The sequence below is a fragment of the Haliaeetus leucocephalus genome, unplaced genomic scaffold (genome assembly GCF_000737465.1).
Source record: "Haliaeetus leucocephalus isolate CR32 unplaced genomic scaffold, Haliaeetus_leucocephalus-4.0 Scaffold328, whole genome shotgun sequence".
Lineage (NCBI taxonomy): Eukaryota > Metazoa > Chordata > Aves > Accipitriformes > Accipitridae > Haliaeetus > Haliaeetus leucocephalus.
The window spans coordinates 2,929,000-3,001,088 of record NW_010972764.1 but is presented as its reverse complement, the minus strand read 5'-3'; positions in this window follow the sequence as shown (position 1 = coordinate 3,001,088).

The window sequence follows — 72,089 nt, the reverse complement described above, 5'->3', positions numbered from 1 at the left end:
GAAACCAAAACCGGCTTCACACTAGAATAAAACCCAAACAAACTGGAAATGTTATGAGATGATCAGAGCTTTTTAACAAAGGTTCATCTTTGAAGTTAATCACATAACTTTAGGAGTACAGCAGTTACCTTGCTTTTCAACTTTCAAATCTATTAATGTCATTGACAATTGTCAAGATGTAACACTTGCCTTTTTGCCCTTTTTGTCAGGTTAGAGTGGTAACAGGCCTCTTGATTAAGTGCTTTCTCAGCTCACAGATTCAGTATTCACAGTAGAAAAATGATTGAAATTAAAACCACCACTGTAAGACACATGATGTACATGAACTTTGTAGAATGAGGTAACTGGAAAACAGAACAGGAAGTTGCCTAAATGTAGTAAAAAAATGTCAGGACCATTTTCTTGACAATATAACATAATGGAGAGTTTGCAAAGACTGTGTCATGAAACTGAGCATTCATGTGTATGCATGTATAGACATGTATGCACAGACATACACATTGCATGTTCAGACAAAATTTTCTAAAATTTGGTTCGTTGAAGAAATACTCGCACTGTTTTTGATAATGTATTTGTAAAAATAAACATGTAATAGAGTAGAAGCACAGGAAAACAATGTACCCAGCTGTGTATAGGAAAGGACAGATCGAACTCATCTTGTCTGGCATTCATTAAGGTGGCCAATCTGACTGTGTACCTACCTGTACAATTCAGGTTTTGTTCCCATGCTATAGTAATGTCCCTTGATATGACAGTGACTTCTGTTGATGCAGAGGATGCTGATATATATCAACTACAGGTTGGGGAAGGAAGAAAGCCGTTTTGTTGTGCTTGGTCCTATGAAGGTTTCTGTGGGTTTCAAGGCTGTGTGCGTGGATCAGCCCTGTCACACATCCAGTGAGGTAATGTGTCATTTATAGAACAGATTCTGTCTGCCATCTTACTATGGAAACACTACCTCAGGTACATTTCCTTGATAAAAAAAAGTTCACTTGACAGGGAATAGACTTCCATAAACTATAGACAGGTAATCTATCAATTCACTGCTGCTGAATGAGGTGTTTCTGTTAGCCTTTCCCTATCAACAGCCCTGCATTCTTACTGCACTTTGTGCCAGCTCCTTCGTATCTTAGACGCTTTCATAGCTGCTTTAATATACTGTTATGTAGGGGAAAAATTTTGGATGGTTTTCTGTTGAGATAATGTTAAAGCAGCTTACAGAAGGGCCAGAAATGTGCGGAATATGGTTCAAGGTGAGGGGAAGGAGGGAGAAGCATGAGGAAGTTTTCTTCATTTTGACAGCTGTGAGCTATTAGGGCCACCTCTACTTCCCATAAAAAAGCAATCTTAGTCATGCTACTGTATTAGGAGTGTGACTTGGGTATGATGTCCCACTCATTCCAGTATGCTTGAAAGTTTAGAGTACCGTTCTACAGCTGAAGAAATACTTGACTTTGAGGTGAAAGACCCAAAGGTGCTGTGGGAAAATAGCTTAGTACCTATGAGAAAGATCATAGGTGAAAATGGATTGCCCTTCAAAGCTTTTGTCAACTAGTACAGCTAATAAAGCAAACCAGAAGTCAATGTATTAATACCTGTTAATAAAAAAAGGATAGTGTTAACAAGAGAGAGGTGAACCAATTTAGGAGCAGAATATTATAAACTTAAAAACTAGCTATTTCAGGGCATGGATGCTATTATGAATCTGGAAAGAGATAAAACTGGACATGAAAAAAGACAGAATAACTGAGTAGAAATAAAGAAGAACATCTGCAAAAAAAGCCCAGAATATACTGTCTGGAGTCACAGCCCCAGCTACTATAAACTGAGTTACTCCCCATCAAGAAGAAAGCACTGCATAAATAACAAGTGAACCAAAAAGGAATAAAACATATAGCAGCCCCATTTTCTGTATCTGTAAAGGGAAAGAGAGGGAAAGCAACAGTAAAAATGTTTTGGTGCTCAGGTGAGAGCTAAACGTAGAAGACTATAAAAAGGAGCAATGAGAGCTACTGGGAAAAATGAACGAGCAAGACCAAGTTTGCTGCTGTCCATTGCCTTTGCAAGAAGATCTGGTACCCGCGTAAATATTTGGGCTGGTATGAATGAGAGCCTTTCATGTGCATGGGGACTAAAGAAATTATTGCATAAGTCGAAGACTTCACTCATGCGCTAAGGAAAATCATTTAAGTTTGAACTATAGTTAACTGCTACCCAGAGCAGATGGCTGTTTTGCTAGCATAATTGTAAAAGTGTCTTTACTGTGGAAATGGCTGTCATACTGGAATATTTAGTCCTGTATTCATGTAAGAGCTTTACTGGTCTTTCATCCTGTGGGGTTTTTTTTTGCCTACGTGTTTCAGTATTTGTCTACTATATTTGTTTTAGGTGAATCATTGAATCACAGAATATCTCAAGTTGGAAGGGACACATAAGGATCATTGAGTCCAACTCCCTGCTCCTCGCAGGACCACCTAAAAATGAACCATATGACTAAGAGCATCGTCCAGACGCTCCTTGACCTCCGACGGGTTTGCTGCCGTGACCACTTCCCTGGGGAGCCTGTTCCAGTGACCGACCACCCTCTCGGAGAAGAACCTTTTCCTAACATCCAATCTGAACTTCCCCCGACGCAGCCTCGTGCCATTCCCTCGTGTTCTACCGCTGGTTACCAGAAAGAGGAGATCAGCACCTCCCCCTCCGCTGCCCGCCTTGAGGAAGGCGTAGACTGCGAGGAGGTCACCCCTCAGCCTTCTCTTCTCCAAGCTGAACAGACCAAGTCACCTCAGCCGCTCCTCCTAAGTCTTGCCCTCGAGGTCTTTCACCACCTTGGTCACCCTCCTCTGGACACACTCTAATAGTTTGACATCCTTCTGATACTGAGGTGCCCAAAACTGCACCTAGTACTCGAGGTGGGGCCGCACCGGTGCGGCGTTGAGTGGGACAATCCCCTCCCTTGACGGACTGGCGATGCTGAGCTCAATGCACCCCAGGACACCGTTGGCCCTTTTGGCTGCCAGGGCACACTCTTGACTCCTATTCAACTTGCCATCAACCCAAACCCCCAGATCTCTTTCCGTGGGACTGCTCTCCAGCCCCTTGTCCCCCAATTTGTTTGTACAAGCAGGATTACCCCTCCCAGGTGCAGAATGTGGCCCTTGCTCGTGTTAAATTTCACGCGGCTGGTGATTGCCCAGCTCTCTAGTCTATCCAGATCTCTCTGGAAGGCTGCTCTACCCTCGAGGGAGTCTACAGCTCCTCCTGATTTAGTATCATGGGCAAACTTACTTAATGTACATTTGACTCCTGCATCCAGATCATTTATAAAAACATTAAAGAGCACTGGCCCTAAAATTGAGCCCTGGGGAACCCCACTGGCCACCAGCCAGATGTAACCCCATTTACTATAACTCTCTGAGCCTGACATGTCAGCCAACTGTTCACCCAGCATATTATGGACTTCTCTAGCTGTATGCTGAACATTTTGTCCAGAAGGGTACTGTGAGAGACAGTAGCAAAAGCTTTGCTAAAATCCAGAAAAAACACATCTACTGGCTTCCCTTGGTCGACTAGGTGGGTGGCCTTGCCATAAGAGGAAATTAAGTTAGTTAAACAGGACTTTCCCCTCGTGAACCCTTGCTGGCTATGACCAATGACTGCATTGTCTCTCAAGTGTTTTTCAGTAAGTCCCAGAATTACCTTCTCCGTAATTTTACCAGGCACTGAAGTGAGACTGACAGGCCTGTAATTACCAGGGTCTTCCTTCTTACCCTTCTTGAAAATTGGGACAGTATCTGCCAGCTTCCAGTCCACTGGGACCTCTCTAGATTCCCAAGACTGTTGAAAAATAATGGAGAGAGACGGCTCTTCCAGTACCCTGGGATGAATCCTGTTGGGCCCCATAGACATGTGCATCCAGCTGGAGCAGCAAGTCTCAAACAGCTTCAGAATTGGCTGGGAGTTTATCAAACCCCCATTCACAGTCTTCCAGCTCAGGGCTCCAGGGGTGCCATGGCCCATCGTCGGTGTTGAAGGCAGGCAAAGAAGGCATTAAATGCCTCTGCTTTGCCTTTGTCCCTATTTGTGAGGTGACCGACCTCATCAAGTAACAGATCTATGTTATCTCTGATCCTTCTTTTGCTGTTCACACATTTTAAAAAGCCTTTTTTATTGTCCTTCACAGTACTGGCCATCTTGAACTCTACTTGAGCTTTGGCTGCATGAATTTTCTCCCTAGAGTGGCAAACAGCACCTCTGTAGTCCTCCCATGTCGCCTGTACTTGCTTCCAACATCCACACAATTTCCTTTTCCACCTAAGTTCTAGTCTGGTTTAAGAATGTCTTGCCGTGGCCTGAACCTTTTCTATTAAAGCGAATAGAAGGTAAACTGCTATTGAAAAGTGGTAGTGGACATCTATGTTTGCAAGGGCATGGAATGCAAGCGGAGGAAAATTTTAAAGAAGTGCTGGATTAAAGTATCACTATGATTATTAGAAGTCAAATTCTGCCATATTCACTCATTTTTGTTGTTCTTTGCTTTATGAGTGGTCTCATTAGAATAATTTAATCTTCATGCATAGTAACTCACTAGCAGCTATGAATAAGCATAATGAAATCTAATCCTGGGGGAATGAGTGGCATAAACTGGTATTATCCATGGAATGTTAACAACATCTAGATTAACAAAAAATGATTCATGTCTGTGTAGTATTCACTTAAGAGAGGCATTCTTATTTTAATAAGACAATAAAACTAATTAAACTAGACTTGCTCTTTAAATTTACCTATAAGCATATTCTCTTGTTTAATAATTTGCCTCTCTCTTTGGACTATTTTTTCTTCCCCTGCCCTTTATCCAGGCCACGATTAGGAAACATCTCAGATTTTTTTCCAAGCCTAAGTGACATGCATCTAGCAGAGGTCAAACCAGGAGAAAGTGCATTCATTTGCAAATCACAGAACAGAAAAAAAAATGCTCTTAACTATTATGATATACACAGTGGTAGTGATTCCTTCTGTTATAATTTTTCCTTGTGGTTTAAAATAGCAAGATTGATATTTTGAACTCATACTATATAAAAAGAGGTGATAGTGCCCAGGAAACCTCCAAATAAAAATACTCCATTTTCACTAGCCAGAAAAAATTAGAGTGGAATTTTTCAAGTGTCCTCTTAGAACTAATAGAAGAGAGATTCCTGACTTTATTCCAATGTGACTACATGTTCTTTTCAAGGACAATATCCATTGCGTAGTGTTTTTCATAACTTTCTGGCAGGTCCAGGAGAAGATTTGTCCATGAACAGTTGCCACGGAAAATAAACATGTTTTGTAAGCACAGCATTTTTCTTTTCTCAGATTGATGTGAGCATTCATTTATCACTTTTTCCCACTGTGACACACTTCTTGTGAGCTTCAGAATCCAAATGTGTAGCGCAGAGTGCATATCAGAATGTGGGGGAAATTCGTCCTCTTCTGGTACACTTTCTGGGCTATACAGCTCAAACGAGGGCCCATTGTGTCTCTTTGGATATAGTATGCAATGTGCTGGGGATCTAAAATGCATGGTAAGATGTTCCAGTTGGTTGACTGGCCAAGTCACAGGCTTTGTTGTTACCAGTGAGCTACCTCCCTTTGCCTTGAGCCAGGATGACGTAAAATGCAATGAAATACTTGTTCATAACACCCTAAGTAGTCTTCACACTTACTGGTATTTATAACAGACACAGCTAAAGCTAAAAATATTGCTTCACTTCTTTAAACATATAAATAAATCTTTTCTAGAGTAAGGATCATCCCTGTATATGAACAGCTGGTAGGCATCTAGTCCCACTGAAGGTTAAACTCCCCGGTTCTTGGTAACTCAGCAGGATGTTTTAGCACAAAATATGGTCTTACCTTTTATAACCTGTATATTACAAACATACAGAATACTCCTGAACAGGGCAAATATACATACATACCTATTTATGTATTGGCCTGACACCAGACACAATACTTATTAGTTGGTTTCAGATACTGATCCCCAACTTGTCTCTCATCTACGTCCTAGTACAGGTAAACTTCCTCTCTCCCCCAGACATTTAATTTGATTAATAATTTACTGTTAGTTTTAGTTATTTACTGATGGTTAGGCTTAACTTATTTCAATTATCTTACTTCAAATATGTAATGAAGAAAGGATCTAACAATTTCTATTGAAAACATACGTAATTAACTATTATCAACTAAAACTAACTATAATTTAATGGTTGGGCTCGATGATCTTAAAGGTCCTTTGCAACCTAAATGATTCTACAATTCTATGATACTATTTGAAAACATAAAACCTTAGTGGTTAGAGTTAAATTCTTCAATAACTTTGAAAATAGGCAACTCTTTTGGCTTTGGCTTATATGGGCTGCAGTTCCAGGAGAGAAGATTTGTCCATATTTCACTATACTTTGTTGCTCTTTTAGCATGCCTGCTGAAGAGCAATTTCCAAAGTCTTGCTGGGGCTGCTCAAGTTATTTCATTTTCTGTGGTGTCTCCCAGTATGCCGCCTTACTGTGACTCTCGGTGAGATTGATTCTGAGAAAGAGAGAGATGGTTGGCTTCCAGTCCCTGAAGTTATTTTTCCTCCTTCTCCCTTTCCAAGCCAACTGTTCTGTTAGTAGAATTCTCTCTCAGCAGGCAGCTGCCAGTGCGGTTGCTCAAGTGTTTTTCCTGGTGTGCTCTGAGATATTGCCAATAAATTTCATGATGCTTCCTGTTTGGATACCTTGGCCTTTTCAATGCCACTGCACAGCAAACTGCCTTATGGCAGATCTTTTTTTTTTTTTTCTTCTCCCCAGAGAGACTGTAATATTCTAGACTTATGTACAGAAAACAGCAGCAGCTCTGCATGAGTTTCCTGTTGTTCACTCTTTTTTTACTCCACACAGTTTGTCGTTGATTCTGGGTTTCATGCACCACTTCTGTCTGCCACTTCATCACCAAACATATGGACTTGCATATTTCTTCATATCTCTTAAAGAAACAGCACTTCCTTCTTCCAAAGTCTTAAATTCAGAAAGTAATAAGGAAGCAGTAGTAAAGTTTTCATTAGGAAGAAAATTAGAACCAAGTGGCCAGACTGTAGGCTGTGATACATCTGAGATGACTAACATGCTGAAGAGCTTTTGAATGTTGTTCTAGTCCTGTGCTAAGCTCACCCTCTTTCTCCAACTTACTGAAACCGTACGAAGTAAAACCTCAGTCCTTTGTTCCCCACAGCCAGTCCCTGCAGGGACTGAGATGTCATTTCAGTGCGTTATCACCTGACAGAGGAGTGCCAGGGCCAAGATTTCTGATCCCAAGACGAGTAAGTGATGTGTGTTGCGTCCATCTAAGATCCCCTGTCCTGCCGTTGCTGAGCCTGGCTCTTGGGAATGGACTGGGTCTGTCGGACTGCTACAGAGTGCAGTTCTACCTGGCTGGTGTCCTAACTATCCCATACCTTGCACAGGAGGTGGAATACTCCAAAATCTTTATTGATTTATTGTAGAGTGATTCTGCATCTCCTCTTAAAATTACTTAAGTAAGCAGTAGGCATCCAAAAATGCAGATCTAAGATAGAGTGATATTTTCTAAATAATGTGTTATTCTCACTCTGAAGACTGCATTATTTTTCTACTTCTTGGATTTTAATGCAATACGTATTTCATTATTATAAACATCCCTGTGTGGAGACTATGATTAACCCTCACCCCGCCTCTGCAGACAGCTTGTTTAGCTGTGATGTGTTCAGTTCTTGATGACTGAGTTCCAAAACAACTAGACGCATTTGAATGTGAAAGAAGGAAAATCCTTCTGTTTCACCTAATTGTGCTTAAGAATGACTCAGCAACCTTAAACTATCTGTTGTGCAAACACATGGCCTTGAATGGCTTCTTAGGCTTCTTTGAATTTTTCTGAAGTGCTGTCAAACTCTTGCATTTGTTCATGATTATAAGCTGAGAGAGTATAATCTATACAATAAATATTAGTATAAAAGATAAATGTGTCAGTCTATCAGTGTATATATTTACAATAGATTGGGCTGCCGAAAAAGATACATAATTGAGATAGCAATTTCTGAATTGTATGTGCAAATAGTGACACAAGAGGAAGTTCTTACATGAATACATATGAACATGCTCTCTTTGTACAAACAAACCAGCAAATATTAAATGTGTAGTTCTGAGCTTACTTAGCAAAATCATACCCTCATAATCAATATGTAACTATGTAAAAGGAAGCCGTGGCTTCTGAGAAGTGAAAAGTAGGTAGGATAATAGAAGAAATCTTTGATCACACTTTCCCAGCAGCATATTATAGAAATAAACCTATTACCTCAAAGATCAGAAATACGTAATGTAGTGACTGAAAATGGAAATTATACAAAAGTTACTAATGTAACATTGTAACAACTTTTTCAGAATGTTTTGAGGTGGGGAGATAGTGAATCTTAATATTTCAATAACAGGGTTTTTTAGTTTATCTATAGGCATTTTTTAATAAATGTAAAATAACATAATTAAATTAAAGTGTCAGGCATGTGAAAATATGATAGATTGTGTCTGTTCATAAACCTGTTCAGTTTGTTCACAACCTACTTTATGTCACAAAAATGAACAGTTTTTTTTTTTTTTACTGGAAGTTTTCATGTATAACTAAACAATGAATTTGACAGGAAATTTACTTGAATGCATATCATGATTATGAATTCATTTTGCATGGTGGGCCCATATTCTGACTGTTCATTTCTAACTATAGCATTTTTGATCAGTTGTAAGTGTTCAATGAAATCAGTTTTCTCCAATATTTTTTAATTCAACCACTCTGTGGTGATAAATTGTCACAGTGATTTCAGCTACAAGAGCTAGTTAGGATGTTCTTTGAACATTGGTCAGACAAGATTACCTGAAACTTTTTGGAGAAAGACATTAATTCTAATGAAAATCAAATTTCTTACATCCTAAGTCAACATTGGGTTCATTGGGTTCCTATTCTCTTAGAATAGGATTTGGGTGTGTTCGTAGCAGAGGATAAAATCTTTACCTTAGACAAAAACGAGTGGAAATCTGAACTAGGAAACCTCTTATTTCAGGTGAGGAGCTTTGTTCACTGCAGTATTGCCTAATCTTGATGATAGCAACATTATCTGTCTGTTGCTCCTTCAGTGTTCTGTCATACTTTATCAGTTTATGTCCAAGTATGTTCTCAAGTTCCTGGTATACTAGTTTTCTCGGTTGCATTTACTTTACCTAATAAAGATTGTTCTCTTTTTATTTTTTTCTAACAAATGGAAAGTATGCATGCGTATTATTATATTTCTCATAAATATGGGTTGCCATTTCCTAGTAGCTATAATGGTAGAACCTGCTCTATAATTTAAAGAAATAGAAAAACCCAACAAAAAAATCCAACAAAACTTAAGGTAACTTTTTTTTTTTCATTTAAGAAGTTTACAGTCTCTATTTCAAAAAATAGAAATTCACGGTTTTGGTTCTGTTCAAAGATACAATTTCTATTGAGACTTAAAATGTTCAAGTGCTTGACCTTTTGTAAACTCTGAGTTGGAACTAGAATTTTTGCCCCATAAAGTCAAAAGTGAATTTTTGCTGAAACTTAATTGTATTTTATAGAATCTACTGAAATCCAAGTAATGTGGTGATAATACAAATACGACTGCTTATGCATTGTACTCTTAGTGGTTTACATTTAGAAATACGAAAGGGTTGCTATCTTTTTCAGAAAAGATTCATCTGTTTCTCTTCTAACAGGAAATAAAATGAGAGTGTTGATTCACTGATTCAAGTTTTCCCATGCAGACTTAAATGTGTTTCATTTACAGCTCTGACTAGACTTACTCGATGAAATGTTGGTGAAAACGATTCTAAAGTATTTTTTGGATGTTATTATGACTGTTTTTTACAGGACATCAGTATATTAACATCATTTAAAATAATTCCGGGTGTAGTTGTTCATCTGGATAATTGCTAAATCATCCCTTTCTCTGAATAATGAAGGTGTTAAGTTCAACATTGTTCATTCCTTAGACTGGGCCCCAGGATATCTACTGTAATTAGGTTTAGCAAATCCAAGTCCCTCTTTCAGGAATTCTGATCAAATATTCCATAGCAACCTGACAGTCTTTCTGAAACACAGGTATAGTGAATTAAAAGACCTTCAAGGAGAATTCTAAAATCCTGTATCTAGCTTACCTAAAGCTCCCCACTCTGGAATGTTTGCCTGCACAAACCTAACTTTTTCAGCTCCTCCAGAAAAGCCTTTTGGCAACTGTCTGACTGAATAGTTCTCAAGAATGAACTTCTCCAGAGAAAGAGTGAGTGTCACCTGTTATCCCCTGAGAGTTCCTTCATTCCTGAGCATATGGCACTGTCAAAATCTCTTCTGTTAGCTCCAAAGGATGCCAAAACAGACATTCTGGAGTCACTGCCAGAGCCATTTCCTTAAGTACTTGGTACTGTGTAGCTAGTCACAGGCCTTTCTGTTTGTTTTTCTGAGTCCTGCTGATGTAACCCACTGTAGACACACAAGAGAACACAGTTTAACCGGAGTGGTCACGAATTAATTAGCAGACTGACGTAAAACGAGTTTTGCAACTTTCACGTATTTGCTTAAAGGTATTTCCTTTCTCTATTTTAAATGCCTCGATTTTAATAAATGTCCAGCATCCTACTGTAGATAGGGTCTCTGACAGCAACCAATTTTTATTCTCAGGGTTAGAACTTCAGCCTGAGCATTCTGACATTTGATATGGAAAAGACGTGTGGACTTGGTAAGGGCCTGATTCTGAAAACTAAATACAAAATTTAACTTCTTTCTCTTTCTAGGAGTTATCTTTGATCAGAGCTCTATAACAGTGGAACAGAAACTTAAGCGCTGTTCCAATTATCATTCAGTATCAGGCTGTAGCATTTTTTTTTTTTTTTCCCCCTTGTGCCTCTATCAAAGGAATACACAAATCCTTTGTGATGGAATAATTATGAAGTGTTGTAAGATATATGTATAATAGAATTTACAGCAAGACAAAGGTGCATATTTGTTTTGAAAGGGGAGGCATTTGGGACAAGAAAGTTTAATCTTAATTTTACAAATAAGACACTAACTGCAGATATTCCCTCTACCTTCTGTTTTCTTTTTCTGATGGAGGAGGAATTGGTTTTGACCAGCAACAGTGCTGTTGAAGGGTACACCTCAAGAAACAAAACAAGCAAGATTAAAAATGTACTTCTCCAAAAATGACTAACCAAGGATCTTTTTAAAGGGATATCTAGCTTAAGATCAACATTTAGACACTTAAAAATGTATGGCACAATGTGAACAGCAGAAATCTCTGTTTTACTTCACCTCCTTTGGATTCATAATTTTGTAAAGAAATTGTAAGTTTTTTTCATTGAGAATGTTGGAAAAGTTGACATTCTTTTTCCTACCAACAAACTAGCACTAGACTTCAAGTAATACCCTGGAAAGAAGTTGTCATGTCAATCCACACTGTATGTGAGAGGTGAAAATGGGACTCAATAGGGGAAATTTAGTAATCAATGACATGTCACATACATAACAAAAATCAGCTAATTCCCAATGACATAAATTTATTTCCTGCCAGCTCATCTCTGGATTCATCCTGGATCAACTTCATTTATCTCTAACAGAGCTATCACAATTCAGAAATAAAAACAAAATTGCATAAATGATGTGTCGAGTGAAATATGGAGGCTATAGGATCAGTCATGTAGTGCCAGTTAAGTTAGCTTTGATATAGGCATTCAGTTGAATACCATCTGTTTTGAATGCTCTAAGTTGTGCTAAGTAAATTTATGAAGTTTTTCTGGTAGGAAACTTCATTTAAGTGTGTGCAAAGTATTCATGGAAATCAAACTTTGAGATTAAAATACAGGTAACTCCAATCATTGTAAGAAGTACTCACAGGAGGAAATGAGCCGTTTTCCATACACTGGCATAAACAATAACCACTTAAAATGGAGCACTTAAATGACAAGCCTGTTTTTGTAGTTACTGGGACAACAAAACAGAAGTTACAGATTCAGACATGAAGTTAGTTTAATTCATAATAGTAAGATTTTTATTCTTTGTAGTTGAGGTCACAGGAGTAGAAGCCACTTTTAGAAATTGTGACACGCTATGCTGAAGGGCATGGGATCCATGATCAGTTCGTGTTAAGCTACTGTGGTCTTGTTCTGAGGCTGTATGCTGGTTTGGGCTGGGATAGAGTTAATATAAAAAAAGCAATGCCTGAATTGTCAAAGCATTTAATCTTTAAGGAGTTTAAGTGGAAAATTATTTTCTATTTTTTTCTTCTGTTCACATTTGCTCCTTTTAAATTTTTCAGTGTAACTAACATTGAGCTGTGATCGCAAAATCTCATACTGGTACCAGTCTTTCCTATCAGATTTTTTCTTACTGAATTTTACCAAAACCCAACTATTTCTTCCTTCCTCCATTCGCTTCCAGTTCTTTCCCACTTTGCATGGTCCATGTAAAATAGCCTAACATTAAAGAAAATAATGAAAATTAAGAGTTCTTTTGACTCTCAGTGGTAACTGCTGAGACAAGCTTTCTTTGCCTACACGTTGTCTGACGTTTAAGACCATAGGAACGGTGAGAAGGATTGTCCTCCCACCTTCTATTCAGATCTCTACTCTCTGTTAGCAGGTGGAACTGGTACCATGTTGTTGACTAGAAATATAATTTAAGGATAATGATGGATCATCCCTGCTCTCCAGTTTTCCATCTGTTCCTTCCAACAGCATGAGGCTGCAGATTGCTCAGACTAATAAGGGTTTTTTATATAGTACATACTTCATATAGTATATGAAGACCAAAATTTACTTGTGTAGCCATAACTTTCCACTCTTGCAGTATATCACACATCCAATATCAGAAAGTATGTTGGGTTTTTTTTCTACAGTTCCTCTACTTTCAAGACAATAGAACATGGTTATGGACTGTCAATGATTTTTTTTTTATGAAGATGTGATGTCTATGGTCCTTACTGCCTCTAATATCATTGAGTAGATAATAAAATTTAAAAATCTTACACCACAACAAAAGTAGAAGTGTCCTTTCTTGTGGATTCTTCAGATTTATATTTACCTTTCTTCTTAATTTTCCAGTTTCGTGTTTAGTTTTTGTTTCTTAATGTGTTTGGGAATAGAATGAGATAGATAGAATGGGATTTAGCTGTGGTATTAGGGGGAAGAAACTTTTTCCTATTTTCCTTAAGTCAGCAAAGCTGAATGTGACTGTGCTTATGCTTAACAAGAATAAGCTTGGATAAAATTGAACTGTCTCAAAATAATTCCTCTTTATTTTTAGTTTCTCTTTTTCCATGGTAGGGTTTAGCTATGACTTGTAAGTAGAAGACAGTGAGCAAATGGGAAGTGGACAGATAAAGATGCTCTCATATCTCAGCAGAAACCTGCTGATGCAGCATGCTTTGTATCTTCTAGCTACTGAATTTTTATGTGTGTTTATACTTGTGCATCATCATCTTATTTCTACAGCATGCTGTCAACTTTGTCACATGAAATGAAAATGAGGTTAGCATCCATATTGTTTAGTCCCATACAAAATAGTCTGTCATATTTAGCCTCACACTGAAGGATGCTAAGGAACTGCAGAAAATACATTTTGATTGTTAAATTGTTGAAGACGGAATCTATCTTTCAGAGTATGTGCACACTATATTTCAGAAGCCTCAAGGTAGAGATACAGCAAATAGAAAAAAACACTAAGAACATGGGGGCCTTCTATCCTAAATATATATATATATATATATATATATTCTTAATACCTATTTTTATATACATTTATTACTTGTTTGCAGCAGGGTGGCTTGCTTCAAGGTAGTAAGCTCGTCAGAGTTGAGATTTTATTTCCTGTGGTTTGTATATTATAACATCTATAATACTGGCAATAAATGAAAAGTGATATAACTAGTAGCAATTACACTGGCACCATGGTTAGATAGTTTTTCGACAGTACTTAATTATTTAGGAAATATCTCGTACACCACTCCAGAAAGGTTGATGATTATGATCTCTTCAAAACTACTCTGACTAAAAGTGTTTATCTGGTTTTCTCCGAAAATTAACAAGCAATGCTTTTCAAACTGTACCTGTTTTAAACCAGACTGTCTAGCACTACAACTTTTATGAAGACAGACACACCTTTGATTTTCCACTGCTTGAAAAACAGATATCCTATGAGGCCAAGACTGAAAAGTATCTTGCAGCCAACAAATCTTTCCCTTTTTGGTGAAATAAGTGGTGACATTCTCCAGTTATCACTGGATCATGGTATGATAAATGACTATTTAGCTTTTTCTGAGTGCTGCAAAAATTGCAATTGAGAAAGACTGTTTTGATATGGGCATCTATAGGTACCTGTGGGTAATGGCTGTATATTTCTTCTAAAACTTTCCCTTAAACAACCCAATAAAGTCCTTGATAGACATTTTGTCCCTATAAGTCTTGCTTTCCAGATTTGATTCCACAAATTCAATGTTTGTCTTCGTACAAATGTTCTAAATATGAAAGATACTTATTTTTCAAAGCTTAACAACCCGGCATTTGGTTATTTTATGTTCTCCATACAAGATGAAAAACTGGACTTAGTTTATTGTCTGTTCCTTCACCATTAGGGTAAAAGGTCTTTTGCTTCAGTGTTTGACAAATATTCCTGAGTGGCTCATCTGGAGTGTCCTATTCAAAGCTTTGTTTCCTTATCTGCTTTTACTTACTGGGATGTTGCCAGCTTAAACTTACAAATCAATTGTAAATTCAACCTTTGTGTCAGAAAATGCTCTGCAAGAGCCTAAGCTGTTTTCATCTACATTTTTTCTAACTGAATCTTTGCATTTCCTAGCTTTTTGCTGTTTGTAATGCTACTGGTAATTCCACTGCTTTTTGGAATAAAGCAAAATTCCCCTCTTTCTTCTGATAATGATTCTCTTTAAACATATTGCTGATTTCACAAAAAGGTCTTTCTTTAGAATGTGCTTTAGAGCACTTTCCAAGGACATGGTATACCTTTACTCTTTTTAATTCTGCAGCATTTGATATCTATTGCAAAATAACGCCACTCATTCATTATGAAAGTAGAGTTCGAGAGCAGTGCTTGCCATCCATTTGTAGAGGCCTCCAAAGGTGTTATGCACATCTTGTAAACTCTTGTTTCTTTGTTTCCAAGTTAGCCAAATATGTCTGTCTTTTCTGACCTTTGAAATAGAAGCAAAATAGGAACCGTGCCCTTTGTTTCCTTATGTTGTCAGAGATGGCCTCAAAGATGTAACATTTACTCTTAAAAAATATTCTGCGCTTCCCCCCCCCATGAGAAATGCCACATTGTAATGTGTCGGTCCATGCATAAAAGGACACTTGTGAGAAAGTAGAGTCAATTTGTATTATCATGAAATCTCAGCAGTTTCCTTCTAACGTTCAACTTGAAGGTTGAGAAATGCAAGCGTGTTGTTCTTCACACCTTTGTTTTCCTTCCTGAACTCTGACTTGCATCCAAATACAAACAAAACAGGAAGAGACACACGAAAAATTTAGAAATGTTCATCTCTTATGTTCTCAAAAAATGCTGGTTTATTTTTCAATATAAAGAACTATCCTATTATAGACATTCATGATTTTGGATGCATTTCACTTTTTTACAGAAAGACAGATATACTACTTTACTTCATTTTATATCTGGGTAGGCAATGTCAGCCTGACCACCTTTCCTTACATCATTCTTGATTTTGTTAGAAAATTCCAGTGAGACCTGAGGCAGCGTTTTCCTCTCAAAAACCTATATTGGCTCCTTCCTACACTGTTATCTTTATGTGGCCACTAATTTTATTTTCCAGTGTGTTTTCTATTAAATGCTAGTACCAGGATTAACAGCCTACGACTTGCTGGATTTCTTCTGGTCTTCTTTTAAAACCCAAAACATCCTCTGTTATCAAGGCACTACTAGAGAAGAGATTGTATGTAGAAACAGTTGAAGTGAAAATTGTGGAGAAAACCCCAGTCTTTCTACCTTTTTCCTCCTCTAGATGAGACCACTTTCAAGAGACGTAGCGCTGTGATGATACTACCTGAAACAGAACAGGGTAGTATTTCACCTCAATGCCAACGTAGAAATGTGCCAAAGGTGGCTGGAAGGTACGAAGACCTAAGAGCAACAAAAGCCGAGCACTAACGGGATGAAGAAAGGAACTGATCGGTGACATCTCCTCAATTCCAGCCACTGCTTACAGGTTGTTTGAGCTCTAGGAGCTTTTCAAATAAAAATGGTTTATTTGCTATTTTGCATCACATACAGACAGATTGTGGAAATAAATGGAGAGCAAGAAAACTGAGGGTTCTTTAGTAGTTATATCAATCCAGGTGTTTCTTACTGCAGTTCAATGTTATCTTTTCCGCCATAATGTTCTTGGGGATCAAGGCTGACACCCAGTGCTGCCTGCACTTCTTCTTGCTCTATGTTTCTTAGAACATTATTTTTTTTTCAGTTTTCATTGATTCTTCATGAAATGATGCCATTTTCTTACAGTATTTTATTACTATATCTTCAGCTTATTAATTAACTGTTGTTAAAGGAAACATTTATTTCATTGCTTGGGTCTATCACGGATACCTTGGAGTTAGAGCTTTTAGTGAATATTGTTGTTCTACAGAAGAAATTCAATTTTTGTATTCAAAAAGCTCTGTCTTACCATCTTTCAGAAAGCTATTTCAAAATAGGACTGCTGAGACAAATTTTACTTAAAGGTGTTTTGAATTGTGCTAAATTGAAGAGCACCCAGAGATTCTTTGTGAAAGGCACTATAGGATTGTATTGTAGTGTTGCTACAGCTCAGCTGGGCTTCTCAATATCCTTTGCAAGTCCCATTTAAGTATGAAATTATGATTGCTCTAATGCTAATTTCACCCTTCTTTTTTTTAGTAATACTCAAACATTTCAGCTTGCATTTGAGTAGAGACTTCAAGCTGCTACATTTACTTACGTAATAAAAGTAGACAAATTGTACATTTTTGTGACCAATGAAGGATATCTGTAGAAGTGCCAAAACAGATTTTGTTTTAGAAGAGACAAAAGAAACTGCCATGCATCAAAAGCTGTAAGTTTTAATTATGTTTTTATTTCAAAACTGTCTGAAATAAAATGTATATTTACTTTCTTGAAGCAGTTCTATCAGGTAAAAATGCTTCCATCATCTGTTCTTAAAAATACTGCTGCCTGCTTAATGTGTCCATCTGCTGTCTAAAACATCACAAGTTTTATATTTATGTCTACTTTCGAAGTGCGCTTATCCACTTCCTGAATACAATAAGTTGCAGACAAACACTCCAGAATCATTTGCCTTTCAATCATGGCTTCAGTTTAGGTGATAAATTTACTTCTTGCAGCTTCTCAATGGCCACGTGATTTTTTTTGTCTTTTTTTTATCTTGCACAAATGATACTGAAATAGAGTCATAAAGGACTGCCACTGTTTAAGTATATATACGCATTGAAAAAGATATATATTTAATTATATATTGTGGAAAAGAAGGGAGGTCTATAATGCTGGTTTAATTTGAAGGATTTATTAATGATCTGAGATAAAATCTGGGACATTGCAGACCTTGATAGGAAGGTTTTTCCCATCTTAATAACGATTAAGGATAGCAGCAAGATTTAATAGTGATGGAACAAAGCATTGTCATATTTGTTTCAAGGTAGTGAATAAGATCTCTTTCAGCTGAGCTTACATTCTTTTTCTTATCCTTGAGCTGTATTGTAACTATGTGCATTAGTCTTACGACAAAACTAAGTTTTCTAAGTTTTGAAAAACAATTGTATTGCTTTCTGAGAAAGGAGCTGTTGTGACTTTCAAGTGGTATCTAGCTGGGACATATCACTTAGTATCCATCTGCGTAATGCCACTTCTCACAGTGTGTTATCACTGGCATATTCTGGTATGTCATACCAGCTGAAGCTAATAAAATACAAGGTATCTATGCATTGCATACAGGTGTTAATGTCTGCAGAAAGCTAGATATCTGGAGCATTGCTTTACCTTGCGATTTTACTGATCTCCCATTAATAGTACAAATTAAACCAGCATATTTAAATGATAGACATTATGGCAAAAATAGTATCAAGAGATTCATCTGAAGACTCATTAACAAAGGAAAGGCCATTGTTTCAGCAGTATGAAGGCTTACAAGATGGGAAATTACTGCATCCAATCTGTGATCTGTGAAACTCAGCCATAACAGAGTCAATACACGAACTTTACAAATAAGGTGTCTTCAGAAATAAACCCCTAATTATTAATCTAACAGTGTATAGAAGCCTTGCCTTAGCAGGAGCAAAAGGTTAATTTCTTGTTAATTGCACAATAGTGAACAAAGAGTGAGTGGAAAACTTTGAAGTCTCTTTCACTATCCAATATAGAGTTAAAATATTTCTATTTTCAGCACCTGAATTTCTCTTCTAGCACAAAATATTCTTATAAATTCTCATACCAAACAGATTGTTTCACTATTTATACCAACCTGTGATTAGAATTTACCTTAAGCAATTTTTTTCAAATCTCCATTACCCATGGTTCTCTTGTCCTCTGCCTTTCCTGGTCTCTTTCGAACGCCCTTTACCCAGCAGGTTCAGCGGCCACCCCTGTTAGCCTGCTGCTGCCTTTCTCTGCAGGGACTCAGCTGCAGTGCTTTGTGGAAGCCGCTTCTCCCACCTGCGACTGTCAGCGGGAAACGCTGTTGAAAGGGATTGTGAAACCTCACTCATTTTGCATGTATGACTTAAAGAGTGACTCCTACTGCTGAGGAAGAAGCTGTTTGTTGCTTTTATTTCAGCAGTATTTTCTTCTCTGAGGTCTGCTGTGTAGTCTGAATTATTGCACTGTATATGAGGCCAAACAGAAGAGTGGGGGTTAGAGGGATGGTGTTGGATTGTGGTTTTGGGGTTGGTGTGGGGGTTTTTTTGAAAGAAAGGAATTTTCTTTGTTTTCCAGTTTCAGTTTGTGTACATATCCAAATTAAGGGATATCTGCAATCACACAAGAGCTTCTAGATCTAAATTCTCATGTGTGACTACAAGTGCTTTGAGTTGTATTTTGGGGTCTTGATTTGTACAAGATGATGGAAACAACTTTGGCAACTGAATAGCTGTTTGTTCATGAGGTTTAATTATAATGGTATAGGTCACAGATTTTATTCTTATCTCCAACTATGTGCCTCTCCTGCAAAGGAAAACAGTTTAGTTCACTGGAGTTGTAATTTGGCAATCTGACAAACAACATGTTGAGAGAGTTGTATAGATGACTAATCTAGAAGGCAGCAGCTGGGCTTACTCAATCAACACTGGCATCTCTGAACACATTCCTCACAATTCCCTTTCATCTGACAGAATTTCAGTCCTTTTCCTGTTGTGATTTCCTGTAAAGATTATTATTGTGAAATATTTGCACAGTCCTTAAGCATCTTGATCTTAGTGCAGGAAAGCTGTGTTCCTTCTACTTCATCACCTGCAGTTTTGACTTGTAGTTCCTTGTGATCAAATGTAGGTACTTTGAACTTGTGTGTTCTGTTCAGTACCTAAATGGCCTCTTTTTTCTCTGAGTGATGTATAAATGATGTTCACCTGCAAATATGGAATTCTTTCTTTGTTCTACTATTAACCACTGTAGAGTAACATAAATCTTTCACAAAATACCTTTTGGAACCATTATTTGCTTTGGAATCTTACTTTTTTCCTTCAAAATAACATTTATCCTGTACTTAACAGATGATATGTATTAGAGCTCTCTTTGACTGCTTCCCTTTAAAATCAATACCAGTAGGAGTGGCAGAATGAGGACCTTCATTATCTAGATTTCTCTCCATTGCCTGCTCTCTGATTATAGATAATAGGAGCAAACATCCACTTAATTACTAAGTATATTGTAGCTAAAGCTGTCTGGTAACTATAGTTATAAATAGATTCTACCATATCATTTCATTTGTATTCATGACCTCTTTTGTTTGCTTATAGATGAACATTTGGTTGAATTAGATTTATTTGCAAGCATGTTTGTGATAAGTACAAATGTTGCATATGGGAACCCAAATAAATATTGGCAAGATATGAGACTTCAGAAAAAAGCTTTCATGACCACTTAAGGTTGATCTCTTTCTCCTAAACAAACTTCTTTTTTTTTATGCTGTAAAATACTGGTACTGAAGTAACTTAAATATCATTATGCACACATCTTTCAACCTGGAAAACTGTCACCTCTTTTTTCCCTCCTATTCTAATTCTTCTTCCCCCATCTCCCTTACCCATTCTAAACAACCTTAAGAAATTTTACCTTGAACCTTTCAGATACCAGAAAATAAAGATCTGATTTGAACAAAGGATGTGCTTGCTTGCCTTTTTTGTTTGGTTTTTTTTCAATCCACAATCTAAAAATTAAGGGTCATGCTGCATAAAAATGTCTTTGGGAAAATCATGTGTTATGAATTAACAAACTGAACAGTACAACCAAATTAAAAAACAACTACAATGTGGTTATACTCATGATCACAGCTGCAATTTCTCAAGAATCCTAGGTCATGAGAGTATTGCAACCTTTACACATTCCTATTGGAATATGAATCCTTTAGTGTTTGTCTACATGGAAAATTTACTGGCATAGTTTTTCCTGCTGTAGTTACATTGCTCTAATTCTCCCTGTAGATGCTTATTTTAGAATAGGTACCATGAGAGGGAGCTATAAATACAGTGGTATGATTACATTAGTATTTTTTTTCCCATAGATCTTCTTTCTGGATAAATTTTTGATGCAGCACATAATTTCTATATCCATTTCACAAAGACACAGAGGTTGTGACTTACCAGCATAAAACTGGCATAGCTGGGGAAAAAAACCCAAATCCTAGTCTAATCACCACTGCCCCTGTTTGTGCTTAAAGGCTACAGCTATATTGGTAAATTAAATTGCCTGAGAACGTTCCCCACATGTAGAACAAGCTTATCTATGCAAGTAGGTTGTTAGAACTCCTACTTGCATCAGCTGTGCCCATGCTAACCACCAATCTTCCCAAACAATTCCCAGCTACAGTTCAGCAGTTAAAATGTGTCTGGGACCTGTTTCTGCCCTCCAACAATATCCAAGCAGGCCTTGTAACTCCATGTACTCCTTCATGCTGTTGGGCTGCTCTGCGGTTGCACTGGACAGGCACTTAGAGGATCATAAGACGTATTTCCACCCTTCGAGGTGCAGAGCAGCCTCTCATGCTCACAGCAGGGTGGAGTTGCAGGAGAAAGCATCCTGAGGCTGGAGGAAAGCACACTGCAGTTGCAGTCTATGAGGAGATTGGCCATGAGTAGACTAAATGCAGCTCTGGATGGATCTTTCTCCTCACCTGTATTGAGAGTACTCTCTACATGGAGGTGGGATGCCCTCCTCACCTGGCAAAGAACAGCCACGCTGCTGAGAAGATGAGTGGTAAGAGAAAGGGATAGGCAGTTCATAGTCTAGTCTCTTCCAGCTATCTGCTTCCCTCCTGTCTTTTCCCTAAGTCTGTAACATCCCTTGAAGTGTAAGTATGGAAAATTCCCATTGTTGTTATGGTTTCCTTTGCCTGGAAAATAAAGTGCAATATATAGTTGCCTTCATTTAAATGAAGGAGGAGATTTGGGTGTTTTGATTGGCATGTTGTGACTGGGTATGTTGGATAGCAGTGGCATGCAGTAGAGGTCAATGCGATAAACTGGGGAGAGAAGGTTTCCTAAAGTCCTTGTAACACCATGATAGGAAAGCACACATTTTACAAGAATGCCTGTCTGTGTCATACAGATAGAGGAGAAACAGCACTTAAGTATCTTAGGATAGAGGTGCAAGCAAAGTCTGACTCAGCATCTGCAAGCTGCAAGTGTACAGTACAGACAGCTCGAAACAGTGGGATCTAGAAACCGTTCAGCTGAGCGTGGGTGGTGGGTGCCCAGGGCTCATCCAGAAAGTCTGTGTGTGAGAATACTGTGGAGGCGGGTGGAGACTAGCCACCGAAAAGGGCTAGAGCAGCTGGGAGGTGGCTCTGATTTAGCAGAATGAATGTTGCACCTCGTGGCTACCTATCAGACAGTCTGCGTTACAAGCAGATGGTGTGGCGATAGGGAGGGAGGCGTGGTTAGACGCAAATGGTCCGTAGTATATGATAGGGACTGGAGGGAGTGCCCATTATAGATTTTTGGGTTGGTTAGTTTGTCTGTTTCTTCTGGTGTGGTTTTTTTTTAAGTCAAAGGAACTGAGGTACAGCAAGAGAATGTGTTGGTGCCATGTAGAGCGTGGGAGAGAAGCCAGATCTATTTTTAAAACCTGCCTTGGGGGATGGCTGATGGAACGCTGCTGCTGCAATGCTCATGAATATTTTGATGGAAAAGCCCTGAACTAGATGGGGGCAGTGAAGTCAGGCAAGATGTACATGAGCTAAAGGACCCAATCCTGCTGTGAATCCTCCTTCTGAAATGGTTTGCCTGCATTCTCATGCAGATGTATCAGGTGCTCCAGGAAAAAGATGTTTTGCACAGCACTAAGCATGCTGCTGTCCAGCCTGTCCCTTGAAGTTTTTGATTTCAAAATCAGCAGGCCAAACACTGCAATGAGATGCTACAGGACCACAGGTCCTGATCCAAAGGTCTTCTTGTTTGAATGGCTGCAAGTTTCAGGCAGAACCAACCACAGTATGTGTGATTCTTCCCTGACAGTCTAACAGAAGCCTTCAGGATGTGGAAGACCCTTCGGCTGCTGTAGGAATTCTGCAGAGACCTGTGACTGCAGAGAGGGAGGAAGGAGTATGTATTTTCAGTGGGTTTACCAGTGTGCCCCTTTTAATAATCCTTGTGCGGCTGGGGTTGTGCAATGTCTGCATGCTATGTTTGCTTGGCCTTGCTGACGTTGTGGACATGCACCAGTCACAGGTAGATGATCTGTATGACAGTCTTTGTACCACCTGTCATAATCCTGCCTGCTATGGACTTTCTGACCCCAAACTGCTTGCATGTTGTCCTGGGAAAAGGAATGTTCTTTTCATTTTTAAGACAGAGATGCAGGATACCAGAAAAGACAAGTTCACACGTACTAGCAAAGCATAGTTTCCACAGTAGTCCTTTCCCATTTAACCATAGCTTTTGCGTGCACAAGGGAAAATCCTAATTTTCTAAAGATTATAAATGACAGGATGTTGAAGAAGAGAAGAAAGGGGACAACTTTTGAGATAGTACTAGAGCAAGAACAGTCAAAGTATTAGGTAATCAGCAAAGTCATACACTGTAGGAATATTGCCCTTCAAAATTTATGCGCAGCCCAAATGCTGATGAAGCGTTCCTTACACAAGGTCAGCATGAAGAAGAAACAGTTGTGTGTGAGTCCATTCCCGTTGTGGTCTGTTTTGTGGGCAGACCTCAGAAGTACCTGGTTTGGAACACATAGAAGATGAAACTCTTGCAGATACCCTTTACAGACAGTGTGCCTGGTCACCTTCTGAGTAAGCACTTTCTTTCTGTTGAAGTGCAGCCTGATCTTAGAGATAAGGTGTGGGCCTTTCCCCCTCAGCAATAACTCTGTAGGTTTTGATTAGCACTTCCAACGTTAGTCTGCCCAACTTTGAATAGATGTTTTATGTTCTATGTCTACATGCAGCATATGTCAGGTGACGATTTAAGTAGTTAAATGAGATTATGAGGCAAACACTGGAACTCAAAACTAGAAAGTATTCGTTTTATTAAAAAAGATAATTGTATTTTGATATCAGGTCTTGTGAAAGATTAAAAAAAACATTGTTTCTAATGCAGTTTCCTCCTGGAAATCAATTGTAGATATCAAATATATGAGCACTTTGTTAATGTGACTCCCTTTTTTAAAAAAAAAGAGTGATTGATGATTGCTACTGAAAAAGAAATTAACTTTGGTTGTTGCCTTGTAGCTCCCTCTGTTCTATCTGAGATATCGTCATTGAAATGTTATTATTCAGAATTGAGAAATATTGGAGACCTACTGCCTAAGGCAGTGAGGAAGTAGAATGAAGGCTGTTTAATTGAACCTGCTAACAATAACGTTGACTATTCATGTGAAACACAAGTGCATAATCAGAGGAACTGGGAAAAAGGGAATATATTAACTCTCCATCCTGGGACAAAGTAGAAGCTCCAGATACAGTCACTATATATATATTTTTTTTTAACGGACATTATTTTTCACTGGATGGAGAAAGTAGGCCAATAGACATGTGTAGTGGAGCAAATTTCTGTTTGAGACTCCTGCAGAAAAAAGCACTTTATACTTTTCAAAGAAGAAGAACCAAAGTAACAGGTCTTAGTGATGTACAGTATCTTCCACCTGTCCTCTAGCCAGCGTGGCTGCTCGATAGGACCTGTAGAAATCCTGCAAGTACAGGCGGGGTCTGTCAAGCATCAACTGTGTCTAAAGGTTCTCCTCCTAGAATGTGGGAGCAATCACACCCACCGGTATATATAATGTGAGTAAACTTCCACAGCGAACAATGCACAGCTTCAGTCTTGGCTTACAACGCAAGCAAAGGCTGGAGTAGCAGGCTCAGCTCCTCCAAACCAAAAAGCATTAAGGCAGGCTGGGGCTGTGTCAGGAGGTACAGCAACCCCCTGAATTCTGACCCATCCTTCCCTTTGGTGGCATACAGGTGTTTTACACACAGGCACCTTGCCCGTCACTCCAAAAAGCACTCGCTCATGGTAGCTGGTTGTCAGCATTTTCACCCCTGTTCGTTTAATAGGAAGGAAGGACACAGCATCCGAGTACTGCGCCCCAGTGCGATGAGATGGACAGTGTACAGTACATGATAAAACTTCTGTGATTCTTAAGTTTTACCAGACTAGATTAGCCTTCTATAACCTCCTGGAGACAGCGTCTTACAAAGCGGAAGGTAGTCAGCAGTCAGCCATCTTGATGCACAAGTTGGACCTTAATATTGCGGTTGTCATGGCAACAACACAGTATTTAACACAAAAATGCATCTGCAGAGTGTGCAAAGACAATACATTTCACAATTAAAAAGGAATTAATAGAATTCTCAGTAAGAAAAAGGAGAATTACTAAGTTAACTCTATTAAATTTGACACCCTGCAGGATTTATGCGAGTCCCAAATACCATATTATAAAACACACATGAACTGAAACAGCTTTAGATACCACTGAAAATGAAACAATTCTGTGTTATGATAGCATCTAATGGAAACAGGATAGCAGTTTGTAAGTGATCCACAATTTTCCTCTGGAATATTGCAGTAGTATTGAAAAGTAGATGATTTGTCCGTGGCAAAATATTTGAAGTTGATATTCAGTGACATGCTAGATGTGTAAACAAAGTTCATTCAATCCGAATGAATGTCTCAACTGCAAACAATCATGAAATTACAGCTTAGTCTAATTTTCAAGAAGTTGAAACTTTCAATTAAAGGAAAGAATGTCTGAGATATGAATTATTCTTGGTTCTTAATTAGTAACCTTGGGAATTTCCAAGCAAATCCTTTTGGAAGTGATTACTAATCCATATTATTCAATATTAGAGAATTTTTCTTTCCCTGGTGAAATCTGACGTCCCCAAATTAAAGCAACGAGATGTAGTACATCCAACATAACTATTTAAGTACTCAAGCATTTAGTTTACTGTGCTACAGCTATCAGAACCCACTTGCTGACTCCTGTATTTTTTTGGTTGCATAAAATTGTTCAGACATTTGTTTTCTAATAAAATATTGCAGGCCAGAAAAGTATCTCTTCTAGTAATATCAATACTTCACTGAGGCTTGACCTTTTTACATTAAGAATCTGAAAACAGAAGGAGGGGAAAAAAAAAGAACTGGAAGGCTTTGGGTTTTATGATAACTACAGAACAACTGAGAACTTCAGTGAACCTCTGCATTCTGTAACTTGTACTGATAAAAGCATGCAGGAGCCATTTTAAAACTTTCTATTGTTTAAATATAAAGTGGGGGACAATAATGTCAATTTGTTTCCATCACAGGAATATCATGTGATATAATAAATCATATATGATTCAAGTGGCAGATCTTAGCAGTCTTTTTCATGAGGGGGGACAGTGTGGGCTCTGAATAAGATTCATTTACTGGAAGGAAAAAAGGGAACAAACCTCAAAGCAAAACTGAGATGATACCAGCTGGATACTTTAATACAATTTAATGCCAGGCTATGTAAAGTGAATACTATATTGGTCTAATTCAGAAGAAAGAGAAATTACTATTTCAAAAAGAAATTATCTCAAAAAATAATTGTTCAAACTGTGACCGTACATATATTTTGATGTAATTCCATTAAACTGTTGAAGTTCTTGATGTCATGCAGGATAATTAAGTATTTAATAATCTAAGAAATTACACATAGTACATGGTATATAGACCTTAAAATTTCATAAATTGTCACAAAAATTTATTTGAAAACAGATGAAGCTCTTGCAAAAATATATATATTCTCTTCAATCATAAAAAAATCATGTGTGTATGAATGTGACACACTGACCTAGTATTTAAAATGTCACAGGGTGAAGCCTTCCCAAAAGTGTATCTCAGATAAAATGAGACCTTGACTGCACTACCCAGCTCTATGTCATTAGCTAATGTTCGTACGTGCTAGGAAAACAAGGACAGCACAGATAATTGTTAAGGGGAGATGTGTCACATACCTCTGGATTACATCAGCCCCGCTCTAATATTTTAGGTTTGAGTAAGAAACAAAGCATCGGAGTTTTAGATCCCTGTAACGCAAGTGACCCAGGCAACTGTGCTAACTGGCTCCAGGTACAGTAAAATTCAGACATTAGCCTTGGGTGATTTAACCAGCAAAACCACTGGTAGCATGTGGGACCATCTAAGTCAGAAAGCAACAAATAAGTGAACAAACCAGGTTCTCAGGAGAGGAAACATCCACAAGCACCTGAAGCCATGGAGAAGGCTAAGCCCAAGGTGGAACTGCCCTGCATAGAGGCCAGGCCACCCGCTAGGACTCGAGCACCTCAGCCACCTGCAGTGAGTGTCCTCCACCACCACGTCCATGGAGCTGGTCACAGCTGGACCAGAGACCTTAAATGGTGCGCCCGTGCTTTGTACAAGTGTGTGTGTGTGCATAGGTGCATATGCGTTAAATTGCTATTCACCAACTATACCTGTCCCACTTAGTAAATAAAGCTTGGATTTTATGTTACCAAGTGGTGTGCTTCTGGTTTTGTGCCTACCTCACCCTAAATTCCACCATGATGTAAAGTTATCCAAGCATGTGGTAAAGCCATAATACATCAGAGAATCATGGTGTATGCTGTGCTCCTTTAGAATAGGATTTGTGTTTCACCATAGCCAAATAAAACAAACAGAAGAATTTTATATATAATTGCATATAATTGTGGCAGAAATCCATGAGGGAAGGTTGTGGGTTTTTTCAAGGTTCCTCAGAGTTTTTAGTCCTTAAGACTCAGGGTCTTTTTATATGTACTTACATTTTTTAACAAACCTCTATTTTTTTGCAGTTGATACTTGAAAACTTTGATTGAGAAAAAAATTACAAAATGGATTTTGCTGGTGTGATCTGAAACCCCATATGTCATGATCAATCTGTTTTCTCTACAGATATCTGATAGGTTCCATACCAGTATTGTATCTGTTAATTTAAAACATTTTCAAGGCAGAGACTGAAAGAAGAGAAAACATTTGCTTCACAATGTTGTAATTAAGTGTCAGTCTCATGAGTTTTATTGGATTGTCTGAATCCATAAACCATTCATTACTTCTACTATCAGTGCCTCTAATAACATTATGAACCTAAACCTTCTTATCCTGCTTTCCGTTTGCTAAAATGTTCCATAATTACTGTTGATTCTCTTAATAATAGCATAGCCTAACTATTAAGCCAAAATAAATTGACAATGGCAGTGTATTTAATCTATATGAAACAGGAGCTAACAGAGGGAAAAAAAGAACAGAAAGGTAGAGAAAATCTCTCATTCTATGTAATCTTTTCAGTGACAACTAAAAATTAGGATTGTGCAGTGAAATAAAACTGCACAGTCCAGGATCAGATAAAGATCTCTAGATTAAAAGTACATGAGGGCAAGCAACTGAGCAATAAGCATTAAACATGACTTGCAGGGGTCTCACAATGTCTGTGAGAATAAAACAGCATAATCCGAGGTGGAATTCTGTGCTTGTGATCCATCCTACTGCTCATGTGTTTCTAGCTCTCTCCTGCCACAATCTCTGAACCAGTAGGAATAGGTAAAGGGGATCTTTCCAGTCCGTAAAAAACCCCAAACAAAGAAAAAACCCCAAACAAAGAAAAAACCCCTAAACATGCTTTCTACTGGAACTTTCATAGTCTGCCTGGAAGCTATTTATCTATAAGCCATGCTCCATGCTTGAAGTTTTCCCTTTCAAAAACAAGTGGATAAATGTCTGGGTTTTGGGAGAGTGTGTGTGTGTGTATGTGGTTTTTTCTTGAGCCTTTTATTGTTTCCTATACTTTAATTCCCTGTTTGTATGACTTATTCAATCTGTGTTATTCTTATGGCATTATAGGTATGTTTAGGATTAAACTATCTGTAAATTTCTTTGAACTGTTTACTCTCTAACAATCTGAAAAAAACCCTGAGATTATATGTGGGGTGTTTGTTTTTTCTCTTTGGAAGTGCTGCACTGTGCTAAGGATGATTTAACTAGGTATTCAGAAATTATTTGAAAAATATCTGGCATCACGTTAACAATGAAAAACCCCATGAAATGTCAGAAACTAAATGCGTGTCTAGAGAAGCCCTGGGTGTCAATACAATAGAGAACTAAGAATTCAAGTAATGAAATTATTACTCATGTAGGTGTATGTGTTTTTTTGTGAATCCAAAAAGGTACAAGATATGTACATGAAGAAATAGCAAGATGCTGTGAGGAATTTGTTGCTCTTAAAACATTCACACTGGGACCTATTCTTCCATAATACCATCAGTTGCAATTCTGAGCTTCACTGTCATAGCAAGGTCATGTAGCACTAGAAATTTGTCTTTTCAGCATCAGGTCATGACTAAAGTTATCATCTTGCCATGATGTAGCAAAGCTCATGTTGGAAGACATTATTAATGTAGCATCCTGGGACTGGGCTCTGTGGGGATGACAGTGCTGGGTATAGAATAAGAGGAGAGCTTTATACTGATTTTTAGCACAGGCTTAACAGTTGTATTTATTGTTTTGCACTGGGAGGTGCTGCTTCTTTCTGGATCTCAACAAGAAAGCCACACACTAACATTCCAGAAAAGGTGATAGTAATTTATAAAATATTACACCCGTGATGATGGAGATCTAGGATGATACAATACCACACAGACCTCTCTGGTCAGGGCATGGCACGCTGCGCCGAAGTCCTGTTCATGGTGAGGTTTGCTGCTATCGCGGTCTTTAGAGTTTTTTAGGATTTTCTTCAAGAGGACGTTTTTATGAAAACCTGTTCCTTCATTTCAGGGTAAAGACAAGGACATGCCAGTGGCATCATCGCTATCGAAGGAAGGACTCGTACAAAAGCCCGAGTTCAGAATTATAGTACAAGAAAAGAAAGCTGCGTGAGGAGGAATGAGCTTTGCCCAGCTTTCTCTTTGCTAAGTATTTTTCCATTGCATTTTGCCTTCTCTCATGATGTCTTTGCTTGTTCCTGTGAGGACGAAATTCTCCCTGCACGGAGGCCAGAGGTTTTATCCAGTGACAACCAAAAAAGCTACGGAGACAGAACCAGCTCAAAACGTCCTTTGGCTTGATAGTAACACTCAGTTCTGAACTAATAACGATTCTTGTATTAGGCTGTCCGTGGTACTAACAATGAAGCCTGGGCCGTATACAAGGTATATTTCTTTTCTGCCTGAAGATTTTGAGGGTAGCGCGGTTCGTAAGTTGCTGACGCTCCACTGCGATGATGGGGTCACCCGTCTGTGAGAGACCTAATGCCTGAAACCCCGTGGTGGGCCAAGGGCTACAAGCTACAAAACAAGGAACCTGCCCCGGTGGAAAGCAGCCCACCAGCCCCGACCGGACCGCAGCAGCAGGGCGGGAGGGGAGGCCGCGCCGGGCCGGGCCGGGCCGAAGACTCGCAGCTCCGCTCCGCTGAGGGGGCCGCTCCCGGCTGTGGGCAGAGATCAGACAGCGGCCACGTCTGCAGGGGAGGGGGAAGCGACTGCCCGAAACGAGCCCCGAGCCCACCCGCCACGTTTCTAGAAGGGTCTGAAAGCACAAACCGCGCGTGAAACCCAATTAGCCTAATGAGTAGAGTGCCCGCCCGAAGGAGGGGCGAGGAGATGATAAAAGGGCGCGAACTGAAACCCCGCGCGGCTGACTGGCTGGCTGGCCGGCCGGCCGACCGGCTGACCCACCCTCCTCGACTGACGACCGACCGACCGACCGACCGACCTCCTCGGCTGACTGGAGCGGCGCTGGACCCAGGGTTGGTGGAATCTTTTCTCTCGTCCCTTTTCCGTAATCCCCACACCTCATCCCTTTAGGCACAAACCGCTGACCGAGCCCGGGAGCAGGAGCGGATCCAGCCGCCCCCGGGCTCCTCTCTGAGGAGGAGCCTAGAAAGCAAGGGGGTCCGCCCGGACCCCCCTGGCCTGGCGGGAGGGATCTCCTCATTCCCCAACTGATGTGTGTGGTTCCCCATTACACAGTTGATGTGTAGAGGTTACGTCCTTCACTGAGGTAGTTCCGTGGCAATTCCCGCTGTGAGAGACCCCGCCGCCCGCTGTTCAACCTCCCAGGTTCGGGCTGCTTCTGCCTTGGGCAAAACGTTCGACTAACTGGTCGTTTGGGGTCCTTTTTCCACCGAAATTTTAGCCCGAGGGAATTCCAACCTCGCCACAACCTCTCCCTGGCCTGTCCAGCCCGGGTGGTGACAGCATATGTGTGACTTCGCTCCAGAACTTCAGAAAATAGAAGCCACTCTTGAATTAGGCATAGCTCTTGCCTAATTCTTAATTTTTAACTTGGAAAAAATCCTAGTCGTGGTGTTCTCCTAGGGCTTCTGGAACAGAAATTTGAGACTTCATGGCATTCTTCAGAAAAAAAATAGTAAATCAATGGGTGTGTTTCTGTGGTTTTATGGCTGCTTAAAACATGTTCTACTGCACAAAGACTGATTTCATCCACTTCTTATATGATAAACAGATTCAGATGTTTTTGTACTACTGCCTCTACACCTTGCTATTGGACTTTTGGTTGACTTGATAATAAATAGTAACAGCTGAGACAAATTGTATTATCTGGAAAATGCATATATATGTGTACTGTAAGCTCTATGCATGCACTTATACTGTATTTTTAAAAATACCTTTAACTTTAGTGAAAAGGTGATTTCAGGTGAAACCTTATGCATCAAAGTTGTAAGCTGATGTTAAGAATGGTTTTATCAATGATAAATGTTCTTACTATACCAGGAATATACATTTTCAGTGTTTGCAGTCACAATTTTTTATTTTTTAAATACTTTGTTTCTGAGTGGTTATGGGGCTGCTATTTTGTTTGAGAGTTTACACAACACTTTATATTGCTTAACAGGCAATTTATCTACATAATGGTGTTTATATAGATAAAAAATTGTTTTCAAAACTGCTTGCAAAGACCTCTGCATAGGCTTGTGGTTACATGATGCGGTTTCATAAACTTTTAACAAAATCTTCGAAATCCCTACTTTCAATGTAGAATCCTCTGTTCTGTGGTTAAACAAAACTTTCTACAAATACTTCAGAAATATTTTAGGAAATTCTGTAGTTTCCAATTTAATTGATAGCTTGCAAGAATCTGCCAGACAACAGAGCTGCAATGCTTTGGTGAGAGCCATAACTATGGCTAAACATTGATTTATTTGAAATGTAATGTAAGAGGGAGAAACACTTAGTGTTTTGTTGCTAATGTGTCTGATAGTCTCAAGTGTTCATCACCCTGAGAAGTGAAAATTTTTTTCAATGTTTATTTAGCATTTGTAGATTATGTCAGGGCAAGGCTTTTTATATGAATTAATTCTATCATTGGCTAATGTAACTGAGAAAAAATATTTAAAATAAGGAAGGCAACAAAAATGCAGGGATAGGGATATATAAGAGCACTTCATCAGCAGTGAATCTTGGTCTGGCTCTTATGCTGATCATTTTCCTGTGTAGCAAGCAGTGTGTGTGACAGTGCTCACACAGAAAACTGACTTGTGGGTTGTACTGACTTTACCTTATGTGGTGGTATACTTGATAAATACTTAATTTTTTTTTTTTTATTGAATGTTAGCTTTTTATATATGTAACTGTAGTATATTAACTTGTTCAAAGCATTTGTTCTCTGTAGGATAAAATAGTTCTCAGATGTTCATTAAAGAAGGATAGAGGCAACACAATTGTTGACATCTTTTGCTTTGCCTAGGGATGTTTTAGAAATGCTGATGTCTAAATACTAGTATTTGCCTTTCTTTAGAACTATGGTGATTATTGAGTCTCTAAACTCTGAGAACTTCCTAAAGCAGCAGTATTTTTATTTTCCTTCAACTTCTCTCACATCCTATTGAGAAGGTTAACTGTGATTACTGCCTTTCAGGGGAATTAATTACACAAGTGAGAATCTGCCTCATTCATTGTGCTGTTTTCTTGCTAACATTTGTGCCTCTGAGTGCTGAATTGAGTACAGCTGCATCAAAGCTAGGGTGAAGAAACTGGATTTCTGGAAGACATAGTTGCACAGACAGAAATAAGTGGTAACTTTTTACTTGAAGAAAATGAACCAAATATGAAATATTTACTTGTGAACTTTAAAAGTTCCAGATGACCAATGGATATTTACAGTAAACATAAATAATTCAATGGTTGAGACTAAGGCAAGAAAAATACTGGATTGCCTGTGTGGTATTTATTTTAAGTAAGATAATTGTTTACATAGTCTTGCAACAACATCTTTCTTTCATTGTGAGAATGACCATGAGAAATACACTGTAATAATTTGAAGCAATACTGTCTTTAAATGTATGACCCAGTTACTCTGATAATATGGCACTACAGTGGAATAGCGTGATAGGGAAATGAGTGAAGTAAAACTCGACCCAGGGTATTTACTTAAAAAGTCTTTAAACAAGTGGATTTTACGCATTCACACTCTCTCGCCCACATACTCTGGCTAGGAGCACTTACGTGCAATATAAAAAGCATGCCATCAAGTCTTCATCAGTTCTTCTTGACTGGAGATGACGAAAAGGTTTCTGGACAAATCTTTTGCAACCCTTAGGAGTCACCAGATGTTACATCTGAGAATCTTGCTGATTTCTGCTTTCCTAAATCTTTGGCTAAGTTGATGCCTATTGTATGTTTTTCCTCATTTGTGGGTACATGGTTAAAGTAAGTTTACACAGACTGTTCTTTTGAGCAAACAGAGAAAAAAGAATGGTGTGTACCATATGTGGCAACCTAGTTGCCATCTTCCTTGTGTGAGGGTAGTGGTCTTCAGCTGGCAAGTCATCTGTGCTGTGACATTTTCAGAGTGCAGGCCTTTTCATCTTGACGTAAGCAACATCTTCCTCGGTGCTACCCGTGAGAACAGTGCCTGGGGAAGGGTGCCCTTTCCTTCCCAGTGCAGGCCACCTTTTTAAACCCTTTTCTGCTGCTCCTTCTGATGCTTACACACATGCATTTCATTCATTATATATCCATACAAACCTTACTATTTCAGTTATAAATTTGTGCAACATAAATGTGCAAATATTTACATTATCTGAGGACTTGCTGCTGTAAAACTTCAGAAGAAACTAGAAGTCTATGTCTGCAGTTTCAATTATTGGCATTTCATGGTATCTATTAGCCCATCCTAAGGGCTCATCACAATCTCAGTTGAATAATGATATGCAGGAAGAACACTATTAAGAGTGGGCATATTTGTGAAGAACAAGAGTTCTCTTCAGCTTGAGGCTTCAGTTAAAACTTCCTTGAGTCTTCTCGGTGCTTACAGGTGCTCTGTGCTAATGAAGTAGATTAGCAATGCTCTAAAAAAAGAGAGACCATAGGAAAGACATGGACCTGTTGGAGTGGATCCAGAGGAGGGCCACAAAAATGATCAGAAGGATGGAACACCTCTCCTGTGAGGACAGGCTGACAGAGTTGGGGTTGTTCAGCCTGGAGAATAGAAGGCTCTGGGAAGACCTTATTGCAGCCTTTCAATATTTAAAGGAGGCTTATAAGAAAGATGGAGATATAGGTTTTGGATAATATTGTATAATATATGCATTCTGATCATTCATTCTGATTCTCTATTAATGTCAACAAGCATTTCCACTGATAAAATCACTATTGTAATCTTTAGGACCTGAAAAATATATTCCTACCATTTAATTTGGCAAAACATGCTCACTTAAGTTTCCGTCATTTGCATTGTATTTCATTTGGCTGTTTACAGGAGGCCAGCTATATCAAGCCACTAGGCATCTTAACGGGAAGGTTAATTTTTCCTTGCTTTTACATATTTATCTTTTTATATATATAAAAAAATATGTTGTAGATCTTGGCAATTCAACACAGTTCAGCAGTGACAGCAATAGTTATTTTACAGATTTGCAAAACAATGTAATCTCTGTAGTGCAATGTGATGTGAATTCATATATATTCATAGGATTAATTATATGTACCACAACAGAGATCGGTGTTGCCGCGCTGATCCCCTAGTTGACAGCTAAAGTTAACCATTCAAATAATCCCCAAATCTATGAATCCTAATGTAGACCTTGAGAAACCTTTCAAAACTCTGTGTGTTTCTGTGATAAAACACACTGATGTGGCTATTCACTGCTACATTCAATTAGTGAAAATTTAGCATGTAAATGTTGCTGTCAGAATCCTGCTGCTATTAATGGTGTTTCTCTGCAGAGCAGGAAGCTGATGTGCTGTTGGCTTCCAGACAGACTCTCAGTGCTGACCACGTTTCTGGCTTTGATGTAAAAAACATTCTATAATTTGGGGCTGTTAGAAATTGGACATGTTTGGCTGAGATCATAAGAAATTATTGAGACCTTGGTTAAAAGCATTGCAGTATGGAGAAGGGCCCTTGCAAGCAAGCAGGCACTGCTCCTGCAGCAAGTAATTAAGCAGGGAGCTAGGATGGTTTTAGTTAGACTCAGGACTGCCGTAATGACTTTGGGCAGACGGTCAATGGGTATAACTTGGCAGGAAGTGACTTGGCAAGGAGTTAGGAATTACAGCACTGGACGTCAAACCTGGTACCGCAGGACCAGCTTTTCAGGGAATGTAGCTTCAAGGGGAACTTGAGAAGTGTTAGAGTGAGCTTCTGAAAAGCAGATTACCTGACAGTAAAATTACTAAGCTATACTGATCCAAGGAAGAATCAGCAGCAAATTGAGAGCACACTAGGCTTGTGATTACTACGTCAGATACAAATGAGATGAAGAACTGGGGACAATTGCTTGGAAATTCTTTTTGCTATAAATGACCAAAGGATTTCAGTTAGGTGTTCAGTTCCCTGAGTGCAGGGACTTGTTGAGTAAGGAAGAGATTGGTAGATTTAGGATATAGTGTGCGTGACATTCCAGTCCCCATCCCATCCTCTACCAGCGTGAGTAGTCTTTGTACTCACATGCAGTCCCGCTCTATACACCTTACTTTTGTCTCTTCCCCACAAATTATTCAGTCTTTCTGCTTTGTAAAAAAATTGGTCTGCCCTTTCAAAGACCAGATGAACAAACTAACAAGGTTCTATCCCTCTGCATCAGTAGCTGGAACAGTGGTTCTGACTGGAACTGTTTGGAATAATCTACTCACAATTCTAATAACAATAAACTCAGCAATATTTCCCCCACACACACACAGTTTGTTTTGGGTTTTCTTTGTATAGTTATACATATAATGTAAGCAGCAGTAAGAGGATTTTAACCTAACATTGTGATAAGCTAAATGGCAGGATAATCAAATTTGAAATGCGATTATATCTTGAAATCTCTTTTTAAAATATCACCCAGGATGTTATGGATGTGTGCTGAGTTACAAATAAATAGCACATGAATCTACCCTGAGCTGATTAATATTGTTCTCTGTAATACAGCTACCACAGAACTCTGCTAAGATTTGGAATTTGCAGCCTTTCATCAACTATTTTTCTGAAGCTTCTTTTTTCTCCCTGGGCACAATTCATTATTAAGATAATCTAAAGAAAACATACAGGCTTTATTTGCCTAGCCAGATAAATGTGACTTGAAATCTGTCTTACCTAAAATATTTGTGTTACACAAGAAAAATAGTGTAAATACAACAACTCAATTAAAAGTTTTCAAATAATTTATACCTAAGAGGTATCACTGAATTCTACCACTGAAGAGCTTCTAAACTAGCTACCTTTAAAATCAAATGAAATGTGATTTGTTTATTTGCAAAGCCTAAAACCATGAAGCTTTTATTTTCTACCTTCTTTGTCATTTACAATAGTTTCAAAGTTTCCTTGAGATAGATGAGCAGCACTTTACAATTACAACTTTTAACGTTTTAATAGATTTAGCCCTTTATAACCAATAAATACAGTAGTTCTCCATCCAGGTGTGATCCGGAGCTAACATTGCGATTTTCTTATTTTCTACATTACAGATTGTGATCAGGCAGTCATCAGCATGATCTTTCAGAACTGAATTGTTAGACTGGAATGACTTAAAAACATTACATTAGCATTTCTTGATAAGTAAGTCCCTGCCAACTAAGTCATCTGTGTATATCTTATGTCTGGCCTCACTGATATAGAATGCATGGTCTTACTCTTCTTTCATTAAGTTTCAACACAATTGCAGAACCTCCCGAGGAGGGCAAGCTAATATGAAATACATGGACATTTACCATGAGTACAATATCACAGGTGACATCCACTGTTTTGTGAAGCCCCTTGGATTGAAATGTGCATAAGTGAATGATTGAAGTTTGTGGCTGCTCAAAAAAAACACTTCATTGGCTTCATCAGACAAAAGTGTAATGCAAATTATTTCCCAATTTAGACCAATTCCAAAATATCCTTACTTTGGTTTTAAATGAGAACTTTTGAAAAATTGAATATAATTTTTCAGCGATATTAAATTAAACATTTGCAAGGGTTTATTTTTAGAATGGCTAGGACATTATTGATTTGATATTAGATCTCTTGTAATAGCAAGAGAGGAGATTAAAACTAAAAGCTAGGATATGAAAAGGGTAAGGTTAAGAATATAGGATTTTTTTTTTGAGTAACTTAGTTTCATCCGTGTACTTTTTTTCAGATTTGTTGTAATTTTTATATTTGCTGTTTCTTATATTTTGTTGTACCATACTTGATAGCATCAAGGCTTTCTCTGTGTCTTGCTCTGCTCCCACAGGCAAGTAGGCTGGGGGTGGGCAAGTGTCTGGGAGGGGGTACAGCCAGGACAGCTGATCCCAACTGATCAAAGGGATATCCCATACCATGTGATGTCATGCTCAGCAATAGAAGTTTGGGAAAGAAGGATGAAGTGAGGGGACATTTGGAGTTAATGGTGTTTGTCTTCCTGAGTAACCATTATGTGTGCTGGAGCCCTGCTTTCCTGGAAGTGGCTGAACATCCACCTGCCCACGGGAAGTGGTGAATGAATTCCTTGTTTTATATTGCTTGCACGTGCAGCTTTTGGTTTGTCTACTAAACTGTCTTTATCTCAACCCATGAGTTTTCTCGCTTTTGCCCTTCCAATTCTCTTCCCCATCCTACCAGAGGTGAGCAAGTGGCTGCGTGGGGCTCAGCTGGCTGTCAGGGCTAAACCACAACAATGGCCCAATTCAATTCCAGAGAATAAAAAATGAGTAGTACTTCAGGTTCTTACAAATGAGTTTGGCAGAGCTATTTGCACCACAGTTCTAGCTATTCCTGATTCTTGTAGAGTTGGCCATCTCTCACTTGTTATCAGATAACCTTTTTTTTTTAATGTTCTAATATTTGGGTGGTGTTTTATGTAGTTTAATATTTACGCATGATTATTAGGGAATATAAAATTAGCAGGCTTCTAATATGTTTAAAGAAATTTTACAGAAATGCGAACTGTAAGAATAAAGTATTGCTGTAAACATTTGCAAATGTGGGTGTATCTGCAACTGTGGGCAGAAACCCCAGTAGCTTGGAATGTGCCTAAAAATTTCTTGTTCTGTTTGCCCACTATTTAATTCCTTCAGAAATAATTCCAAACAGCTTTCTGAAAATTCTTTAATTTTTCCAGTATCAGGTCTTTAAAAAAGAAAAGCCATAATAGTTTCTCAAAGTATCTGAAACACTGCTACAGCTATGGAAATTTCAAATAAGAATTAAAAAAAGAATAGGGTATGACCTCATTAACTATCCCATGGCCATCTGCAAATCTAGAACATGGGGGAAAAAAATGTAGTAATTTAAAATGTGTATATGATTGCTCTAACAACTCAAGCTTAAACCAACCTCCATATTCTCACGAGTTGGTCTTCTTTGGGATTTATTCTAATTGCTTTTTATCAATACATTTTTCTTTCATTTCATTATTCCTGTTATAATTCACAAAGGATATCCTACTCATTAATGAGAATTAGCAAGGCATTATTAAGATCAAATGCCCTTTTTCTTTTTTGCCCTTTTGCTCAAGGGCAACTACTACAGATCTTTCTGATATCCTGGGTAGGAGTAAAAGTAATTTATTTCATGGTAAATTATTCTTCAGTGCCAGAATCCCAATGTCATATGGGGCACTCGGTGACAAACCTGTTCGCAATATTACCAAGAGCGTTTAACAGCGCTCTTTTACGGAAGGATTTCTCTCCTGAAGGTTGAAATGTTTCATTGCTGGAAGCAGCACTACAGCTGGTGTATGAGATGAGAGAGATAACCCTGCTCTCTGCCCTAAAGGCAATTAAATACATCCCTGAAGGGCACAGCTAACTGAAAGTGGATTTTTATTTTGTATGTACAATTTCTGTCAAAACCAACAGGTGTTAATTCTACATTACCAAGAGCAGTACGTGGAATGTAGATTAGTGTGTTAAATCTACTATTGCTTACAAGCAGCAAAGAAGATTCTGCTGGGTTTTTTTAACCCTTGTGAGACTTTGCTGCTTTCATTTGCTCATATAAAAAAGTATTTAGGACTATGATACAGAAAGAGTTCTTGGTTTAGACATCAATTCAAATTAAAAGAAATTATTTGCATCCACAAAACCAAAGATCATTGTTTCTAGAAATTTAGTTGATACTAAATAATAATTTGATACTGCTCAATCCAGTATGTTTTGTCTTAACAGCTTCCCAAGAATTTTAGCTATGGAGCTTCCCTGTTTTGCATTTTGTTTGTTGGGTTCTTTTACATTTTTAGTCCATCTAGTCATTTTCTCAACAGTTACCTGGTACCAGCCCACAGCAGCCTTCCAAGGGGCTGACTTCACCTGGCTTTCTGCTATGTGTATGAACATACGCAATCTGCATACAAGTCCAGTAGATTTGTTCCAGCCCAACTTCAATGCTACTCTTTTGAGCAGTTTGGGACCTTCACTTTTTCTGCACACCAACCATCACATTAATTAAGAGCACCACATACTCTGCAGGCCTCTTTTACATGCTTTTATTTTCCTATCCTCAGTTTTAAGGAGGGCATCACACAGTATTTATTGTTCAGTCTGACATCACCTCGCATATAGTCATCTATTTTTGAATTTGCAGGTATACCTTTTGCTTCTGTGGTTCCTTGAGCTTCATCTGCCATTAAGTTGTCATTGCCTCACATGTTGCTATTTCAATTAAAAAGGGCTTGCTAACATGACTTCATTTTTAATATGCACAGTGAATTTCCATTAAGTATAGACTGGCCTTACTGATGAGGGCTTTGGTATGCAGAACTAAACTGGCCAAACAAGTCAGTCAAAAACTAGAACATGAAAATTTCTGTTGAGGCTTTTGACATGCCCATGCAACTGGCTTCTGAAAAGACCTTCTTATCTGAAAGCTGGAATTCTTTGGAAAGAGTGAAATGCTGAGTTTTCCTCTAAAAAGAATTAGGTCCATCATACAGTGCCTAAATATGGTGGTAGTCTTACGATTTTCAAGGTGTACTTAAAGGGGTAAAGTGCTCATTTTTTGTGGAATTTTAGTCTGTAAATTGGATGTCTAACTCCTTGAGACACCTTTACAATTAAAGGATTTCAAAGAATTTTCATACTCCTTAAGTGTTGTATTTATTTGTAATTGTGATGGTGAAACTGCATGTACAAAGCCTTATGCTAACTTTGAACACCTAATACAAAAGGCACACAAGGAGTAAAAGGAAATGATACGGAGAAATGATCTGTAGGCTCTGAAAGAGTTTGTTGGTTTCTCTAATTGCATCTTATCTCCCACTGCATCACACTTAGTTAAAACAGCAAGAAAGAGATCAAAAAGGTAATACAGATGAGATACTGCTCCCTCAGAGGTTCAGGATTTTTTCAGTCCAATTAAATCTAGGGTGTCTGGAAAAAAGCAGGGAGGAGAAGTAAACAGTGCTGTCATGACAAGATAGTAATAAAGTATTTATGCTGAAAGATTGAGAAAGAAGGCCTTGCAGTGTATCAAGCATGAGGATATATTAGCTTTTTAAATAATACAGCCATCCTGGTCTTCTGTCTCATTTCCAAGGGGAATGAAAATATGACTAGCAGCCAAAAAGTGAATTTTATTAAAGTTGCTTGTTGTCCTTTTGTATTACTAATTCCCAGGAGGTTTTTTGTTGTTGTACCAAGAAACCTGTTATTAATTAGCTGTATTTCTAGGAGACGCTGCTTTCCAACAGGTGACTGAGAAGTCTGGGCAATCTTACTTAATTCCTGCTGCTCTTCTGCAAACCCTCATCTAATGTCATCAAACACTCTCCCTTTTCCAGCCAAAGGAGTGTCCCCTGAGGCTGCACATTTTCTAAGCTCCTGAAAAGACTTCCTCCTGTCTCAAAATGAGAATTCTGGTGGACAGGACAGAGGTGTTTGTCACCCACAACAGACTTCTTGTATCCAGAGATCATGCTCTGAAAACTGTTACTCTGGGACATTAACTGTTTGGGAGGAAACTCCAGTAATGTTCATGCTCCAATCAGGTAGAAAACAAATACAAGGTTACAATATCTAACAGTGTTTCTGAACTTATTTTGGGGTAATAGGGAGTAACAATCAGTAAATCAGCTGCTGAGGATCCCACATTGTTCCCACAGTTGAATTAGGTTTTCACTCACATCCTTTGTCCCTCAAAGTGTTGAGCTGTCTAATAGATAACACATTGCCCTAACCCATACCTTGGAATCACCAGATCTGTTGCTTTTTAGGGTTGCATCTGCCCTTCAATCTTTATATCCAAATATTTGAACTAAGATTTGGTTTCATTTGGTTTTGAAAGGAAGGAAAAATTACTACCTAGACTGAAACTATTGTCAATGTATCTTAAATTTTTTTTGCTGTCTGCTAGAATTCACCATCATTTCATATCAAAAAGTTTATTTCTTATAAATTAAATATATTTACTAGTGTGTTATTTCTTGTTTAAAAATGGACAATATTGATTTCTCTGGCTGTTACTTATAAGAGAAAATGCAGATATTTCTATCATGGGAAACTACAAAAAGTGGTGTAATGTCCGGGGTAACATCAACTTTGAAATTTTGAAGTTGACTGGGTTTTTGACCAAATTAACTCATTGTCTGAGGCAAAAAATCTTCTATATCCTTAAGACAAAGTACTTCACTGTAAGCAGGACTTTGGAAGTCAAGCTTCTTATCACAGAGTGATTTTAAAGGATCTGCATAAAGTAAAACAATTATTTAGTAAGATTATCCAGTATGTCTTCTGATCCAATTAACAGAGTGTATCAAATTAAGATAGCAGGCAACAGGTTCAAAACAAGCCAGAGGTTGCTTTTTCTAAAATTGGATGTTTAAACAGCAGAATTGTCTCAATGGGATACTGCAGATACTAAAATCAGCTGGACAGATGATATAAGGAAAAGGAATGCATCAAGCATTATTAAGTATAAAAACATCAGCTTTGACTGATGAGTCATGACCCTTTTTAAATTCTTATTCTGCCTTCAGGTAATTACTCCCATTAATACACTTTAATGTTTTTGGAGACTACTGTTTCTGTCTGGGCCACTCTGTTGTCAGAAGGGGTGATTTCAAATACCTGTCCTCCTGCTGTCAGAGAGTGCTGTGGGAGCTTTACGTCACCTCCCATCTTGTCCTGTTTCAGTGTGCTTCAGAACAACAAAGAAACTGCAGTTGCAGGGACTTTGGAAGTGCTACTAAAGATGTGAGACAAGCCTTTAAGATATTCTTAACTCTGCAATAGCCTACAGTGGCATATGCTTATACTACTTCAATCATGTATCAGACACAGCTAGATCATCATGGCAGCATACCTAGGTTATTAAGTTCCTCTCTATTAAGTCCAACTCAGGCTTTTTAGCAGAACCATGGAAAAAAAGAGGCTACACAGAAACTTCTTTTGACATTGTCGGCTGGGAAGGAATGAGAAATCTGCATTATTTTCAGTATTTCCAATGAGAAGATGCATTTCAGTTCTCAAGATAACTTAGCAAGCATCTGTCAGGGTTTGAGAATACCAGTTGTCACAGAGCAGTGAGGCATATGGTTCCTGAGACAGTGTGTTGATGTGCTGTGAAGAGCATCCTCTTGGGCACAGGAAGGAATGCCTCCCACCCTCACTCCGTGCTGCTGTTAATTGCAGTCATGGCTGAGAAGGAAGGGCACTGGCAGGTACCTCTGCTTAGATGCTTTATGTGACACTCATTGTGGTACCTTGGGACAATGTGGAAATGACACAAAAGTGGAATAATCCTGTAATAAAATTGGATGTAGTAGATTATGTTCATATTGGTGATAAAAACTATAGAAATTTCATTTAATAAAGATTTCATGATAATGTGAACAAAGTTTGAGCTTTAGACATCAGTATAAAAGGCGTGAGAAAACCAACTGTGAAAAGAGAAAAGGATGCAAGCAAAGGAAGTTTTCAGGAAAAAAAAAAAAATCAAACTTTGTGGTTACACTGTCACTTTGTCTGTTTCCATAGCAAAGGTTAGCTGGTAATATGGATGTATAGCATCCTTCTGAATGCGTATGAAGCTAACATATTCTAAATCTCTGACCCAAGCATGTTGGTTTTTTAGAGCTGTAAGCATTCTTTACTCTGTGTGTTAAACTTTGTGTATCAGTATTTTCTGCTGGCATCTTTCCCCTTAGGGCATCCCAGCCCAGTTCCCAGAACTATCAAACTAAATAAGGCATTCAGTAACTGAGAATAGTTTTGGGTTTGCACCCTTAAGTTTTGTCTAGGTGTGTCACAAACTGATAAGATAGTATCTGCTTTAATGTTGAGAGGGCTTCTTGGTTCTCTTATCTAGGGATACTAGTTCATAGCTTTTAAAGGTGTCCTGAGCTTAAGAATGTCGAGTATTCAAACTAAAGTTATTAACAGCAAGCTGTGATTTTATAATAAACCACAAATATGCAAAACTACTCCTTAAAACAAAGCATAGAATCTTTACTGGTTGTCCCCCAGAGGAAGTGTGTGCATCAACAATAAGATCTATTCTGTTACTGGTTTTAGGTATTACTCCAATTAGAGGATGCTGACTAAGCATGACAGTGGCACATATACTTCTATCTGAAAATAAGAAAGGAAAAGCAAAATATCCCTTGAGTTTCTCCTTTAAAGCAATCATGACTAATAATTATCTCCATAATAAGTGCTTTATAATTCAATGTCACTTTAAACAGCTTGGATTATTCACCCACACCAGAATTTATAGTATCTGCTGTTTTATCTGTAATCAGCACAAAAATACATCCTTTACATGTTCTATTGGGTGAGCAAATAAAAAAAATGGAGCTGATCTTGTTTAAAATACATATATATTAAGCCTACTTATTCCTGCATCTGCCTGAGATTACCAGATCTATACAAACAAGATCTGACCTGTTCAGTACCACGTTCTGCATTAGTAGAGGAAAAGGCAACAGACAAGGTTGTACTGAGCAATAAAAAAAAAAAATAAAAAAAAAAATTAACTAATATAGAAAATGGCAAACCACCAAGAATTTGTTTCTCCCCAGATAGTTCTGTTCTTTGCTTACCTAGTCTGGAGCAATTCTTCTGTATAAAGTGTTCAACTGGCTCTTCGCATTTCTGCTGCTCTGCTCTCTGTGTACCACTTTAGCATAGCTGGATTTCAAATACCTGACTAAATTTGTATTGGTAGTGGAAGGATTTAGCTAACTGTGGATGCTCCTTTCCTGGTGAGGTTCTGCATGGTGTCTGCAGGAGAAGGGAGGAATGCCTACCAGAGGCCTCTCAAAGTCCTTCAACAGATGCTTGCTCTAGGGAGTCAATTTCTCATTCTTCCACTTGTGTTATTAGCTTCCAATTTCCTGATGGTCAGTCTCCTGAGTGTAGCTATAAATAGCTTGCTTTCTAGACATGGAATAATTTCTTTTTCCTTTTGAAGCTTGACAGAGATGTATAGCTTTTTCTTAGTTTATCTTGTGCTGTAATCTCTTCTGTGGTTTTGGATCTCCAGTTCTGGTTGCTCCCTGATATCTTGTAATGGGTTCTGTCAAAGTTCCTTAGTTGTCCATCCAAGTCATTAATTCAATATAAGTAATAAATTAATCAAAGGTTTCTCAAATCAAAGGCTAATCAAAGGATGCCTGTGTATGTAGTCTCTTTTAAACATGCATTTTATAATAGTCTCATATTTCTGTTGAGGTGTTATAATCTTTAACCTTACTAGATACAATTTCATGAGTAACTCTCTCATCCTAACAAATCTATTAGCATTTTTAGTTTCACGTAACTTTCTGAATGTTGCTATACGCTGAAATTCTCCTTCTCAAAGAGTCCCTTTGCTCTTATATAGGTGTCAGAGCCTTGCTTGAATACTTTCAAGGCTCCGCAACAATGCCTGTTGTTCCAGCTCCTTGGGAACCCTCCCCCTGTCTCTCTGGGTTAACATAAGCATAGCATTGTCCTTTCTGTGACCATGCTCTCTTGGAATACTAGTGAATGGTATTGGTTTCTTGAAAAAAGAGCTTAACTGAATTCACAGTAAAAAACCCAAATGTTGGAGTTCCTGCAACATCTAAAATTTCATTGCAGACACACTGCTCTTAGGGGCTCAATGTCTTCAGCAATTTTATATGCACTATAAGGGAATGTATGTGATCTCCCCATTATTTTAGTAATATGCAATTCGTGGCCATCAGCATCCTCTTAAATCTTGGCCTTCACAGTCAGTGGGTAGTTGGCTGGAAAATAGTTCCCCAGTTGCTTTATGCATAAATGCCAAGTCAAAAAATGATGTTTGCCACACTGAGGCAAGGCTTTTGTTTCTGCTAGGTATAACATGATTCTGCATCAGTCTTCCAGTGCTCTGAAGATTGCTGGGCATTTGTAGCTGTACAGACTGGCTGTGACAGCATATAGTCTACCTGGTGGAAAGTGGTTAAGACATCATTTGATTTTTCCCATGATAAAGAGATTAACACAATATAGTGCATAAATACTGCACTGAAAAACACATTAATAATCTCATTTTACAAGTCATAGAAAACAATGTAATTTGCATTTTGTATATTTATTTAGCAGCAGCATCGTCAAATAACTTCTGTATTTTCCACAGAGAAGTTTGCAGCTCAGTAGTCTTTGGAAATGAGTGTGAACCCTTTCAGTGTATTATCTGTTTCTCTATACCCATACTTTGGGCTTGTCTCAAGTGAGTATAGACTGCCTTCACACTGAGTCTTACAGCTCCTTGACAGAATGGATTTACTTTATGATCACCGTTAAAAATATTTGGCTGCCCCTTTTTCACAGTTTGGTTGTTTTCCAGAGCTGCTTATGCAGAGTTGCTGTTTCTGTCAGATGAAATATAAAGGCACGTTACCTTGTCTGACAGAAACAGTAAGCATCAAGGATTTCCTGAGAAGAAACATCAATATGAAGCATGTGAAGTTTCACATTTCCCAACACTACTAATTACATTATCACCTTAACATCGGCTTCTAATAATAGCTATTACTAAAATGTGTACTGCTGTTTATCTTCTTTAAAGAGAATTCATCTGACAGACTGCACAGCTCTTTTATCTCAGCCATTGCCTTAAAGTGACTCTGAGCCTGTTCCAGATGAATCAATGGCAATAATCCAATTTACTTCAATGGTGGGAAGGTTAGAACCACAGTGACAGGAAAAATGTCCTCCTCAAATATATAGTATGATGAGTTAATATTCATGTTTTTAAATTGTGTACTTGTTTGGGTTTTTTTTTTAATTTTTATTTTATTTTCAGTTTGAAATTAGGTATGACATGCATCCTGACTACAAAGATAAGTAGGGCAGCTGTCGGGAAAAGTGAAGTTTATTGCACTGAAAAGATTCCATGTTATACCTGATCTTGGTTATCTATTCAGATCCTTTTTTCAAATTGTAGCTGATATATATCTTGTTTGTTTCTGAGAGGGGAAGGTTGTAGTACCTAATAAGAGGGCAGCACTATATGGTAAATGAAAAAGAGAAACCATCCTGTGGATGAACATGAAAGAGAGGGAACTTGTTCTGCTTACAAAGGTATGATATATGTATATATGAATGTTATATATTTGTATGTTCAGCGAAATAGGTAGTGAATTGAGGAAGTGACTAAAGGAACAAATGCAACCAAGTGCAGCACAGTGTTTTCAAGATACTCTGAAGATACCAAAGGTTCATGAAGTATATACACACAGTGGTCCATAGCAAGTGTCACGAGTGTTCAGCAAACAGCCTGAATGAAGTAATCTGTGCTGAAAAGTCTAGATAAGATCCTAAAATACTATCAGTAGGAATAAATAGAAAATGATGGATGCTGAACACATTGAGGGAGAACATCAACATCTAAGACTAACTTGCACATAAGCATCATTTGCAAAAATTTCCATTTCACAGTTTAAGTAACTGGAAAAGCAGAGAACTAATGGTATAGCAAATACAAAGTCTTATTAAGACCTACTGTTAAAACATCTAAGAGAAGCCAGAAACAGCTGCAAATTTGGCAGGGAAAGAAACTGAATATATCAAGGGTGAGGGTTACTGACCTAAGGCATCTAAGGCATGGCAGCACATAAAGCTTTGCATGAGCTGGGATGGACAGAAGAAAATGTAAATGAAATTTTGGGGTCTTGCTGCAAGAATATGGCAAGAGCTACTGAAGTAAGACTGAGGTAACAGGAAAATCACTGGAGCACAAAACTATGAAAGCCCAAGGAAGCAATAAATAAGCCATAAATAATTTAGTGTGTTTGAAAACACTTCAGTGATCAAAGGGGGAGGAGAGCAGAGAGAACATCTTTGGGTATAGCCAGCCCCAGTTTATTAGTGAACTCTAAGAAAGTAGTTCAGAAGAATTTGAGAGGTGAAAACAACAGACTACTTATTTTCCCTGGCATTATAGAGTATTAGAGTGAAGAATGTGAATTCAGAGCTTGGATGACAACTGTCAAGTATACACAAACAGGACTGTAATAAAGATTCTGAATTCAGTTAGAAGTGAATCATGTTTGGAAAGCCCTTAAACTTTGAAATTCTGCACTAGATGCAGAATAAAAGAATGTAATTTCTCATGAAATTGTTCACCCTCTGCTCCTTTCGTTAAGTACCAACAGAACTGACACCAAACTGCTCAACGCCTCTGAATGATCTCTTCATATCACAGCTCTTCCTTCTTCATCCTATAGAAATCTTGTTAAATAACCAGTTCATAGAATCATGGAATGGTTTGGGTTGGAAGGGACCTTAAAGATAATCTAGTTCCTCCCCCCCTGCCGTGGGCAGGGACACCTTTCACCAGACCAGGTTGCTCAGAGCCCCATCCAACCTGGCCTTCAACACTGCCAGGGATGGGGCAGCCACAACTTCTCTGGGCAACCAGTGCCAGTGCCTCCCCACCCTCACGGTGAAGAACTTCTTCCTTACATCTAATCTAAATCTACCCTCTTTCAGTTTAAAGCCATTGTCCCTCGTCCTATCACTACATACCCTTGTAAAAAGTCCCTCTCCAGCTTTCTTGTAGTCCCCCTTTAGGTACTGGAAGGCTGCTATAAGGTCTTCCCGAATCCTTGTCTTCTCCACGTTGAACAAGCCCAACTCTCTCAGCCTGTCTTCATAGGAGAGGTGCTCCAGCCCCCTGATCATGTTGGTGGCCCTCCTCTGGACTTGCTCCAACAGGTCCATGTCCTTCTTATGTTGAGCTGAACGCAGTACTCCAGGTGGGTCTCACCAGAGTGGAGTAGAGGGGGGCAATCCCCTCCCTCGACCTGCTGCCCACGCTGCTTTTGATGCAGCCCAGGATAGGGTTGGCTTTCTGGGCTGCAAACATACATTGCTGGGTCATGTTGAGCTTCTCATCAACCAACACCCCCGAGTACTTCTCCTCAGGGCTGCTCTCATTGCCCAGCCTGTATTTGTGCTTGGGATTGCCCCAGTTGTGTCCTGGTAGCTTTTGTGTTTAGCAAACATTAGTTATTATGTTCTAATGCTTTACAGTGCACAGTTTGCAAATTACAGAAGGCTGTTTCGCACCAATTAAAAAAATGTAAACTTTTGCAATACCCATGTTTCCTAACTATTCCTAAACGAATATCTATCATGTCATGCAGCTCATCTTTCAGCATAACGATCATTTTAAAGCTCTGCTGCCCCCAGTTTCTTCCGTATTTGCCATAATTGCATAACAACAGGGATTTCTCATCCTGTGGTACATAATGTGGATTTTCTTAACAAAATTCATATAGAATGTATTGATATAGGCATGTCAGCTATAAGTATAACACAAAAACATGGGAAGGATTAGAAATGCAATAACATTTCAGGTGTACTCTTGAGAAGGAGAGAAACTGAAGCAACCGTACTGTGATACAGAAGCCTATTGCCATAGCAATTTCTGTAGCTCTCCATAAGAAGAACAGAGATCAAGTCTATTAGTTATGCCACAGATTAAGGCGCATGTCAAGCTTGTCCACACTGTGTAATACTGCTATTCCTAACTATCTTATGGTACACTCTACAGCTGCTCAGACTGCACTAGAAAGGTTATTAGAATTGATTAGTCCTGTTAGAAAATAAACAGCTGAAACAATATCTTGAAAATAATGAAGTATCTGTGTTACTACAGTACTAACAAATAGGTTGTGGAAAGAAAGTTTAACTGCTCTTGTCTAATAGTTAAGGATAGCATAAATATATAAAATATACTCATCTGCATATGAGTGGCTCAGTAGGATAGAACATATGTACCCAGTTGTTTATCTACCATTCAACAAATTAACTAATTAAATATAGTTGGAGGGATTGACGTTTAGGGGAAGCAAGGTTCAGTTTCTCAAAACAGCCAAGAAAACCATGATATTCAAGTTTATCAACCCATTTGGAAAAGAAGCAGGAGTTTCTTTAGCGGTAGTGTTTTTGTTTTTTGAGTCCTTTGCCATCTTTTTTTTTCTTTTTTTTTTTTTTTTTCCCCCCTGAAACTAAATCTTATAGTCAATGGTTCTCATTTAGAAAGAAATGAAAGGGGTTAGACTGATCAGAAACTCATACTAATCGCATAGAATTACTATTTTAGGTGCATGGACAGAATAATGAAGGTAAACCTCTTGAAGTATTTTGTAAGAACAAAATGGAAAAAACAGTCTTGGACCCATTACGATAAAAAAATTGTCATTGAGGAGGAGGGGTTTCAATGACTTGGGTTTTCATGGGACTGCAAAGCAAGATTTATGTCTTTTGGTTTGGCAGAACACAAAGCTGCCTAAAGTACCAAAGGAGATAAACTGAGTATATGAAATTTTTTATATTACCCTTAAGACTTATTTCTGTATAAGTGTTCTTAATGATTAATATTTCCTTTGATTCAAGTTGTCTGTTACATTCCAATCATTTTCATGAAGACTGCCTAGATTTCCTAAGCCTTGCAGTTTGAGGCACTAAAGATTCAGTGTTGTGCCAGGTGGTATAATGGAGGGTAGAAATAGATTCTGGAGACTGTACCTTTGGTTTTCTGCTCCATTACTAGCTACACTCCCCACTCCCACCTCCCCCCCCCCCCCCCCCCCCTTGTTTTTAATGTATCACAGAACAGGGTTGTCTGTTAGGAGAGGAGGTGGGGAAGATCAAACAGGGTGGAGCACACAAGGACCTCTGTTGTAGGAAAGCCCTGTTCTATTTGGTGAAGACGTACCCAAAAGCAGACTCACCCTCTGCCTTGTCCTCTCTGGGACATCTGTTATACTTGGTTGTTAGAAATTGTGAGATGTGGGAGGAAGGAGCAGCCTCCTGCAGAATAAATCAGGGATATGTTAAAGAGCCTTTCATTGCTAAGAGATTACTGGAATTTGGATGAGATTGTGTTGAAAAGTCTGGTTGGCTTCAGCCCATGTCCTGCCTCAGGCTGAAGTGCTTGAAATAGCCCTGAGGTTTCCTACGCCAAACCTACTGCGCACAATCCGTGTGGCTGAACGGCATGTATTTACAGCCTGTGGCTGAAGAATAATGATGTCCTTGTCTAGCCGTGGTTAGTACAACCTCCACTCAACTGCACAACGTTAGTTGCAATCTCTGTGTAGAATATATTCTGCTCACAACTTGTACAACAGCATTGCAGCAGGCTCCTGTTGGCTAATGCATCACCTAAGCGAAATGACTGGAAGATTGCAGCTGAATTCCCATTTGACAAATGTCTTAATCATAAAATGTAATAAAAATTGTCACTTCCTCCTGTGCTGCCTATACTTGGAGAATGGTGGCATTGTCACATCAAGGTTAAATTATGTAGGTAAGCAGCAAAGTAATTAATGGTGACTTACAGACACCCACCATAATTATCATTACCACTTGTGGTCCCACAGTTTCTGATTATAGTAGTGCAGTATTTTTTCATAGTGTTAAAATTCAGTCGACATTGTACTGTGAATAAACTCATGTCAAATGCATCAGTAGTGTCTGATACACAGGGATACTTTTTAAAGTATTCTCTCAAAATTAGTGTAGATATTAAAGTTACATTTGTTAGATGGCTGTGGAATCAGTTAAGAAATTGAAGTACAAAACAAAGGGGGAAGAAAAGAAACTAACTTGAAACAATCAACATGAAAACTGTTGAAAGACAGTTTTTGCAAGGTATGTTGAAATTATTGTAGAATTTAACAGTGTTAACCAATCTGGATTTTCAGTTATATAACTTAATGGGACTTGAATTTTCCTTGTTGATAAATCTGAATTGTTGGAATTTGCATATATGTTTATGTAAATACACTGAGAAACACTGAAATCATATCAGTTTCTAAAATGACCTATGGCAAGTAAAAAGTCTTGATGTGAAAATTTTCTTGTGTTACTACAAAACCCTTTTCTCTTGTTTTCAACGTATAGCTATTGCATTAATCAAGGTTTGCTTATGATGGACCTTGCTGAGGATAACTGCCTACCCATAACATAATACCAACTATGAAAATGTCATATGAGACTATTGCTGTTTCTCTAGTGATCAGATTTTATAGCTAGTTATCATTGATGCAACACCTCTGGAGACTGGCAACTTTACCGCGTGCTTAAGACTGTTGTAGTGCCATGACAGAAGCAAATACCCGTCTAACACACAGAATGCATGATATCAATGCAATTTTTTCATTACAGAGATAAGGAAAATTGTAATATCTTTAAAAATAAAGAGACATATTTTACAGTAGCTGAGTATTATATTCTTTGTCTTGTAGGACAACAATATAACTAAGACAAAATCATTAAATATTATTCTGTTTCTGATAGAACCATTAAATGATCGCCAGCAAAACAGAAGTTCCTACACTGTTTCAGAACAGAAATAGCTATGCCAGAATATATTCCAGGTGCATTGCATTGTAAGAAGTAATTGGAGATGCTGTTTACCCCTTCAGTAGATAACTCTTAACAGGATAACTTCACTCAAATAATCTTTTGTAAATAAGCTCACAGCTTGAAAAACAATGAGTATTTAGGTCTGCAAATACTCCTGTAACCCCCATTCATTTTGAAAAATCAGACTTTATTTATGGATGGTCTTTAAAAAAAGTCGAGTTTTCATCTCAAAGAAGATAAAGATACGACTTTTTTTTTCTCCCCTCTCCCATCTCTCATGCATACAGGCTTTGTTTTCTAAAAAACAAACATGTTTTTCATGTTACCTAAAGAATCCTTTCTGTTTCTATTTCCCATATGTTTGGAGCACAAAGCTATGAATTGCTTCTCCTCACAATTTCAGTAGATTTACAGTCACTTTTGAGAAATCTATGAAGATTAACTGGGGCAAATCAGAAGAAATGAGGAGGAAATAGACTCTACTATATGGGGTTTAAGCCTTCACAAAAGGAGGGAGATCACAGAATATTAGTGACAATGGCAATACTTTGATTTTGATAGAAAAAATAAGGAATGTGCATGATCAAGGAAAACATTGGTCACTGTAGGTGTGACTGTCACCGTATTCTTTCCTTCTAATTTTTGTTGTTCTTGTCTCAAAGAAGTGTTAAAGGAGAGATTGAGGAGGAAAGTAGGAATGTGCTGCTAAAACTTTATTTTTAATAAAATTTACATACTTTGGGGGTTTTTTTGTTGTTTGTGGTTTTATTGGGGTTTTGCTTGGAGGTTTTTTTGTGGCATGGTTTTCCTTTCCACTGAGCAATAGCAAACTGCTGGGTCTTAACAGGACACCTCCCTCATGAGGAAAATTGCTCATGTAAAGTATCAAAATATTTTATTTCACATACAACAATTCTGAGAGTGATGGTCAAGCAAGCAACAATTAATTATCTCCTCCTTTTTGTTCCTCATTTAAATGTCAGTGCAGATGTCCTGTCTGAAGAAACAAAAGTCATGTCAGGAAAAAAACTTAGTCAAAAACAAACAAACAAATGAAAACTTCTGAAAGTATTTCTTTTCCTTCTTCAAAGTTTCCTTTCTCTCTAGGGGCGTCTCAGTCATTCTGCATTTAAGTTATGTATTTCCTAATTTCATGAGCCTCTATGAACAATAAAAATTGCCCCCCAAAAGATGATCCAACAAGGGAGAGTTACATGACTTTGGGCATTATGTAGTGTAATGAAGGCTTTGGAAAACTCTTTAAAGAGTTTCAAACAATGTAGCTCAGAAGTTGGGGTTTTTTGCTAAATATTGGGGATGGTGGTGAACAAATCTGTGTAAGATTCTAAAAAATCACAGGTCAAGCCCACAATAACTATTGAAACAGAGACTGCTCACAGATAAGTATGAATGCATGGTGCTACTTCCTGAAAAAAGGAAAAGTATCTTCTATCACTATTTGACATTTACTTCTGCAAGTTTATTCATTCTCTGTCATTCAAAGGGGCTCTTGTAGCTATCTCCACTATGCAGCAGAAGGCTGTCTGACAATGCAACAGGAAGACATGCAAGACTGATAAATTTTTATTTATTCTAAGCGATTTGAAAGAATGTGGTAACCCAAATATTCCATACAGATGACAGGAAAGAAAGAATTCTGTGAAAATTTATGCCCTTCAGAATGGTCTTGGTAACTTTTAAGGACCAGATAATTAATAATAGATCTTCTTGACACTACTTTGTTAGTTTGATTTATTTAGATTCAAGAAACAGATACATTTATTCGTGGAGGTTAATCCTAATTTCAAGTATTGATTTTCTTACCCAAGGACATGACTGTTTTTTTAAGTAAAACATTGCCTTGAAAAGTCTCTTAAACTGTATTTATTTTCTGCTTGGGGTTAGTTAATTTTTTTTTTTTTTTTTTACTTAAAATATCTCTTCATTTTTAATGCTAAGTGTAATTCCATAAGAAATGGAAGAGGATGTTATTTTACTAAATCAGAGACTGTATAGCCCTTAATCTACCAAAGTATATTTAAAAAAAAAAAAAACAAAACACAACAAAAAAAACCCCAAACTTGGAAAATTCCATCTAAAAACTCTTATAAGAATAGTTAGAAGTTACTTGGTCATCTCTTATTATCACAGACTTTTAAAAACTAGAATGCAAAGGTCTTTCTTTGTACACACAGAATTTGTACTCTGGAAGGATGAATTTAGGAATCTGACCAACCTTGGCATTTTCTGATCCTCCAGAATGATAGACTAACAGTCCTCCTGTGGTCCATGAAAGATTGTGGTAAATCCCTGAAAAGTAAGGCAAAGCCTGAGGATATTTTTGTCTGAAGACTGAACAATAAATAGGGGAATAAAGGAAGAAAAGCTGTAGCCTTCTGTTTTCCAGCCCTGAAGTCACTCCTGCCATGAATCTCCAGCCATGCGATTCTTTTCCTACCAACTATCAGCCTGACCTTTGGTTGCACAAAGGCTGTGTTTGTGATGGTACCATTGGGAATGTATTGCTTTAGCTATTAAATGTGTGGACTTCTGAGTTGATTTATTTTTTTTCTCACACTTCTTTCTGGTAAAATACAGGGTGCAGATTAGGGCAGGTCTCAATAAACTTGAAGAATGAGTTGGACCTCCAAGTGGGGGTCTTGACTGAAATACTTCTGATCTCATTAACTTTTGCTGTAAAGTTATTGTTTGCAGCACTTGTGTTTATCTTGAATTTTGAACTCTGTTGTTAGTTAAAAAGACTGGTTCAGGTTTTCTATGGGTGTCTGATGCCCTAGACAGACCATGTAAGTGCTGCTAGTTCCTAATGGTGTTTCTATTACAGATCAGATCACTGCTCTACATTTTGTAATATTCAACCTATCCATGGTTCTTTGCCCCAGACCTTTAATAGGAGCCTCTGGCAGAAGTGATTTTTTACTACGCTCCTCCTTCACTACATTGGTGTGAGATGTCGGAGGAGACTGAGATGAAAATGCTGAGACAAACTAAGATGTCACAGCTCATGACTTTTTTGTGTCTATGTGCAGAAGAGATATGAAAAACATCTAGTTGTTATGGTCAATTTTCTTTTTAAGGTCACTTAGCTTTTTAGGGATTTTACTTAAAAGTGCAAGCAGTGTTCCTAATTTAATGGAAAGCTCAATAAGGTGGGTTTGTTTTGCCTCATAATAATGAAGAGGGAATGTTCATTACAGAAATCCTATTAATACCTAACCAGTTGTTATGTTGGTCTATAATTTGTGACCATACTTACCCAATGTGAGATTTTGTTCACTTGTATGTATTATTAAAATCCCAAATTAATATAGAAGCTTAATAACTATTTCTTCATGAAGCTTGTACCTGTTAAAAGTCGTTATGTGCCACGCTTAAAGATTGGCATCACATGAAGACACAAGGAAATAATCATGTTTCTACTTTATATATCACTTGTTAGTTTTTAAAGTTTTAGTGGAAGTCAGTGTTCTGAAAGTCTTTTGCCCTTTTGAGTGATTGTGTTTGGCTTGCTTACCACCAGAATTTTTTAAAGGAAAATGAACATGTTTCTACTTGTGACTGATTCAAGTAGAGTACTCTGTAAACAACCATTTCTCATAATACTTTGAATTTGCTTTGAAGATTCATATGCTATATTTCATTCTCTTAACGTAATATTTGCATATGTATGTTTCCCACATTACTGAGTGTCCACTGTATATCTGTAAAAAGATAACTTTGCACTCATTAGTGACATTTCTAAGTTCTTTTAACTTATTCTGTAGCTTGTTTAATACATTCAAGAAACAAAATGATGATGCATAGTGGTTTTATTCTGCTTACAGTAACGAATTTATTTTTTTTAAATTGTGCTTCTCTTACGCGCTGTTTCAGTGCTAGCTGGTGTCTTAGAGCAGGGTCCTCGAGCCTTTTCATTTCTTCACAGCTCTGCTACTTGCAGATTGTTCCTAGGTTCCGTTATGCTTTTCCAGTTCCAGAATAACACAGTATGAAATAACAGATGAAAGCCACCTTTGCGAGGCCTTGCTTTGCTTTGCTATACAGCTTAACAGGAGTCAACTCAGTACAGTGTTAAAAGATTTTAAGATAATTTTCTGTAGTCAACAGCTGTTCTTGTTTTGCAGAGGGTGTGATTTGGTCCAACAGATGGACATTCATGGTATCTTACACCTGTGCTCTTCGGGGTCCTGATTTATCACAGTAACTCATTGAAACCACTGAAGTTAAACAGGCATAAAACTGTAGTGACACAGTGATGAATTAGGTTTTTATTGTAGTTGTGCAGAGCAGTCCAGACAGCTCCAGAGATAATAAAGTATGTTGTTCTCAGAATTTAGGAATCAGTCTAAAGTCTTGTTCTGTAAGCTTTAACATTCTCAGCTTGATTGGTCAGTTATATTGATGTTTTTCTGAGGTCACAAAATAATTCAGTCTCAACAGTTTAAACAACCTTTCTTTTTCTTTTCTTTTTTTTGAGTTGCTTTTTGTTATTAAGTATAGTTTCTATAGGACACTGCCACAACTGTTGTATTGTGCATCTGCATGCAGCCAGAACATCTGGGGAGCTCATTCAGAATAAAGAGAGAGTAGAAGGAGAAAGAATAAGCAATGTTACCGTTTCTTACTTGTGGTCGGTTTTTAACTCTACCAAAAATGAAGGAATACAAACTTCCTGAGAACACTGAGAGGCAGAGTTGTTAATCTTACACAAAGTATTTAACATCAGGTTGAATCTAACACTTCTGGGGTTTTGGCAAAGGACAAGTAGTACAGATTGCTTCAGTACACCAGGCAGCTTCACTGATCATCTCATAAATCTATTTAGATTACAACTGTGGTAAGTGCAATTCATGTCATTAATAGTAAAAATAATAGTAAAAATTGAAATATGATGGACTCCGGATGGATTTATAAATACGTGCCTCCATCTGTGAAGTAAGTGCACATGGAAGCTTCCCTTACAAATTTAAAGAGAAGAAACAAAAGTTTTCTTTTAGCACAAGCCAAAATCAATAGGGTAAATGTAACTTGTTTAACATATACCTACGTGGAATATATCTGCAAAGAAAATAATGATGTTACAGCAGAACTTGGCATGCCTGTGCTGGTCTAATCGAGCTAGCATAGATCGTAGCAGTAGTGCTGATTTACTGAGAAGACTCAGAGGGATGTTATTACATCCATAAATTTAGGCCTCGTACTACTTTGCCCCATCATGTGATCTGATGCCACAGCAGAACTCAAACCATGTGGTGATATTCCTGTCAGAACTGCACCCATCCTTGTATTACAAGATTACTTTTTTAAAACATTGTATGAACTAAGGGTCTTGATGCAAGAAAATATCTTGCTGACATTGCTGGACTGAGTGGGAGGAAAGAGTCCATGGTGGCAGCCCACTGTCATACCTAGTTTTCAGTTTGCATAAAGTAGGGTATAGCACTTTGTTATGCCTCTTAGAGCATCCAAGGATGTCCTGTATTTACAGACATGAAGAAAGCTGGTCTTTTAAGGCTCATTGTGATGCAAATGGAGAAAGAACAAGACAGCAGTCTTTCTTCAAACTCAGGAAAGCTGAAGGCATAAAAGTTTGTCTGCTCATAGGGATATTTCTCATCATACTGCTATCTGCAGCATGAAATAAATCCTGTCAACAGTCATTTTGCTTCTTTGCATCAAAGAGTATTTTGTACAACTGGAAAAGGGAGCTGGAGGTATAGGTCTGTGGTTCTGCTGTGTCTATCAGCTTAGATTGCCTTTAAAGTACCCAATGATACATGTAAAAAGTGCCAACTATCCTGTACATCTGGGGGGAAATGTAAAGGGTGCTAAGAGCTATACACAGAAGTGATTTTTCTGTAAATGGAACAACTATATTTTATGTGAACAAGATGAAAAACGAGCAAGCTGCTATGAATGATTCACCTAAAAAACAAAATTAAAAAAAAAAAAACACAAAAAACAACAAAACCACAAACAGCAGGTTAGTCTGCTTTGCATTGTCAATCTGTGTTAAGCAACTCAGAACTGACAGTCATGAAGGGAAAGTATTCCACTTCCTTAGGATACTGAGCTTCAATTGATTTTTGCTTAAGGTTGTGAGGATTCAACTCTTCAGACAGTTAGTTAACGTCACCTACTCAAAAAGACCTTTGCAGCGAGTTGGGGGGGACTTGAAGGACATTATGTGATTTGTCCTGGGTTCTGATTTCTCACCTAACATAAATTTACTGTCTGGGGACTGTGTCACTTGGTATGTGAGAGGCCCTCCATAAGACTTCATTGTAATGCAGAACTAAGGAGGATGTTTCTAGCAGTCCAAAGCTGGAATAAAAAGTTGTTCTGAGCCTTCATCTTCTTCCACAGTCATCTCTATACTTCTTTTATGTACCAGGTTATTGGCTATTTTTGGATAGCTAGTGTCTGCATGAGCTGCCCTCCTACTCCTCCTTTATTCTTTAAATTTCAGGGGTCTTGGTTCCACGTGGATGTGGAATAAGAGAGATTTTTTGCAGCATTTCTTAAATGGATCTTGTCAGGATCTATTTACAGATCTCTTTTAAACCAAAACCTCATAAAAAGCACTGTTGTTCTGGAGTTCTGTTTCCATTTCTGGTAGCTTTCAAAGTTTTATCTTTCTGCCTGTTTTGCTACCATTCCTGGCTTTATTTTGGATTTCACATAGTTTTCTGTTTAAAACAAAGGCTTATGCAATCACGTGTTGTGTCTGTTTGCATGTGCTGTAATAGAATACTGCTGAGTCATGTCTAGTGGTTCTCTCTTTTTAGTGCACACAAAATAATCAGCCCACAAACATCCAGATCTCTGTGTGCACAATTCCCCCAGCACCGCCAGCCTCTTTCCGATAAAACCAGCAAGAGGTTTTTTGTCAGGAAAATGCAGCAGTTTGTGCATGTGCCATAACACGGTTGCTAATCTAAATAGGAGTGATTAATATTCTTAATACCTTAAACAGCACACTCAGAAAACTTTGTTTTCTCCACTGGAAAAATACTGTTACTATACCATTCTTTTAACTGTACTGTAAATAGCAGGAATTAGAAAGAAGCCTCAGTGTTGACGAGGTGTGCAATTGCATTGAGTAACAATGGGGAAAAGTTGAGCTCAGGCTAAAACAGTTTTCCTGCTCTGTATATGATGCTAGAGAGATACTTTTCTTCCTTTATTTACAGAAAGAATTTTGCAGATAGGAATCTGTACTTTGGTGCTGAATGATTTTCAGTTTGGCTGCTGAATGGTTTTAATGATTCAACATTAAGTACAAATGCTGAATCCTGCATGATTTTGTACTGTTTCTATCCAGTTTAAATCACCTTTCCGACCAGTGCCTTAGGGATGATATGAATGATATATAAATATGTGGTTTGAAAATATTTTCCTTTGATGTTGAAGAAAGGACTCAGTGTGGGACCTGTGAATGCAACATTTTTTTCTGCTTTGAACTTAGAGTTCAAGCAGTTCTTTGCCTTCAGCATGAGGTCAAACTTCTGCTTCTGTACTTGCAATAGATAGAGAACCCCTGCAATAGATAGAGAACCCCCGAAACACATCCATGAAACTTATGTTCTAAACTGAAGTAGTATTGCCAAACAGTCTGTTTTTAGCCAAACAGGCTCTCTGGGGTACAAGTGGACATTCAAAACGGTGAATCTAATGAGGCAATGGAGACATCTGACTTAGGCCATGTTACATGGGGAAAACCAGCAAAGGTGCTAAGTAACTTAACTCTAGGGGTAATCTTGAACTTGTAAGAAATTGTTGTTGTTTTAAATGCTTCCAAATGTCCTTTTCTTACCAAATCAAAAAAACTTTCCTTTTTGTTCATTTCATATTTTTATTGAGAAGCTAACTCATCTGGATGTTCCCAAAAAAGAATGCTGTTTCAGCAGTTTCTCATGAAATCTGATTTCACTATAGGTCACCATGAGTGCTAGCTGCTCCCCCACTACCTGCTGTTAGCTATAGCCCCGACAAGAACCCTGTGTTCTCCCTGATGTGTAATCCATTGTTCTTGCATTTGCTGACCCTGTGCATTTATTTATATTGAAATATAGTATCCCTAAGCAGGACATATGAAATTTTTGTGAATCAGGATTACATTATTATTGTTGCTCAGGTACCTCTTTTTGGTTACATTACCCTATGAGTTACATAGTGTTAGCTTTCTGTGGAGCATTTATTTTCTGTGAAACTTGCAGAAAGACCCACTCTCATGGGGCATTACTTCACCAAATCCTGTTCCTTCTAGTCATTTTTTTGTGTTATGTTTTTAATGGATAGTGATATTGAATTGTCTAACATAATTTCTTCTTTTTTTCTATTTATTGGTTTTTCATTAGCAATCATGGTTACAGGAAAAAGAAAAGGATTAGCAGAAAAGTAGTGGCTAGAAGGAACAATTGAACTCAGGCATGTGGGAAAACACAAGCAAAAGTGGTTTTTTTCCCCAGCAATGTGGTGTTGCAAAGTTGTTTTTGTTTTTTCTTTTCCCAAGGCAAGTTTCAGATGTATGAGAAAAACAGTAAGAGCCTTAGCAAAAGGTTTGCTTTATCAACCAAAAATTACTGGCAAACATGCTTTGCAGTAACTATGATGCAAAACCAGAAAAATCAGGTTAAATATCAAGAAGACAAAAAGAATAAAATACATTCATAAATAGTTCAGTGAAAAAAAGAAGCCAATATGTTTTACTGATTTCTATAACCTTTTTAGTATCTCAGTTTATAAATGTAATATGTTTTACAGATATCAATAACCTTTTAAATATCTCAGTTTATAAATGTTTGGCTAAGTCACTATTTACAAGAGTATTTGTGGGGGATACAATGAAGAGATTCTTTGCAAATTCATTACATTTTTATGGGCTTTAGAAATATTTTTAGAAAGTCTTTTATTATCTACATAATATATAAAAAAAACTATGAGTAAGAGCATTCTTTTAAAGCACAAATTTTTATTAAATTAATGAAATCAGTAAAATAGTTAATAATTAATGGCAATTTAAAACAGCAAATAGCAAATATTCTATAGCTGAAAAATGAACCAGGGTTTAAAACTTACTGTAAAAATGCACTTAAAATTGTAAAGAAGAGAAAGAATGTCTATCTGCAAATGATTTATAAGCAGAGGAAAAGATTCAGTTTTGAAAATGTTCACACCTTTGAGTACATTTGAATAGGTATGCTTGTGTACGGTTTATGAATATCTCTGCTCTGAAAGAGTACCAAGTCTACTACAATAGTGTGCATGCCACATTGGGACTTCCACTGAAGCCAACTAGCATCCCCTGGGATAAAGTCTTCTTAACTACTTTTTCCTTTTTGTTCAATGAAATGCATTTGTATGAGTAATGATATAAATGAACCTGACTTGTTTAAGAATGATGGTATAACACATCCTAATGATGTCCCTGTTTTCTTTGAAGTTGATAGAAAAGCATCATTATCTAGAAATTCATAAAAGGTAAAAGAGCCTTCAGATATTTTTTTAATGTTTTAAAGCAAGGTATTGCAAGAATATATAAATGTGGAATCTTTATTTTTATGGCATTATATGCAAAAAGATTTCTTGTTCTGTAAGAAACAGTCTTACAAAATGGACCTGTTAATCTTGACATGCAGTATCTACATCTATATATAAAATTCATTGAAAATTCAGTAAACACACTGAAGGCACAAGATAAAAGTTGAAAGTTTCAGAAGAAATGGGAATTATACACACTACTGAGCACAATAAATCAACAATATGGAAATTGTCCAGTATAAAAATAAACTGTTTTTCAAATACCCTGAATGCAAGTAAGCTATATAATATATAACAGAGAGATAATTGGATTGCACTGCAATCTAGCTTAAAAAAAATAAATCTTGTAAATTCTTAAGAGTGATGTTATCCATTCTCCATAAGTCTTGGAAATGATGACACACCTGGATTTCCAAGTATCAGCTGAAAGAAACAACAACAGTCTCAACAACATAGTGTAAAATAAAGCTCCCTTCTATTTTCAGTTTTTAACTACTTTTCTTCCTGAAGGAAGTCAGGGGACATTCATAGCCTGTAGAGGAGGGGAGGAAGCAAGAGTATAAGGACAGACATACCGTACGAAAGCAAGAAGTCTGCCTAGCGCACCATTTTGTGGCCAAAACTAGAAGCCTAGAGAAAAAGATGAAAGAGTGTGAACATACAGTGATGCATCCTCAGGATTTTCCAGGCTGAAAAGATTAAAGATTTGGAGATTCCGTGCATTATAAATACTATCTTTGGTTTTACTCATGTAAATATTAGTGGTTTTTTCAGTGCACTCTTGTTCCACGAACTTATCTAATTGATTAATGAACTCACAGCATCTTGCAGCAAAGAATTCCTCAGCTTAATTACCATGTGCCAGGAAAACCACCTCTATCTGATTGTTTTGAACCTGTCACCTCCTAGCTTTAATTGATGTTGTCACTACCTGTACTGGAGGAGAGTAAAATATATTTCCTAATTGCATTTTCCATACTGCTAATGATTTTACAAACCTCTATTCTCTTCCTCTTTCCACTCTTATTTTTCTCTCTTTCAAGGTTTAGAAACAAACCAACCAACCCACAACACCTATGCATAGAAGAAGTGTTTGATGTGGAATTCAATCTAGACTTTTAATCATCCTTGATACCCTTCTCTGAACCATTTTCAGCATTACCTGCTTTCTGAGGAGAAAAGACAAGGATGCTACAAGGTCTTCAAGATGGGAGAGAGATGTGGATCTATACAATGGCAAAAGAATGATCTTTTCTCTCCTAATAAAGTGCTTGGATTGATGGAACAACAAGGAGACAGCATAAAAAACTCTGAAGCTCATTATGTCTTCCAAGGAACTTCTTGTGCCTGGTGTTAAATCAGCCTATCACATTGAGTTGCTAATTATAAATTTTTTGCAGGAATGGAAACTTGTTCAATTTCTCTCTCTAGTGACATATCACGTTGTTCTTATTGAAAACTTGGGTCCTATTAATTTCAAATACAAAATTTGCCTAAATTGTAGCTCTGCAAGTTTCCCAGTCTAGCAGTTTATTCTCAGATGAATTTTTATTTATAATTTCAAGTGATGCAGATATTTCATGCTCTCAAAGTGTGGCTGGTGGCAGCAGGGCCAGTCATACTTGGAACTAGTTGGTACAAAATGCTTTCAAGAGAGTGTCGTGGTTTAACCCCAGCCAGCAACTAAGCACCATGCAGCCGCTCACTCACTCCCCCCCATCCAGTGGGATGGGGGAGAAAATCGGGAAAAGAAGTAAAACTCCTGGGTTGAGATAAGAACGGTTTAATAGAACAGAAAAGAAGAAACTAATAATGATAATGATAACTAATAAAATGCCAACAGCAGTAATAAAAGGATTGAAATGTTCAAATGATGCGCAGGGCAATTGCTCACCACCCGCCGACCAACACCCAGCCAGTCCCGAGCCGTGAATCCCTGCCCCCCCACTTCCCAGTTCCTAAACTAGATGGGACGTCCCATGGTATGGAATACACTGTTGGCCAGTTTGGGTCAGGTGCCCTGGCTGGGCATGAGAAGCTGAAAAATCCTTGACTCTAGTCTAAACACTACTGAGCAACAACTGAAAACATCAGTGTTATCAACATTCTTCACATACTGAACTCAAAACATAGCACTGTACCAGCTACTAGGAAGACAGTTAACTACATCCCAGCTGAAACCAGGACAGAGAGACATGCTAAACACCAGGTGAATGTTCATGGTTTCAGGAATAGCTGAATACACTAAGGTAATTTCTTTGGTAGTTCCCCATGATCCCCCTCAAAATGTCAGTCCGTCTCCTCTGAGAGTTAAAATAGGCCAAGTTTTGTGTTATCAGCTGTGCTTTGTCAAAACCGGCAAGTTTGGGAGCTTTGAAGCTGGGCTACTTTTTGCTTAGTTACACTAGAACAACGATATGTAGCTTTACCCTTAGAGGAGGTGCACAGTCACCTCGCAGTTGTGCAGCAGTACAAGGCAAGCAAAATACTATTTGTGACTACAGCCATATTTCCCAAGGAAGGGTAGCTCTCTTTAAATGACGCATTATAGAGTATTAGACAAAAATTAGTATGTCATATCATCTAAGTATATAAAACATGCACAAAGGGCAGAGAACATATGGCAAACCTCTCTGTTACCTAAATGCCTCAGTTCTTAGCTGTGCCAGATTTGATGTGGCTTAGAATAACTGAGTAATGAGCTTTCTTATGCACACATTCATACACACACAAACCAGTAACATCCCACACTACTGATATTTTCTGTCACTAGACACACTCAGGCTCAGGAAGCCTTTTTTTCTAGAAACACAGCATTGCTACTCCTCCAATTTTTAAAGTTGGTTTTTTTTCTCCTGGTGACAGAAAATAACCTGTCTTTTCATTTAGAGTTTATTAAATTATATATTCTTTTAGTTGGTACATGTTTTTTTCTGATTTTTAGATTGCCAGGTTTATTTGTATTTAATCAAATTTAAATCGTTTAAGCCTGCTGCATCAATTAAGATTAATCTCCTTGCTCTGTCTTAAAAAACCACATCCAAAGATGAACAGTTCTTAGGAGAATCTGTGACAGAGTGGTTCCAGGGACAATTGTTTACTACATCCATCATTTATGTCTGATGTAGGGATCTCAAGGGGCACTGACTGATGCACTGAAGACTGAAGTCACCAGCTTCACAGTTTTGCTATCTTTACATGTTGTTCTTAAATCATAACTAAGTATTTAATTCCCTTGTTGCTCATGACTTTCTATGGCACAGACCTGCCTTGTTCTCATTTGCGTCTCAGTAAGGTTGCTTTCTGGTTGTACTTTAAGTTGTAAAACTGATTCTTTTTTCCTACTTACAGAGTCTTTCTGTAGGCCTCCTAACCTAATAATCTGAAGGCAGCCATATCTTCTGTGCCAATACATTATTTATAATCTAATAACATTGTTGTTTGTACATAGTAACAGATGGTGTGGTCTTTCTCACCTAAAATTTAACATTTGTTTAGGTTTGTTTTCAACAGAGTTTTATTACTTTGTTTCAGCAAGGCAGAGGATGCTTTTGAATTTTTGTTTTAGAGCTGCAAAGGGAATCTTTTCAAGCTGGAGCACTTTTTATAGCACTCTTTTCATATCAGTCGTCGTGCCTCCTCCAATTTCCCTCTGTCCTTCCTTTTCTGTCTTCCATCACCTCAGAAGAGGGGCTGTCTCCCAGAGTCTGATTTTGCAGTCCCACACTTGTCCCATTCCATTCCCCAGATCAGATGCTTCAGAAGAAGGCAGAAACCCCCAAATCTTTGCTGCTGCAACTGATGCTGATTCCCCGCCCCTAGCCCCAGGTTAAGGAAATCCACCTTTCATGTTGGCTTATCTTTTTGCAGCCACAACTATAATAGTAATACAAGCCATTAAATGAGCCAGCTTGCAAGAAACTCAGAAATTACTTGAGCAGAGGGAGGCGTCATGCTCAAAGAGCAAACTTCCTTTTTTTTTTTTTTTTAAATAAAGCGGTGTGATTGTTCACGTTATTAGGAGACACTAGAAGTAAGACTTCAACACTAATACCAAATATTGACTTAAGATAAAATTGGAAAATTTAGCAATGCTTTATGGACAAATGAGAAAGAGTTTTTGTTGCTGTTGGTTTTTTTTACTGGCCTAGAAAGCAATGGATTTTTTCCTTTTTTTTCTCATGAGCTTTCCATTGGCAACTACTTCAGGTTATAATAAATCAACTTGTTCCATTAGACACAGATCAAGGCAATGTTTTAAGGCATCACTTTGAGAATGATAAGAACAAGACCTTGATTCTATAGGCAATGATACCTCGCTCAGACTGAAACTAGAAAAGGATGTCATATTTGATACATTAATTTACATAATAATTTCATAAAGAGAGATCATTAAAATTTGGAAAGTCTTTAGTTTTTGGAGTTTTGTGACTATCAGTCATAGTTACTTCTGCTTCCAACCTTAACCAGTAACGTATGCCAAAAATTTTTACCACCATGAGTTTCCTACTTTTAACATGTTTGCTCTTTGTTTAAACTTAGCTGTGGTACAAATGGCTAGAATAAGAAAAGATGTAAGAAAAAAGATTGCAGTTTTCTTCCTCCCACAGACTAGTGCTTTGCCCTGTGAGCTCTTTGTAGTTCATACTGTCTAGACTCCAGAAGAGTAATACTAGTCTTTCTAGAGAGAGGCTTGTTCACAGTTACTTGTCCTGTGCTTTATTTTCAATCTGTTTGGGTGTGAAGTGTAGGCATCAAGCTATAAGACTGCGGATAATATTTTGACATTTGAATGCAAGTTTCCAGTTTTTCAGTTGAAATTGAAAATATATGTAGAAATTAATTTATTTCCCCAAAATGGTTCAGCTGGTGGCAACTTGTATCCAAAAGTAGATGACCAGAACAACCAAAGTCTGTCTCTCCAAATCTGTTATTCCTGTTAGCTCACATAAGTGTTTGATTATCAGTGTAGTTCTCTTAACCTGATTGTTACTCGTTTACAAGAAAAACAGGGTTCATGAAAGTAATAAAATGCACTTTGTCCTTCATTGTATTATTGAGGGTATGGTTTAATCCTCTTACATTTTTAAACTGAGGCAAAATGAAAATTTTAAACATGCCAAGTGTAATATTTCTTGTTTGCTACTCATTCACCCTTCATTTTCTGATAGATTATTTGCCCACCCATACAATTCAGATGAGGCAAAAAAGAGTGAGGTTTTAGTTTCTATAAGTTATTATGCAGCAGAAGATACTGGTTTTGCAGTATGAGTTCTGATACTGTAATTGTTACTTTGTGAATTAGCTTTTCCTACAATTTTTACGTTTGCATTTATCTTAGTGTTTAGAACCTGCTGAAGATTTAAAAAACCATAAATACTCTAGATACCATGTATGGTGTCTACAAATCTGGCAAGTCATAAATGCACTAAGAAGGCTTTGAATAGCAGTTATCTTTTGAAACTGAATCCTTATTTTGCATCCTTCCCCCTCAAAAATATATTTTAACTGCTATTTTATAGCTCTTCCTGTCCTTCAAATTAATACATTTGAATCTGGTAAATCAAAGGCAATACAAAATTCTTAGTGGACTATGTGAAACAATTAATAACAGTGCTTTTCCTAGATTGGTAGTAGTCTAAAATAACAATTAATATGCAAAATAAAGCCAGCCAAGAAAACCTGTTACATAAACAATCTATGGGAAGGATTTAACTAAATATTTGCAAAGAAGTCATAGCAGATTGACTTGAAAACTATCAGCTGGAAGGTCCCCAGATATAGAATAAATATTTACTTACAGAATCTGTCATTCCTGACTTCCTAATATGTTATCCTTTTTGCATGATTTATTTTATTTGTGGCCTTATTAAGACATGAATATTTTCTGCCTTCATTACACCATTGGTAAATGAACTTAATATTTCTGTTTCTTTCTCCTAGGTGTTAAAAAGATGATCCCAGAATATGTTTGTACAGATAATGAATGACAAACAACCTGAAATTTCTCTTTATTGCCATAGGTAGACAGATCTCCACTTCTGCTAGGCAAAGAAAAATAATAACTAGGATAAAGAAGGTAGAAACAGGTATTGGCAGCTTGCTTTAATTTTCAACACATTGCTGGTACTATCTGGACAGTGAATGCCTCAATAAGGCTAGTTTATTTATTGAGCAAATCGGTAAAAGTGAAAATAAACTATAGAGTTAGTGGATATATATACACAGCATATTAGACAAGTTAAAAGACAGGAAACTAGTTGAAAATAAATAGTCTTCGTGTTGAAAGTGGTTAGCAGTGAAGTCATGCTAGAGGGTCAATACAGATATCTGTAAAAACGTAAGAGGCTGGAGAACATGAACAGGGAAAATCTGTTCATTTCCTGTTCCAGCACAAGAAATAGATGATGTCATCTGAATGTAGCTAATGGTAGGTTCTAAACAAAATAAGGAATAACATTTTTTTGTAGAACAAGGAGTTAAACTGTAGAACACTTTGCCACAGTTCACTGGGAATACCAGAAGTATGCATGGCAGATAGAAGTCCAGTATGGATTTCTGTTTGTGTAAAAGTGATTTAATGAAAAGCAGTTAAGAAAAAGAAAGCATGTTCCAAGAGTTGTGGGATAATACACTGTATATATTTTCTTGTATCTCCTTGGAATTTTTTGGGCTAATAATAAGATAAGCATCCATCTCTTATTTATGTAATTTTTCATAGTTTGGCCATTGTTTACACTGCTCATGACCAAATGTAATGCAGTTTGGGTAAAACAGTACTGTTTGATAGTGGTAGTATCTAAACAGCTCCCAGTGCATAGACTTTTTTAACATCTGTAGATTTTCAGCATTCATACATTGCTAAGTCTGTAAGCTCTTGTGGCACTGCACCTTTGGTGGGTTATTGACTGCTGCTTAGGGAAAATGATCTGCTATAGAATTGCTGGAGGATATTTCAGTTCTGCTGCACTGCAATACCTTCAGTTTCTACAGTGCAGTAGTACTTGATGTTTACTAAAATTTCTTACTTTTAGCCTCTTTGGATACCCTAAGCGTTTTCTCCATTTTCTTATTTCATATAAAGATAACAGTTAAGAATTTACTCGCTTAAGAACTTGGAAGGTACTCTTCTAGCTGTACAATTACACCAGTGCTGATCGCTATCATACAATGTATCAGATAAACCATTGATACAATTCTGTTGGGTAATTGCTATGCTCCTGATGCAGGCAAATACAAAGGTATCTATATTTATAATGATTAATCATTGTATACCAATGCTTAATGCTGGTTAAGTTAGGCTTTAAAATTTATAGCAGCCACAACAGAAATTCCTGTGGTCCTAGGATATTAACTACTAAGAAGACAGAGGTTTGAAAGATAGTTTTATAGTTACTGAGTATGAAGTGTACAGTCATTATGTAAATTACTTCCCTTAGCAAATAAAAGTTTAGGGATTTACATAATTGAGATATATCTGCAGTTACGGATCCGTAACTGTATAGCACCCTGTCAGTGTGATGGGATGGGACTAATATGCTTAAGTATAACCTGGAACAGATTTGGGTCTACTCAACTCAGCATTGTACTTTTCAATTTTCTAGTCAAAACTACCGATAAAAAAATTTCAGAAGGAGGAAAAAACCGAAAAATATTTCTGCTGTTGATCTAAGCCATATCTTAGCTGTACTGTTTGATATAACTAGCCTTTTTAATAGGCTTTGGACAGTCAGTTGACCTTTTTCTCCTAATACCTCCCAGCATTCGTGTACTTCAGAAATGATGGCTTTTTGCTTGCTTTAGCTATACTTATTCTTATGAACACAGTGTTTATTATCCTTCTCACTGTAATGTCAAATTGAAAGGCAAACATTTGCTGTGCTATTGCCATCTCCTTTCAATATATCAAAGACTTAAACTATGAACTCTGTATATACTTAAGGCTCCTAAGCATATGAAGTGAAGTTGGATATTGCTGTTCTTTGTCAAGCCAGAAAGCAGACAATAAGGTCACTTCAGGTAAGATCACTACAACTGATCTTTCTTTATTGCTTTGGGTGGGCTCAGTGAGGTCACTGAGGGAAAGAAACGCAGCTGACCAGTGGCTGTTATAACCTATGAAATGGGAAAAGTGTTGTGGATCACGAGTAGGGCAATAACAGTTTTGCCTAGAAATGGAAATTCAATTCTCAGCTTACAGTTAATGAGACCATTATCGTGTTCTCCATAGTTCTGAACACTTAGAGGCTGTTGTGCTGAATTCTAACTGATTTGTATCATTATGTTCTGTAAATGATGGAAATTAGCATAAATCGCCTGAAATGTGCCATTTGAAATGCAGTGCAGAGTGATGCTGAGGATATTGTCTTTCCACTTTGCAAAGCATTAGTATATAATGACTTTGTATCCCTTGTGCTAATATTCCATGTATGTAAATGTTAAATGTTGCCAACAAAAATTATAAAGTAGAAAAGTTTGTTTGCTTTATGCTATATTCATCCTGGTAATGAGGGATAAATTGTGTTGGGCAGCAAAAACGCTGCTGGTTAAAGAGGCACAAAATGCATGAATAGAAAGTATAGTTCATACAGTTCCATATGCTGGCTAAACTCACTGTAGGGAATTCAATGGTAACATATTTTTCTAAGAAGTGATGTTTGTGATGAAAAGGAATCTAATGTCAATATTTTTCTCTCAGGCATTGGGAGTAAGGCAAGGAATCATAAGTTGGCATGCAGTTCTTTGTGGGTAACTGCTTGTTACTAAAGTTTCTCTTGGAGATAGCTTGAAAAAATCCTTGGGGGAAAAAAATGTCATCTATATATAGTATGCCAAGTGGTTGACCTGCTTGTTTACTTTGACCACATTAAGGAGAAAGAAAGTTTAGATTATTTTCACAAATACATAGGAAACTTGTAATGGTTTAAAAAAAAAATATAAATTGAAGTGTGTTGAATGCTCTGAAAAAGTGATTTGTGCAGTTATCATATAGGGTTGATTTAACTTTGACTACATTTGGACTAGTGCTGCATAAAGCAAAGAACAGTCAGTGAATCATTTCATGTAATAATAGAGAAATTTGAACACTCCTGTGAAATTTTAGATTCATGCTCTGTCATCAACCTGCTAAGATCCCCTTTAAAATATTTCATTCATCATCAAGACTCCTTTATTTTAAGCTCCTTTTCCTTACCCTCCCAACCTATGATAAGGAAAAGTTAGGAGAAAGAGTAAGACAGTTTTGTCTCTACTCCTTAAAACTCTGAATATCTGCTCTTTGCACACAAGTATGTATTTAATTGTACAGGCTTATCACAAGTTTCTATACACTACTAGCTTCTCACCTACCTATAATTTCTAGCAGACATGCCAACCATCTTCCCCCAGAGTTGGCTCTACCTTAAAAAACTGTGAACATGAATCTCTGCATAAAGTCTCCTCTGTTTTCTCAAAACCTTATGAAACAAAGATTCTTGACTTCAAATTGCATATAAAAGCAAACTGTTTATACTTGAAACCTCAGGAAAAAAATGATAACGCTTTCTGCATCAAAACATGAGTTAAAAATATTTTCCCTTTCATCTAGCTCTCCTGCTAATGTTGAAGCAATGCAACCAATACTATATAAGTTATTGAATGCTTATTTTGTCAAATTTATTAGCAATATGAAAAAAATCTTTGCTGTTTAGCACTACTGAAGATTCCCATATTTCCATAGTTTCTGTATTTCCCCTTTCATTTCTGAATGGTTTTAAAATTGTATATTTGTTATAATATAAAATTCTTCAACACAAAGTCTGATTTACTTGATATGTGTGGCTTTGACTTCCTTAATAGTGCAGTTCTCCTTTACTAAAAAGTTAATATAATTTTTAATGCAGTACAACACATTTTAAAAGAAACGGACAAAAAATCATCTATGGAACACATACTAAAAGTTTAGTCTCCTCATATCCATTTGGAAGGCACAATATACCTAAGACTTGGTTTATGAAATCATTTTAGTTGTTACTAACAGTAAGAGAATGTGTTCTTGCTCTTTCTATTCTCTATTACATAGATAGCACTTGTTCCTTGTACTCTTTATTACACAGGTAGGACTTCTCTAGATGTGAGGTGAATGTTCTTGGATAAAAATATGGGAAATATGCAGCAACTTTGTCTATAAGACTTCATGCTTCATACTCATGACAATATGACTCAACAGTGTCTGACAGGAATTTCTTTCTTTGTCACCTAGTGGAAATGTATATGCTTGTTCTTCACTTTTGATAGCTGATTTTTTTCCAAGGGTCTTGGATACATGGTTCATTTTATTGGTTCCTCTTGATTTTAAATTTTGATTGGATAGCTTTTCATTTTTTTCCTATTTCAGAATAGTCTGGTTTTCTCAATAAGGTGTCAGACCTTCAGAAACAAACAAACAAGCAAGAATAAAATAATAAAAAATAATGCAAAAGTCCAATGAAATGGAGCTTCTTTACTTTTTATCTGACCTTAA